Source organism: Lupinus angustifolius, chromosome LG06, assembly GCF_001865875.1.
Source record: "Lupinus angustifolius cultivar Tanjil chromosome LG06, LupAngTanjil_v1.0, whole genome shotgun sequence".
In the NCBI taxonomy this organism is placed as follows: Eukaryota; Viridiplantae; Streptophyta; class Magnoliopsida; order Fabales; family Fabaceae; genus Lupinus; species Lupinus angustifolius.
Window position 1 is genome coordinate 8,451,631 of NC_032014.1, and position 72,089 is coordinate 8,523,719.

General features: G+C 31.4%; 8 protein-coding genes across 16 annotated transcripts in view; 5 read left to right on the forward strand and 3 right to left on the reverse strand.

Annotated features, from left to right (window-relative positions):
- LOC109349559 lies at positions 3,976 to 8,161 on the reverse strand. The gene is made up of 10 exons (XM_019590400.1): positions 7,841 to 8,161; positions 7,263 to 7,354; positions 6,994 to 7,101; positions 6,811 to 6,893; positions 6,353 to 6,486; positions 5,766 to 5,815; positions 5,500 to 5,592; positions 4,655 to 4,746; positions 4,381 to 4,487; positions 3,976 to 4,239 (listed from the first exon to the last, which is right to left on the reverse strand). The coding sequence occupies exons 1-10, from the start codon at positions 8,078 to 8,080 to the stop codon at positions 4,198 to 4,200; spliced, it is 1,041 nt and encodes a 346-aa protein (XP_019445945.1). The 5' UTR covers positions 8,081 to 8,161; the 3' UTR covers positions 3,976 to 4,197.
- Positions 12,218 to 17,135, forward strand: LOC109349560 (probable methyltransferase PMT2). 2 transcript variants are annotated; one of them, XM_019590402.1, is made up of 7 exons: positions 12,218 to 12,405; positions 13,089 to 13,740; positions 13,873 to 14,083; positions 14,256 to 14,550; positions 15,228 to 15,599; positions 15,875 to 15,952; positions 16,646 to 17,135. In XM_019590402.1, exons 2-7 carry the CDS (start codon positions 13,096 to 13,098, stop codon positions 16,875 to 16,877), a joined length of 1,833 nt encoding a protein of 610 aa, XP_019445947.1. In that variant the 5' UTR covers positions 12,218 to 12,405; positions 13,089 to 13,095; the 3' UTR covers positions 16,878 to 17,135. The 2 variants fall into 2 exon arrangements, with proteins under 2 accessions (XP_019445947.1, XP_019445948.1); XM_019590403.1 differs by lacking the exon at positions 12,218 to 12,405 and adding an exon at positions 12,432 to 12,531.
- LOC109350888 (protein PHYTOCHROME KINASE SUBSTRATE 1-like) lies at positions 21,580 to 22,869 on the reverse strand. The gene has a single exon (XM_019592199.1). It carries the CDS (start codon positions 22,865 to 22,867, stop codon positions 21,599 to 21,601), a length of 1,269 nt encoding a protein of 422 aa, XP_019447744.1. The 5' UTR covers positions 22,868 to 22,869; the 3' UTR covers positions 21,580 to 21,598.
- On the forward strand, positions 27,996 to 38,856 carry LOC109349562. 3 transcript variants are annotated; one of them, XR_002107992.1, is made up of 9 exons: positions 27,996 to 28,312; positions 29,235 to 29,497; positions 29,632 to 29,748; positions 30,368 to 30,723; positions 31,375 to 31,586; positions 31,669 to 31,925; positions 32,017 to 32,195; positions 38,083 to 38,204; positions 38,370 to 38,856. XR_002107992.1 is itself a non-coding variant. In XM_019590405.1 (8 exons), exons 2-8 carry the CDS (start codon positions 29,275 to 29,277, stop codon positions 38,152 to 38,154), a joined length of 1,416 nt encoding a protein of 471 aa, XP_019445950.1. In that variant the 5' UTR covers positions 27,996 to 28,312; positions 29,235 to 29,274; the 3' UTR covers positions 38,155 to 38,856. The 3 variants fall into 3 exon arrangements, 1 of the variants encoding a protein (XP_019445950.1); XR_002107993.1 differs by having other exon boundaries at positions 38,416 to 38,856; XM_019590405.1 differs by having other exon boundaries at positions 38,083 to 38,856.
- LOC109349561 (cullin-3A-like) lies at positions 39,959 to 46,003 on the forward strand. The gene is made up of 2 exons (XM_019590404.1): positions 39,959 to 40,483; positions 43,790 to 46,003. Exons 1-2 carry the CDS (start codon positions 40,323 to 40,325, stop codon positions 45,825 to 45,827), a joined length of 2,199 nt encoding a protein of 732 aa, XP_019445949.1. The 5' UTR covers positions 39,959 to 40,322; the 3' UTR covers positions 45,828 to 46,003.
- LOC109349563 (delta(8)-fatty-acid desaturase 2-like) lies at positions 47,438 to 49,534 on the reverse strand. Its single transcript, XM_019590406.1, has one exon. The coding sequence runs from the start codon at positions 49,148 to 49,150 to the stop codon at positions 47,801 to 47,803; it is 1,350 nt and encodes a 449-aa protein (XP_019445951.1). The 5' UTR covers positions 49,151 to 49,534; the 3' UTR covers positions 47,438 to 47,800.
- LOC109349564 (homeobox-leucine zipper protein HAT22-like) lies at positions 63,725 to 65,690 on the forward strand. Its single transcript, XM_019590407.1, has 3 exons — positions 63,725 to 64,376; positions 64,528 to 64,607; positions 65,234 to 65,690. Exons 1-3 carry the CDS (start codon positions 63,915 to 63,917, stop codon positions 65,511 to 65,513), a joined length of 822 nt encoding a protein of 273 aa, XP_019445952.1. The 5' UTR covers positions 63,725 to 63,914; the 3' UTR covers positions 65,514 to 65,690.
- The window catches only part of LOC109349565 (uncharacterized protein DDB_G0290685-like), a 3,602-nt gene continuing 2,570 nt past the window's right edge, over positions 71,058 to 72,089 (forward strand). For 3 of the 6 annotated variants that reach the window (XM_019590408.1, XM_019590413.1, XM_019590414.1), the window contains exons 1-2: positions 71,058 to 71,323; positions 71,989 to 72,089. The exon at positions 71,989 to 72,089 is cut by the window's right edge. In XM_019590408.1, coding sequence (XP_019445953.1) covers positions 72,035 to 72,089 — 55 coding nt within the window. In that variant the 5' untranslated portion in view covers positions 71,058 to 71,323; positions 71,989 to 72,034. Of the gene's footprint in view, positions 71,324 to 71,751; positions 71,758 to 71,988 lie in introns of all 6 variants that reach the window. The other 3 variants (XM_019590411.1, XM_019590410.1, XM_019590412.1) reach the window with 3 other exon arrangements.

Below are 72,089 nucleotides of genomic sequence, written 5' to 3' on the forward strand. Positions count from 1 at the left end.
ATTGTTTGTAATTTGTATAATATTGTTTCTTTGTAATTTGTGTAATTTTTTTATTTGTAATTATGTATTCTGTCAAAACATAATTGACATGATATTCATTGTTTGTATTTTGTATTGTATTGATGTTTAATAAAACAAATTTATTGTCTGTATTAATGTGTCTATATTGTTCAGAATGTATAAATGTTTGTGCTGTTGAGAATGTATATTCTGCTAATAAATGTATATGCAAGTATTAATTTATACAAATCAACATCGAATTCTAGGGAAGCCCTGACATGCGTTGTTGTAAAGGATAACTACAACAACGTTTTTTATAGAAAGCATCGTGGTACATTACCAATACAACAACGCTATGCATGTGATGCCAGTTGTATTAAGCTGATGTTTGAGAAAATTTAGGAATAATACAACAACGCTTTTCTGTTATTGCGTTGTTAAATATATGAACTTCAACAGTGCAACAACAAGCGTTGTTAATAAGACCTATAAAATGCGTTGTTTATTTAAGACTATATGACAGCGCTTTGTGGACGATGCGTTGTTGTATTAATCCACTATATGACAGCGCTTTGTGGACGATGCGTTATTGTTGATGCACTATATGACAGCGCTTTTTATGTGTTACGCTGTGGTATATAATCAATACAACAACATTTGTAAAACGTTGTTAATGATAACCATATACTACTGCGGTCAAACAGAAAGCATTGTTACACATCTAAAATAAGCTATATAGAATGACAACTCTAACGTAGTGTATCTCATCGTGAAATGTCATCTCATTCATCAATTCATAATGGACTAATATATTTTCATCTTCACTTCCAAAATTGCACATTGAAATTGAACTGAAACCATAATTTTCATCACCACTCACATCACAAACTGACTCACTATGCTATTACATAACTGAAAATTTGAAGTTGAGTGATCTTGATTGGGTCTTCTCAAATAAAGAGAGCCAAGTGAAAAATAAATTTTATTTTTGCTAGCTACCAAAATAAATCCATTCTCTTGGTAAATATATGATGTGAAAGGAAAAATCCTACCTAATGATGATAGAAGATTTGTTGACAACATATACTTCATCTATTTGTAAGTTTTGCCTATACTAACCTAGAAAGTATTTTTTTTCTTTTGTTTTGTTTTAAAGAAAACTATTAATCATTTTATATTTTAAACAAGTATAGTAAGAGCATTTGTTAAGGAAAATAACGAGCAAAAAATTGTATCTAAAACTAAGTTTACTAGTTCTCAAAGTATTAAATAATTTATTTTCAAGATGAAATGCCTCTTTTATTATGAGTGATTGACCTAAGGATACATGTTAACATTCTCCATATATACATTTGTCATTTCATCTCCTCATTTTACAATACCAATGCCTTTCTCTATCTTCATAGTAAATAAATATTAAATGAGTGTAAATGTAAATTTGATAATAAAAAAACAATAGATAAATAATACCAAAACTTTTGTGAAAAACTTACACTTAAAAAGAAGAAGGAACGGGAGTAATTAAAAATTCTTGATTTTTTTGGTAATAGAAGTGTTAAAGGCAATGTCTTATACTAATATTTTTGTAGGCTTTGGAAATATTGTACAACTTAAGTATAGGATTTCAAAATTCCTTGTTTTTAGTGAAGTCAAATAGGTTTCAACAATAGAACTAAAAAAAACATTGTAAATTTCATTCAAGGTCCCCCATTACTCTAATACTACATAGATTTTCTCACATTTTGACACTTCTTTGTCAATTATGTCTACTTGTTGGATGGCAAATGTCGTACTACTAATTAATTGCAAGTTCACTGAGTCAAATGGAAAAATTTTGGGACCCCAAATTCAGCTTAACTTCAAAAAATCTAGCCCTCGGTTGTAGCCACCTTTGTCTGTTCCTTGACCTAGGGCTTGCTACCCAAACGTGTAACCAAAGTTTAAAAACTGAGTCAAACACTCCAAACTCAAGCATCTATGCCTCTTTCTACGCGAACCACACCAACCCTGTCAATAACGTTCCTAAGTCAAGTGGTAAAATTTTATGAATAAAATAGCAAATTAATGCCAACAAGGGACTTGCGCCATGGTCGTGACTTGTGTGGCTTTACGTAAGAAGTTGCAAATGTGAAGAAGTCTTTAATTAATTAGACCAATAAATTAATTGGTTTGCTTTGTGTTTTACTCTATTGGTACTTTTTTAAATGGGATTTCAACTATTTTCGGAATATTGTTTTGTTGTTGATAAAATCGATGACATCCTCATCCTATCCTATTGGTAAAGAACTAATCATTTTGGAATATATGATTGTCTACTGTGAACTCACCCCACTAGATCAAAGTAACGTTAGTTTTTCAGATTACTATTTGAAAAAAGTATAAAAATAAAATTAGTGTTGGAAAACTAATGATGTGTTTAATAAAATTAGCTAATAGTTGTGAATTGTTTATAAATGTGTAGCTAACTATTGAATTAGAGGTATTTAGTAAAATTAGGTATGCAATTGGCTGAAAATAATTACATGACTTACAATGAGACAATATGATATTGGGTGATCCTTCTCGTACATTGAAAATATTTTGGATCAGTGACTCCAAATCATTATGGCTTTTTGAATCAATGTTAATTAGAGCAATAAATTAATTGGTTTGCATTGTGTTTTACTCTATTGACACTTTTTTAATGAGATTTCAAGTATTTTCAGAATATTGTTTAAAAAATAATATAAAATAAAATTAGTGTTGGAATACTAATTATGATAAAAGAAATTAGCTTATAACTGTGTAAGTTTAAAAAAGTGCAGCTGGCCTGTTGTATTATAAATATTTAGTAAAACTAGTTGTGCAATTATATGAAATTCATTAAATGACTTAAAAACACAATATCATTGGATGATCTTTGTCATACATTAAAAAAAATTAAATCAATGGCTCCAAATCATTATTGCCTAAATACACCTTTTCATTTTCACCCACCTTTAAATTATGGCTTTTTAAACAAACAAATTGGTAAAAATAGTATTGCAACTAGCTGAAATTCACTAAATGACTATATGATCCTGTTATACATTTAAAACATGATTCCAAATAATTTTTGTCTAAACACACATTTTAATTATTATCCACCTTAAAATTAGGGCTTTTTAGACAAACAAATAGGGAACTACAATACCTTCTACTAATATCACCATTGAATTTTTTCTCTAAAAAATAAATTATAGTTTTAAGCTAATATTAGGATATTGACAAAATGACCGAAATACTTAATTTCAGTATAGTTTCATTTTATAATTTGGTAGTAGATTAAATAGAATCTAATCATATACACATATATAATTCACATGCATTACATGGTGATAATTATTCGAACTTATACTACTTTTATAATCTGTTGTAAACAATAAGACTTTTTCCTTACTTTAAAATTTCGGGATAACAAAATTTCGGTTGTACAAATATTATTTGTTTTAAAATATACATTACAAAATGTATCTTAAAATAGTCTTATGTTATACTTTTTAAAAAGATAGTAATATAAAACAGGTATATAATTTTATGCATTACCTTAACAATTAAGTTGACCCAGTTACTACTCAATCATTATGAACTCATGACCAAATTCACTTTTCAACTTTAGAAAAGATAATCCGATGAAGACGTCCAACCATGTTTAGGCTTAACCAAACTCATCTCAACATTTCGTATGATCACTCCCATTTTAGAGCTTTATGGCTTGACTCTAGTGATAAAATAGTCAAGAATTCATCATGCACAATGAAAATCAATAAGTTCCCAACTTTATTTGTTGAATGATACTAACAAGTAACAACCATTATATTTCTATGACATATTCTGGAATCTCACCTCTTATCTCTCAGTCAAGAATACAAGTGTAATACGACATTTTGACTACAGTGAGGTGATTTATGCAAACATATTACCAAAATGGAATGGTCTTTGCAACATGGAAAGTGGAAACCACCCCAACTTGTACAAGATTAAGGCCTGCTTAAAACACCAAAATTATTATATATCTTAAAAGCCATGACCAAATAATCATTTTCTAGTTCACTGCTTTAAACAACAATCTGAGTTGTATTCTACAACAGAAAAGGGAGCATAGTTATTCCAAGAAATGGGTCTGTATTCTGTACTGTACATGCTCCACATCTATGCAGAGGAGAGAAAATGTTCCCATCAAACAGTCTGCAATAATTCTTTGATATCGTATCCTTGAAGCTATATTTACAGACATGAGAATTGAGAAGAAGTGTTGTTAGCACTTAATAAAAAGTCAATTTTTAAGACTGAAATGGTTTGCATTAAGGGTACCAGTAAATCACACTAAGCAAGCATATTCATAGAGTAATATAAATATACCTGAAGAAAAGTAAGAAACAATATAATTCCTGAGTTCCAGAAAGCATGGATGGTGATGGGAGTGAGTAGGTTGTGAGTTTGAGCATAAGAAATCCCCAAAGCAGCCCCTAGAGATGTCATAAATTTCTATTATCTTCTTCACAATAGATTGAGGAACAATCACAGCTTCCAAGATAAAATATTTGTATGTTCAACATCTACACAAATATTATACATAAAAACTTCTTTATTGCCATTTCTGAATATTATCTTATATCTTGTAATTATTCAATACCTAGAACGAACAGCTGCGGAAATTCTCCAGGAGTGAGATGGGCAAGGGCAAACACAGCAGCACTAATGATGACAGCAACTGGTGTAGGAACCCTGCAGTGAGATTAAGCATGTATGAGAAAACTTGTACCAGTAACATTCAATAGTGTTATCAGCTTATCGCAACATATTTAAACAACCAAACTAAGGCAATCATCTCAGACTAGTTAAACCTACAAACTTTTTACATAAATTTTACCAATTGACCAATGCAGATTAATTTTCATAAAAGAAGAATAAGTAAAGTTCAAGTCTTGGTCTAGCCTAACATTGTTACTGCAAATAACTCTGACCAGAGTACTACTAGTTTGCACAAAATATGAGCTTACATGATATTGTTGTTAGAACTGTTCAAAAATTAAGAGTAATCAGTTTCCCTTTAAATCACTAACATCCACAGGCAATTAATTTGCCACAATTGAAGATCCACAAGCAATAAAATCACTAACACCCACACTCAATGAATTTGTTTGAGTTGCTTCCCCAATCAGCGTCATGGTGAAAGCAAAAAAAACCCCTGCAAGAAGCAATGGTGAAAGCAACTTCACTATGCAACCGATGTCAACTTTTCCTTCACTATGCAACCCAAAGCTGACTACATCACAGCAGAAGCTGTATTTGTTTAAACTTTTTATACACAATAAATATCTAGAGAAAAAATGATCACTTATAAGGCAGGCTGATGTTTCTTTCACCAATATCTTTCATTATGATATATGAAATTGAACAAATGGAAACAGAGAAAAGCTTGACTAAGAAATCACAGGAAACTAAATTAAAAGGTAAAGACATGAAGGCAACCAATACCACTTAGTCAGGGAAGTCATGAAAAAGCCTCGAAAAACGGTTTCCTCAAGAAGTGGAGCAAGAACGCCTGTGATGCCTACCAAGCAAGCAGTGCTATAATGAAAATAAACATAATTAACCCATTGCTTGAGAATCTGGGATCTAGGGCCTATGTGGAAACTTTTGAAAATTTTCCTTCCTTTTGTTAATAGGACACTTCTTAATTCTGATAATGTTTCAGCCCAGACATATATAAATGGGGGTGAAGGTCGATATCTTAAAAGTACCTGACACTTGAAGACCCAATTAATGGAAGCAAGCGAACAAGAGCATCAGTCTGAAAAGCAGTTTATAGAAGTAATAAGAGATGACTACAAAGTTAAAAACCATAAAAACAAAACTGTATCATACAAGGCAATCCCAAACAAAATAGAAGTAATTTACCCTCTAAAGTGAGCAAGTAAGAGTGTGTCCACTATTGAGTTAATAGAGTGCATCATTGTTATCACACAATAAATAATCTAAATTCCAAAGAATGAACACACCCCATTTGCGCACTTTATAGACAAAATCACTTTAGAGGAACTTTTCCCTAGTCTTACTAAAGTACATTAGGATAATTGATTTTACACTCATCAATTGATGGAATTAATCTAATCGACCTCTAGTAATTAGGGAAGATCCATACAACACAATGGCAATGGGCTACTAAAGTTTGTGAGTAAATCTAAGATCAGTGGATTCAATACTTATGCTATTTAAGTGACCGAACCTTAATTGCCTCCTCTGAACCCATGATGTAAATAGTTTAACAAATAGAAATTAAGAATTGAATCTGCATCTGCCTGTGAATTTTATAAAATAAATTATCGACCTCTCTTTGTGGGGCTTCTCCATTGAAGAAGGACAAAGCAACTCCTGTCAATCCAATGGCAACTAGGGCACCAGCAAGTCCAATTCCTGCCCACAAAAGCCACCCTTTTTGAAGATTGAAAGGTTCCCGCAAATCTGAAACAATATTTTTAGAATGGAGATAAGCACAACTGCATAAAATATTCTGATTCTTCTATGTCAGTCATTTGCAAACTAAACATCTAATGAAATGGGCTTACCAACGAGCTGTTACAAAAGCAAAACAGACACGATATAACATGTTCATCAAGGTACGGATTGGTTGATTCTAGTGGCTATGAGCCAATGACCTTATTTAAGATGACTAGCATTTTAACAACAGTTTTAAGGCCAAATGACAATCATTACTATAATCATTAGAAGCCTTCTGCATGTATCCTAAATATACTTTAAAGGTTCTCAAATGATCGTAGTAAATACCATATTTGAAGACGTCTTCAGGGAGTGGCTGGAAAGCGTTAGCAGTAGCAAATATAATTCCAAGTACAACAGCAGTTGTGATGCTACAGGAAACACCAGAACCAAAATGTGGAAGTTTTTTGCAGTTTTCTGACAAACTTCAAGATTACCAATGGTAAAAAAAAGTCCAAAAGAATTGCATACCCCTGATTTACAAAGAGTAATTCAGCCTTCTCATCTAAACTTAGCTGATCAGGTTGAATCCCTAGATATGGTATGGCTGTTGCCGCAACCAAACCTGTCAACACAAAACTGCCTGGGAATAAGTTATTTGCTCAACGTACAACATAACCAGGGCACTTAAAAAGTTATAACTATAGCGTGCAAAACCCTGTAAAAGACCTAAACATATTGGTGGCATAGGTAATATACTAATATGAAACCATAGTAGCTATTCAAAAATCAAAACACACCCCAATCCACATGCGAGGGAGGTTAATGAAACTGTTTGCCATGGCCAAGGGACCTCCCATCGCCTAAGAATAGGCCACTCCGGTCCAGATTCCTGAAACAAATAGAATAATACAAGTAAATTATATAATCAAAATTCATATATTCTTTGAAACAAAAATAAAGAATGGAAAGACCTCCACCTCATAGGTGTCACTGAAGTAGATTCAAACTTACTCATGCAAAAGGAATGTTGTTATTATATTAAATCAGGTTATTAGATTAATTACAAACACAACCAGATATCCACATTAAAAATTGTTTCTTTAAGCCTGTCACAAGTTGCATAGAAAGATAGATACACTGTTCAACACAGATGCAAATTCAAGACCAAGAAACAATGCCGTGATAATCATATGTTGAAATTGAAGAAGTTACACTGAATTCCCCTGAAATTTGACCTTAATTATACTAATCACTCGCTTGTTTGCAAAATCACACTATATTTTCTTGAATATTTTCATTAAACTCACTTCTCCTGAAGGGTTATATTGAAATTACACTAAAAGGAAAGAATAACAAATAAAGAAGAAGAAATTACCTTGTCCTGAAACTTGGTGTCAGGTTTGTCTCCAGCGTTGAAGAAGCAAAGTGAAGAAAGACCCCTTTTGGAAATGGAAGTGAAATGGTACGGCAAAGACAAATTTCTATGAGTAGTGAGAAGAAATGCACGACTTTGTTTTGAGAAGGATTTGGGTGAAGAAGAAAGGTTGTGGGAACGGAAGAGGGTGCAAAGTGATGATGATGAATAGAGAGAAGAAGGAACTATAATTGAAACCATTATGTATGGTAGAGTTGGAATTCAAAGTTGATTACCAAACAAGAACTTTGAAGGCCAACCTTTTGGTGGGATAAGACTAGGTAGATAAAAAACAAGTTTAGGTAAACAATTGTTCTCTTCTTATTTTTTATAACAATTATAAGAATGATGTTCGTTAACTATTTATCCGGTTGTAAAAAAATTATATGCAAATACTTTATCATTCATTTTTTCATTTAAAATTTGAGAGTAAATAATATTAAAAATGAATAATACATAATGTATCAATTGTATTAAAATTCTTATATAATCGTGTATACACTTTTTAATGATATTTTATTTAAATAATAAAATCTATACATTGATAATGTAAAGATTTATACAAATGTGCTTCTTCATTCATTTCATTTTTCTGTTTGAAAAGTCAACAATAATTAAAGATCAATAGTAAATAATGCAATGACAATGTATAAAACTCATACATTTTCGGTACATATATATTTTCTCTATTATTTAAGTGTAATATTTATGCATTGTCAATGTAAAGATTTATATATAATTATTATATCATTTACTATTCATTGTATTATTTTTTCGAAGAGTCAATAATTATTAAAAATTAATAAAATAATGAACTGAATATATTTTTTGCTATTTTATTTTAGTTATAATCATAAGATTGTATGTATGTATGGCCATCATGTAAAGTTGATTTACTGTGGAACAAAACTATCGAATGTTGTATGAGGCTAGAGACTGAAATTCAATTACAGGGGATAACTAAATCTTTTACAAACTGATTAGTCTATTGTTGAGAAAGAAGTTTATACATGATACATTATAGCACTACAAAAAAAATGGTTCTTAACCAAATAAACACATTATTTGTTCAAGTTCATCATTGAAAAGGAGTCGTTCCTGTTCTTATTTCACAATGGTAAATTAAATAAGTATCGTTCTTAAAGTTGTGAGTCAACATTAAAAAATGGAAAAAATTATTCTAAGAGAGAAATATAAATTTTGAGTAAGTTTGAGGGTCATTTAAGAACGGAAATAAAGGTGCACCACTAAAAGTGATTTTGACTTAGGTTATTAGAAAGTATAAACAAATTTAAAATAATCAGTATAATCTGTTTAAGAACAAAAAAGATGTTACACCATTGTAGATACTCTTACGTAAAAGAAATGTTGGTTTCTATTTTTTGAAAACGATGGTTTTATTTTATGTATATCAAGATTCTACTTATTATTGAGTATGAGTTGGTTTAACTGTCAAATAAAAATAGATTCTTACATACTATGGAAGGCTTAAATTTAATATTTGTGTATTATTAGTGTAAATATTTATATATACTTAATATATTATTTATCATTCATTTTTTGTTTCTTACAATTTAAAGAGTCAATAATAATTTTAAATAAATGATGTATATAATTTTTTTGATGTAGTCCAAAAGCGAGAATTAATACAGTGTAAGGTAAAATAACGGTAGATGTTATTATCTTTGTTAAAAGAAATAGATACGTACAAAATTGTGGGATTCTCCTTTTCAATCGTATAGTTTTGGTGCACAATATATGTTCAGAAAACAAGCCAACATTACCTGTGATGGATGAGATGCAATAGATTGAAAAGATAATGTAGGGAGATTTTTTTATCTATGGGTCTACCTCATCTCATATAGAAGTTTTGGATTGGTCCCATTCAATTCCATTAAATCTGTATATTAGAAACTGACAAGTAATTAATAAAGCTTAACACAGTCCACGGATAACTCAATTTTTAAGCCTAATTTCAAAGGTTTAATCTTTTTCATACATATAAAAATACTTGGTAAAAGTAAAATACATTTTGAGGATCTCCACACATATAAAAAATTAATATTTAAATATGATGGGATGTCTTAATCTCAGTACTATTCAAACCCCTATTTTTATACTAATACTCTTTCCTTTATGCTAACCTACATTAATGGCCAATATCTTATGTAATCTTTAGGGAACAAGAAAATATGGAATCAAGTGAGACGTGTACTACCGGTGAATTTTTTAGTCATTTAAATATGCGATACTTAAATTTGACTTCTAAATTTATTATTTGTAAAAACTATCGTGGAATTGGTTCCCATAATCACAAAAATAAACCAATACTCTAAAAAATGACTATTCTTATGTAGAGGAGTGCTATTGTTAGGGATGATATCTCCTGTTCCAAAAAAATGTCTCACTCATGTATTATTATTTATGACTAATTATGAAAATATTTAATTATCAAAATCTAATTTAAATATATTTTTAAATCATTCACAAATAGATAATATTTAAAGTGATACACTTTTTCAAATAAAAGATGTGGTTAATTTTAAGTCATTGCACAGCGATCTATGTTCTTACCTTCGTGTGGACGTTATGATTTGATCTATCCAACTATGAATCCCTTTTTGAGTTTTTTCGTCCAATTTTATCACAAATCTTCCTACATTGTTTGCTCTTGCAGTCTTGTACTCCTGTGGGTGCTTAAAGGCTAACACTTTATTTATCTTATCTAATTCTCTTACAAAATTTTATACTTATAAAAAAATGATATATATAATTTATATACGAGTATGAGAATTTTGTACTAAAATATAACATTAATATATGATATTAAAAGAAATATGTAAGAATGTTGTTTAGGGTGAGATGACAACAATTAATATATTGTTGTATTTTATTTAAATAGTTAATATTAAATAAATATATATATGACATTTTATAAAAAATATGATCTAACTTTAAATATTAATCATCACTAATTCTATATTAGCTAAGGATATACTATATATAACACAAAGTGCAAGTATTGTTAAAGTGGAAAGTAGAAGTTATTTTATGTGAAACATAAAAATATGTTTATGTCACTCCCAAATATGAAGTTAAATAGGTAGAGTAGTAGAAGAAGTTGCATGATTTTTAAAGAATAGTTTTTTTCTTGTAATCATGGTATTGAAGACCGACATATATAGTTGTGCATGTATGTATGTCTATGATCACCGATGCAAAAACTAGTCCCATAATAATGGATAGATTCCTAGGAAAAACTTGTATAATAATAGGATAAAAGTAAGATAAGATATTGACAAGATAAGCTCATATCTTAGTCAGTGTTTGGAAACTATCAGATATACATCGATATGGTAGTGACAATAATGCTAGTGTGAAAGTGGTTGTTGGAAATAATGTTACGAGAGTTCGAGGAGAAATATTATATTATCTTCTCATGTCTTGTTCATCTCGAACACATCCCCTAAGCTAAGAAATATAAAACCAATTTAGTATGTATTTAATTATTTAAATTAATCAACACCGAAATATAAAAACCACACCCTTTGACAAATTGACCGACTTATTAATTTGAGTGGTTACTTCAATTTTAATTTGATCTTGATTTACCATCGAAAAAAAATTGATCTTGATTAAATTGATTGATATCCAATTCTCATATTGTTTGCCAAAATCCCAGACTAGAATTCGCAATCGAGAGAAGAGACGTGGGTACATGATCAACTATTTTCTTTGTCCACTCCAAATTAAATTCATCATATCCTATCCTAATACTAATATACTAGTAATAATATTAATAGTAATAAATCAAGAAAGTTTAGCGGTGTAAAGTCACACTAAATTTATAAGAAGATTAAAAGATTAAGAACTTGATTTCTATAAGTAACATTTATTAAAAGAATCAACTGTATATCCCAAAAATAATTAGTTCTTTATTCGGTCTCACAAGGGTAAGAGAACATAGTAGTATTAAATAATAATAATAATAAAGATATATTAATTTATATATTATAATCTCAATAATATATTAAATAATATATTATGTTGTTTAACTTAAATTGTATAAATATATAAAAGTGAAGAATGATTTATATAGATATATAAAAATGAGAAATAGATTATATATTTTTGCTAAAATTGAGAAGATGTAAATATAATTACTCTAATAATAGTATACTAATAGCAAGTTGGTGACTGAGTCACTGCAATTGTAAAACTGGAAAAAGGAAGAGTGTTACCAGTCTCAGATTTATTAGCAGAACACAGATATTGATCCATTTTTTCTTTTCTTTATTTCCCATTTTTCTTTTCCTCACTATATATATTGTGATTGGCGTAAAGCTGGTACATTTCAAAGAGAGATTTTTATTAACACTCTCACTCATATCATTAGATTTAGATCTATGCAACACATTTTACGACCGATCACAAAAATCTCTGGTTGGTTGTTTAGGAAATAATTAAAGCTGTCAAATTTTCTGTCTTCTTTTCAGCCATTGCTCAACCCCAATTTCATATGATCTGTAAGAATTCTTCGCTTTCCACCCATTCTTGAAATTTTCTCCGTTCCTTCTTCTTGGGATTTAAAGTTCAATTTTTTATGGTTCATCTATGTTGTTGAAATTGCTTTTGTGTAGTTAGTTTCCTAGGTAAATAATTTATAACTCTGAACTAGATCTTTTGAATCTTACATGATTGATTCACAAATGGGTAGTTAAAGTTTGTTCCAGTCACTTACTGTTTGTTCCTTTTTTTATATTTAGTTTATGATGTATATAGTATATAAATAAATGCTTCAACTTTCTTTATTGATCAGATCTGAAGCTGGTTTTACATTATCTATCTTTTTAATCAAATGTTTAAGGACTAGTAATTGCTTCATGGCGGTGACTGAAAGTTGATTGAGATTATTACATTCAGTGTTCACTAAATGATTTTCGATGATCAGAAATAGCATACTTTTGTTTGTATATACATAATTGGAAACTTGCAGGGTGTTAATTTTATTCATTTATAGAAAGCCGAACCCAACTAGTGAGACTAAGACTTGGTTCTTGTCATAAAGTAAGAATCTTGCTCTGATTTAATTATTTAAATGATTATTGTGTTAGATCTTGAGTGGATCTTGTGTTTTCATATTATTGGAAAGTTGTTGGTTTTCTCTTTTAGGCAGTTCTGGTTATTGATAAGAACTGATCTATTTCAGGTTCGACATGGCAAAGATTAGTTCAGCTGATAGTAGGACTAGAAGCTCTCTGCAGATCTTTATAGTCGTTGGTTTGTGCTGTTTCTTTTATATTTTGGGAGCATGGCAGAGAAGTGGTTTTGGAAAGGGAGATAGCATAGCGTTGCAGATTACCAAGAGTAGTGAAGAATGTAACATAGTTCCAAATTTAAGTTTTGACACCCACCATGGTGGAGAAATTAGCAAAATTGATGAAGGTGATTCAAAACCAAAGGTATTTAAACCATGCCATGCTCGTTACACGGATTACACTCCCTGCCAGGACCAACAGCGCGCCATGACCTTTCCAAGAGAAAACATGAACTATCGAGAGAGACACTGCCCCCGGGAGGAAGAGAAGTTACACTGTTTGATCCCAGCACCCAAGGGATATGTAACTCCGTTTCCGTGGCCGAAGAGCCGTGATTATGTTCCATATGCTAATGCACCCTACAAGAGCCTTACAGTTGAGAAGGCTATTCAGAATTGGGTCCAATATGAGGGAAATGTGTTCAGGTTCCCTGGTGGTGGAACCCAATTTCCTCAAGGTGCAGAGAAATATATTGATCAACTTGCATCTGTTATACCTATTGCTAACGGGACAGTGAGGACGCTACTGGACACTGGTTGTGGGGTATGTTTCTCATCTCAATTTCCCGACTACTTTTGTCAAACCTTTCTTTTACAATTTTATTGATTACTTGTATCAATGTATGATTAGATTTTGTATTAGCTTTGTATTCTCATATCAGGTTGTTTTTCTCAGGTTGCCAGCTTGGGTGCATATCTTTGGAGCAGAAATGTTATTGCCATGTCATTTGCACCGAGGGACTCTCATGAAGCACAAGTGCAATTTGCTCTTGAAAGAGGTGTACCTGCTGTTATTGGTGTTCTGGGAACCATAAAGGTTCCTTATCCGTCTAGTGCCTTTGACATGGCTCATTGTTCTCGCTGCTTGATTCCTTGGGGAGCAAATGGTAAAATCTCCACAGTAAAACACCATCTTCTTTCCTCTGATTTGCTAGCTGTAAATAAGAAAATATTATTTCCCCAATCCTGTTTTTCTTGCTTCTGTTTGATTTGGCACATTATATAGTCTTACTTGTGTGTAGCAGTTTGAGATTGTAATTTTCGGTTTTTTCATTGCAGATGGAATGTATATGATGGAAGTTGATCGAGTTCTAAGGCCTGGTGGTTATTGGGTGCTTTCGGGTCCTCCAATCAATTGGGAGGTTAACTACAAAGCCTGGCAGAGACCTAAGGAGGAACTTGAGGAAGAACAAAGAAAGATTGAGGAGACTGCTAAGCAACTTTGCTGGGAGAAGAGGTCTCAGAAGGCTGAAATTGCCATATGGCAAAAGACTGTAGACACTGAATCATGTCGTAGCAGACAAGATGATTCTAGTGTAAAATTTTGTGAAACCTCAGATGCTGATGATGTCTGGTATGAATGGCTATAACTCTTTTTACTATATAACTTCACATTTTAACATTTCCTTTTATTTCTTGCTACTAGCCATTGAAAATATTATACATGTGTACATAAAACTAAGGCTTAAATATGTTTTGTCATCGAAAACATATACTTGCACACAAAACTTAAGGACAAAATCTGAAAGATGGAAATTTCCTCATTGAACTCTTGATTGTTATTATGAAAAGGCTGGAAATAATATTCAAACACCTACAATACTTATTTAATATTTGCACAGACACAAACACTCATATATATATATATGTATATAATTTACCATTGCAATCTATATCATATAGAGGGTGAGCTTCACGCGACAGTAAGTTTGTTGCTTAGTGAACATGAGCTCACGATTCCAAATTCTGGAAACAACCTCTCCAATTGCCAGGGTAAGGCTGTATACATTAACCCACCACAGACTCTACTAGCTGGGAACCTCGTTCACTTGACCGCCCTTTTTTAATCTATATCATATGATGTATTTCAAGAGTAGGTCCAAAATAATTAACAAACACAATTATCATGTAGTTTTTGTAGTGTCTCTTATATTTTATAAATTCTGAAAATCTGAGCAATCTGCGATGCCTAAACTTTGTTCTGAAATGAGTGGTGTGCTGAATTGGACTGGCTTTGTTTTGTGGCTACAGGTATAAGAAAATGGAGGACTGCATTACTCCCAGTCCTAAAGCTTCTGCCAGGGGCCTTAAACCATTTCCAAGTAGACTGTATGCAATCCCTCCTAGAATTGCTAGTGGTTCTGTTCCCGGTGTTTCTTCTGATACATATCAGGATGATAACAAAAAGTGGAAAAAGCATGTAGCTGCTTACAAGAAAATTAATAGACTGTTGGATACAGGAAGGTATCGTAACATTATGGATATGAATGCTGGATTGGGTAGTTTTGCTGCAGCTATTCAATCTCCTAAGTTATGGGTCATGAATGTCATGCCTACTATAGCTGAGAAAAATACACTGGGTGTCATATATGAGCGAGGGCTTATTGGCATCTATCATGATTGGTATGCTTTTCTAACTTCTTGTTCCTATTTTACTAATGGCAGTTCTTTATCTTAATTCTGAAGTATTTAAATACATGTTTGCAACTATACAAATCTTATACCACTATTTAATAAATTTTCAATTTTCAGAAGGTATGGTAGTGAAATAGACGCCAATGCTATAATTCACTTTCCTTGTTTGAATTGTGGCTAGCCATTAGCATGTAAAATTTTAGTAGTCAGGTTCCTCGCAAAACTTTCATTTGTTATTTATACTTTTTTCCTTCCAAATTCAGGTGTGAAGGCTTTTCCACTTATCCAAGGACATACGACCTCATTCATGCCAACGGCCTCTTCAGTCTGTACAATGATAAGTAAGTGCTCCTTTGGTTAAGAGATTATTCAAATATTCATTTTTTTAAATTTTAAACCAAATTGAATTGAATACTTAATCCTTAGTTTGCTCCTGCTTATATAGAAGTTATAGTTCAACTTATGTGACCTCAAAAATAACTTGCTATAGGTTTAAGCATCTACACCTGCAGTTGCAAGGAATCTGCAGTAACATTGTTCATTGATTCTAACTGTTATATGGTTAAAAACACATCGACCTGTCTTTGATTGTGTCTATTTGAGGCTCTACTAAATCTGCTTACTATAAAAATTTTGATGCTTGCAAGTAACTAGTACTGTATAGAAGTAGTAGATTATATGCTGTCATGCCTGGTTTCTTTCATATGTATGAATTTTTGGACATCCTATGATGCACTTTGAGAAGTCGTTGATAACATGTAAAGTGGGGAGTGTCATGTAACTGCTTTTACGTCTGTTTTTGTTCAATGGAACTAGTTCAGTGTCAATTTAAGTTCCTGTTTGGTGGGCATTTCGCCATCTAAGCAGACCGCATGATGAGCTTAGATTGAGTGCTCCTAAGAATATAGAGCTTGTAACATGTTATGTGAATTTAGCTTACCATTAGCAGAAACACTTTTAGTCCTGTCCATTTCCTTTTTCAGAAGTTGTGTTTATTCGTGTGACTGAAGCATGTGTATGATCATTAAATGCAGATGTAATACAGAAGATATTCTTCTCGAGATGGACCGGATTTTGCGACCAGAAGGTGCTGTCATAATCCGTGATGAAGTCGATGTCTTGATTAAGGTGAAGAAATTAGTAGGAGGAATGAGATGGGATACAAAAATGGTTGATCACGAGGATGGTCCTCTTGTTCCGGAGAAGATACTAATTGCTGTCAAACAGTACTGGGTTGTTGGAGAAAATACCACATCAACACAATAAGCACTGGAAAACAAGTTAGATACAAGCTTGGCCTTAGGCTGCCACTACTTTTCTGTATCAGATAGAGTTTCATATGGTTTTGTTTTGTCATGAGCATTTTGGCCTAACAAGTTATTACAAGTGTGACAAAGATAGGGGTTGGTTAAAAGAGCTATGCACAATTGCCACTTAAGTTAAAAGCGAACACTCCATTTTGTTTCAATGGATTTTGTCATATAAATGTTTTGGTTTATACCGAAAGAACTTATTTTTAAGCTATAAGTTGTAGCCTCTTAAATTGGTAATAACTTAATCAACAGTTTGATTTGTTGTTCCTTTGGTAAAATTGTTTCATAAGTTGTAGCCTCTTAAATTGGTAATAACTTAAATTTTAAAATGTCTATTTACACTCCATACTAAATTACTAATAGTTATCATTGTACATTAAAGGCAAAGAGAGTTTATATTTGACCCCCGAAATATTAACTTTATGAAATCACAAATCTATTCATAATCTTGCCCAACATATGATATATATTGTTATTAGAAATCAAGGAGTAAGAAAAAGTGGTGTATTTCATTCATTGAATGAATAGACTTTGAGTGAATGATAGTTTACAAAGTAAACTATATATACATGAAAACAAATACTAACTCTAACTATAATAAAATATTTTTAACAAATGTCACATGTGCATGAGGCTTAAAACAAATATTGTAGGATATAAAATCTAAATTCCAAAAAATAATATGAATAGACATTTGACTGTAAATACATAATCTAAGTTATGGTAGCGGATGGTTCAATTCAGTTTGAGAAAAACTATTGCCGCAGTTCTAACTCTACCAAAATAATTATAATAAAATCAAGTGGAAAAAGGATGAATCACAAACTAGTTATGGTGTACAAAATATAAAATAACAAATATACTTAGGCCACTTGTATGTCTATATTATTAAAGCCAAACTAACAGGGTCGGGGAAGCCTCCTTTGTTATGTATCCTTGGTTGATTTTTGCTTCAAAGTATGTGGCAAAAATCAGCATTGTGAAGTCTTGTCCATAAAATAAATAATTAATAATGAAAGTATTATTAATTTTGAAACATATAATAAATAATTTCTAGTCATGATGAATTGAAAGTCCAATTTATGCTACTACCATTAGAGATTCCTGCTTTGATATAATAATTTGTAGTAATAATTTTTTTTTATTACTTGGTATGATTAAGTTGTATTCAATTCGAATGTCATATTATACAACTAGAAAGCGTGTGTTTGGCAATCTGCTGAGAGGCTTCTTTAATCTTTGATTGAGTTTTAGTTTCATAAAAAATTATGGTATTATAGTATTGGGAGGACATCTTCTGTCCTAAAAGAGTGTATTATTATATGTGTTGTTGTTCATAATTAGTTAGAAAAATATTTAAATATTAAAATTTTAATTTAAATAAAAAATTTCAACCAATCATAATCAATGATATACAAAATAACATACAATATGGGATAACATATATACTTCTAGTATTTTCAAAGTCCTATGTACAAATAAGAATAAGAGTTAAAGAGTCATTTATAATAATTTAGACAATATTATATCTTATAAGTTAACTTCTTGAGTGGAATTAAACTAAATTCTACTAATATGATAGGTTTTCAATATTCATAACTTTGATCATAATATACTCCAATTTAGGTGCAATTCATCAAGCTTACTTTTATCTAATTCAATTTATTAAAACTACACTTTGTAAAGGTTCATAAACACATCATGGTTGAAGTACAACATTTTTAACTACATATAAATACTCAAAATACATTTATTTAAAATTTTCTTTTCTCATCAAGTCACAAGTAAAAAAAAATACTATAAGGACAATAAAATGATTTTCTTTCCTTTTGTCTTCTTTGTTGGTGGAATGCGATACTTAAAGTAGCCGACAACAGTTACAATAATTTTAGAAAAGGAACACTCTTTTTTCTTCCAATATTTATCTGGGTGGGGGTCCTCTTAGAAGAATATATCATCAAAAGTGAAAAAGAAAAACTTGAATTTTTGTGCTAAAATGTTTGTATATGATTGAGGATCAGATCCTAAAAACACATAAAAACAAACCCATAGAACAAGCAGTCAATTATGGAAAGATATATCATCAGAAATATAATTTCTCCAAGATATATTATTATATGGTCCAGATTCAATGACTCATGATTAGTCATTAATTTGAAATAAATTTATTTAATTATTAATACTAGTTTGATGACATGTACTGTGGTACTTGTCAATCCACTTTCATATCGTTTATAACATAGTTCTATTATTTGTTTAATAATTTAAAGTAATTTAGTATACTATTTGTTATGTTCCACATTCTATCTAAAAAAATAGGATCAAAATGTATTAAATTAATTATTTGTTGAAAACAATTGATAATTATATGTAGGAAAAAAGAAATAATTAACCAAATAACTCTCGTGTCTATCAATCAGCTTTCACCAAATGAATAATTTTTAATATAATAAACATCTAATATAATAATTTATTTGATATAATTATATTGATCTATATTCTTTAAGTTTCAAAGCTATTATTAAACTATTATAAAAGTTAATGAAGATAATCACCTTGATCCTAGTTTTTTAAATGAATAGAAACATTTTCATGTATAGATGGATGTGATTGAACAAAAGTTAGCAAGATAAAGCTATTAGAAAATCATGTTATATACAAAAAAAAAAAGTTAGAAAAATATCTAAACAAAACTTTACTATTTGTGTTTGAGTAAAATAATGTTAGAATAAGTTGATGAAAATGAGTTTAAAATATTATTGATGATTTGCGTAATATTATACAATACCAAATGGTTTAAACAGAAACTTAAACTAAAAATCATAATCAATGCATCACTGGTGTTTGTATCAGACTTTTGCCCATAAATATAGTGACTCAACAAAACAAATATAGAATTATTATCAAGTAAAATAAGAAATTATAACCATGAAAAGATCACTTCTTACCATGAATTATACAATTAGAAGTGAGTGGAAAAAAAAGACTCGATTAACCCAAAAAGTTCCTTTTATTTAATCAATAAAATTACAACTCCTTTTATTTGATAAAAGTAGGTAATTTTTTAATTCACTAAACTCTCAATCTCATTCATGATTTTTGTTATAAAATAGTATTTATTATTTCAAATTTGTACATAATTTTAACAAAAAATAACAACAGTTTCAACCCAAAAAAAAGATATTTTACCAAAAATATCAAAGTTTTATATACTTTTATTTAAAATCACAACTTTGATTAGCAATCAAACTTTGTACTTTACCCAAAATGATACATTTATACAGCCTTACTCAAATGAAAATAATAGCAGCCCTAGAAAAAATAACAGCACACCCGAAAAATGAAAAAAATACCAAAAACTAAAAGCTGTGTACATGTAACATGAAAAAATAAAACTTAGGAGGGAAAAAGGACAATGGTACTTTCTTATAAAACACATAAAATAAAAATTCTTAAAGAAACAATCTCTAACGTGAAACATAAAAAAAAATGAATGTATTGGTCATAGAATAGAGGCATCATTACATTATTACATCTCATATTAATGAATGTGATATTAGGTTGAGTTGATAATCATATGAACGACCTAAATGATGATAAAGAATCTCATGTAAAATTGATTTGTTGAAAATTTATATTATCATTGTAGAAATCGAAATTGAATTACTTAATAAAAATTATATTGAAATTTAGAATGACTTATGTTTGTTTGATTGTCATGTGTTATTTCTAGATGTACTGACTGAAGAAATAGTAATGTGCAGAAAGTGTCACAGAACACTAGAACAAAAAATCAAAGACATTATCAAATATGTTGTTGGGTAGATGAAGAATTCTTATTTTTGAATGATAATGTACAATTTTCTTATGAGGAGAAACTGCTATTTATTTTTTCATGTTTTGGGTAGTTAACATGTCCAATTAAACATGTGTTTTGTTAATAAGTTGAAAAAAAAGTATAATATTAACTTTAATTAAGGCCTTAAGGGTAGATTTGGAAAATCAAAATTACACCATGAGTAGTTACTAAGTGTTTTGGCTAAGTTAGTATAGATTAATGATTTGGTTATGATTATTGATCATAAATCATATAATAATTTTCTAACTAAAGAATTAGAGGCTACCTTTTACCTTAAACATAAAACCAAATGCATGACTATAAAACCATCAATTTTCATCAACTTTTTACCAAAAATTGCAAACACCGATGAATACTACAGGACTAATACACAATAGACACCTTCCTTTTTAGCTAATGATATGATAACCATAAGATGCTATCTTCTACTTTAAGATAAGTATAATGAAAATAAATGTATCTCGTTTTGTGCCAGAAATAGAAAGACTGTTTCAGAATTGATGACCTACTAGAATTAATTTTTTTATATAATCAACAACGTCCATTCAATCTATAAATAAGAAATTAATCTCTTTCGGAATGTATGATTGTCCCTTTCAATAAATATTTCTCATAGGAATCAGACCTTTGATATTTGGCTTAATAAATGCCTGACATTCTAAAGAGATCTTACAGTATTAGACTAATGCATAGTTGTTGACCTACTACACTTTACGTTTGTGCCATGATCACCCTTTTCCACCAGCATGATACATAATTATATTGAACAAATTCAGAAGAGAGAAAATGACACCCATAAAAATCAAACTACTGCTCTAAATGTGTAGTACTTTTGAAGCATTTGGTGAGTGGACTATAGAGGCATGAGGATGTTTTTGTCCATGTCTTGCACCAAAGTTTCCCAATTTTCTTTCAGCAGGAAACCTTGGCAGCTGAGAGATATTGGTCCTATGATGTTCAACTTTTGAGGTAGAACTTGGTTTCTCATATGTTATGAAGGAAGCATCACCAGCAACACTCACAGCTAAGTGGCTCTTGCAACCTCCTAATAGAATGTTAGAAAATTGTTGTCTCTGTTGCATATCTCTTTTTCCCTTTGTACCTTTTCCATTTGAGGAAGAAAATGATATCCTTATTGGACTCCTTATTGTTTCCTCAATAATTTGATCTTCTTCACAATCTGACATAACTGCAGCACTAGCAGTTCCTACACTCCATTCAATGCTTGCCTCACTTGATGTATAACAACTTTTTGGACTTGAAGCAATATCTGAAGCTTGTCTATCAAGGAAGAAAGAGTTTGGCTTTTCTCTGAAGCTCTCAATCTCAAATAAGTCTGAACTTGAATCACTTCCAGCATAATTAAAATCAATTTCTTCAAATCTAGAAGGGAATATTGGAGAGCCAAACACCTCAAGTGATTTCTTTGGCATTAAGATATCTGCATGAGGCTTATTCATTTTAACAGAATGATTAGCATCTAGACCAACATTGGAGATTTTTTTTGGTGTTGTTTTTCCATGAGCTACACCATAAGTATCAGTTTGGTTAAAACTGATTTCACTTGAACTATTGCTATTAATATCAACAGAATCCTTATCAGAATATGAACATTTCAAACAAAGACCAGCAAGAAAACTCTTTGCTGGTACCTTGTTTTTCATGTTCCTTTGAGACTTCCTTTGTAATAATGCACTTTGGCGGTTACAAGTTGTTGATTCAGATCGAATACTTGGAGTTTCATACTGAACTTTGTAGTTCATAGTTTCTAGAGGTATTTGTTGGTCTCTTTGGTGCCTGTACTTTTTAGCACCTTTGTTGGAACCTCTTGGGATGTAATTCACTTCTCTTTCATTGAAGTATTTCTTAGCTCCAAATATTCCAATTTCTCCATAATGAAGGGGACTCTTTTTATTTATCTCATGGTGACTAAGTTTTGTGTTTGGTTTACCAAGCTTCTCTATGAATGTATCTTCATTGTTGCTATTCAAGTATGGGGAGAAAATGGATTCATGGAGATGGTGTTTTTTCTCAGAATTAAGATTTTGCAACTTATGGAGGCTGCTCTTGGCAGTGGAAAACATAGTTACAGAGACAGAAAGAGAATACCCTTTTTGGTGGCTGATTAAGAGGAGAAGAGGCAACCAAATAAGAGAAAGAAAATGATGAAGACAAAGCACTAAAGGGCATGAAGAAAATGATACATTTTCCAAAGTGTTGGAGGAGTTATTTTATGTGAGAGGGAGAGAAAATGGATGCAGAGAGAATTTAAAATGAAGTGATGAATATATAGCTGCCTCGTGGAGCATTTAGGGGTAGCTCTTAAGTAGGGCCATGTGATTGTAGATTTCTAGCTTAATTGACCCTTAGGATGCTAGATGCAAATTAAATTGCAGCTTAACTATTACCTCTTTATGTAAGTAAAAATCAGCTATGCTAACTTTATAAAGATTTGGCTCTAAGTTAAGTTTTAACATAAATCCAAAACCATTTCACAACTATATTAAAATATATATATATATATATATATATATATATATATATATTTTGCATCTTAATTGCTTGGAAACAATTTAATAGGAAAGAGAGTTTACTACATATTCCATAAAGAAAAATATGTTCTCCTAAATTATATATCTCGTTTGATGAAAACATATATATCTATTAAAAACTGTAAATATTTATTATTTTTATTTTTCCTTTATCAGTATTAGTGCAAAATCATGGAAAACAGAATTTTGTTCCATATTCTATAGGAAATTAAAAGTGTACAAACTTAATAAGGATAGTTTTAATACTACTAATTAAGAATAAGTGAATGTAGTTTTGTTTTTTTTTAATTATTATTCGGGATTAGGTGGATTATAATTATCTTGCCTATGTAAGTTAGGGGGTATAAGAGATTTGTAAAAGGAGAAAAAGAGAAGGGGGTGAGAAAGAACAGAAACGCATGAGGTTATGAATTCAAACACATACTTCATATCTCATAATGTTATAAATTGAATTGGTTCAGAGGATATATTATAGCGGTCTCACTTTTTACTGCTACATAAGTTGAACTTATAATTTAAGATAGTAATAAATAAATAAAACTGGACCAAAAACATTTTAAAACGAAAATACTTCATTTTCTTTTTGGTGTATGAATGAAAATATTGCCACATAAGCAAATTGATACACTTTACCCACGATAGGGCACATTTGAATACAAAAAATGGTGACAGAATAAAACTATGTCATTCGATCGTGATTTGTTGTGGGGTCCATGAAATGGATGATTAATAAAATATCAGTGAACATGAGTCAATCGTAACCATTGTTTGGACCTGGTTCAAATTTTCTAAAATATAAAATATAATTTGGACAATAACGTGACTAATCAAGTAGAAGTGTAGAAGTAGGCAAGGGACCATGAAGCGCGTAAGCTAAGTCGGCAATGTGAGGGGTGAAACCGTGAAAGTTAGCCTTTTCATAACAACCACAAAGTTAGACATTATCGATCTTAGATCATCAACAATAATAAAAGTATAACATTTATGTTAGGGTTGTTTAATTGCGAGTATATGATAAGGGAATTAGTATCCTCTCCATTAATAAAGAGATAAATGATCACTTTTATACTTACATATAGGTGTAAAAATATTATTTTATTATATCTTAAGGATAAAAATGTAAGTCATATTTATCTTTTACTCTTGTTTTAGGTGTACTTGTCTCTCCTTTAATGAAGAGGATCGTAACCATGATAAAGACTTAATAAGAACATGATACAAGATTTGAGCAAAAGGACGTGGATCACCTATCTCCAATGATATCTCGTTTTCTGTCCAAACCAATTATATAGTAACACATGGATAAAGTAAAAAATTTAAAAACAAAAGGTAATAAAATAAAACATTTTGATTGATGTAAGATATGAAGTGAGACAATGTTTATGACATGTGATCTCCATCCTAATACCAAGACTCTTCCACTTTCCACTAATAAACTAGTTAGCATATTGAGATCTTTAGAGCTAATTATATATATAATACATCAAAAAATATTTTTACAAGTAAAGTGATTTATTTAAATATACCTTGTATCCAGCTTTGTTATGTGTTAATAAATATAAATGTTGATCTGACAGGATTAAGAATTAGTCAATCAATCTCTAGCAACCTTTTATATACAAATGAGAGCACAAATGCTCGTAATAAATCTTGCCAATTATATTTAACCACATATATGATCCAACATATTTGTCTAAAATAAAAGAACTTCACACTTAAAATATAATCTCTTATGATTTTAACATCTATGTACTACTATCACTGTAAAATTGTATATATAAATAATCAATATATTACCACAATTAATGTATATTAATATCTGAATGAAATTGAATATAAATGATGAATAATATAATGAGAGTATAAAAAAATTATATTTATATTATATACGTTTTTTTCTAATCTCCAACTACCATCGCGTGCTGGATGGCAGATGCACAATTGTTTCAAGCGGGATTATGATGGGTTTAACAATAGCGCAATTCAATTGTGATAGGTGATGACTAATGTAATATTGAGCTTATTACTAGAAAAATATATATTGATGCTACCCCAATTTCTGGTGACATTATGGAAATTGATGAGGTTAAACATCATCAATTTAGATATGTATCTTGAGTTCCTCCACCTCATGGTTTCATAAGATTAAGGTTGCAATCAACACATTGGGTTTGATGGAGAACTACTAAGAATGAAGCATATGAGTTCAACTTCTCTCTAGGAAAGATTAGTACTGGAATATGATGATGAATTTTTTTAAAGATTTTTTATTTACTTTTAATTAAAAAATAACATGTAATCATAACCATTGAAATAACCTTTTTACTGTATGTTCTTAATCTCATCGAGTACTGGACTTTCCTGTACTGAAAATGATCCTTGAGCTCCTTCCTATTAAGTTGGGTTGCTTCTTATGTAACATCCCAAAAAATATTATATTTTTGGAATAAATTTTTTGAACTTCATATTATAGTTTTATTCTATGATAAAATATGTATAATGATATAATCAATTTACTTTAAAAAGATATCTCAACATTAATATAGTAGAATTGTATTTTATTATATTCTAAATGTTATAGTTATCGACTTATCGTTATTGTTATTATTATCATACAATTACGTTTGATAAAGTATTGTTTGATATTACACAATACTATTTATGTATATGCTATTTTATTTTATTATTATAATTATATGTTTTCTTTATATAATTTGTATTATTCACCTAAGCCTACAAAATAGTAAGAATTGATAATTATCATTAAATGATTGATTAACTATTTAATTTGTGATAATGTTTAAAATTTTACAATTTGATATCAGTACGACTTCTGTTCAGAAGTCGTGTTAACCAAAAACGACTTCTATTCAGAAGCCGTGTTAGCCGAAACCAACTTTTGTTTAGAAGTCGTGTTAGCCGAAACTGACTTCCTAACATACAGAAGTCGTACTGAAGTATCACGACTTCTAAACACAAAAAGTAACTGGTCATAAATTCAACGAATGAAATTAAGGTCATTTGATCTAACGACTATAAAAATAATTCGCTTGGAAGTAAACTAACTTGTAGTTCGCAAGTTAGTCGCCACCATCTCACACTGTGTGTGGCTCAGACTTTTTGGTACTGTCAATCTAGTAAATCTATCTTACATTGTTTGGTTTCACAAATATGCTTATGTTCTCTTTGATATTAAAGAATTTCTCAATAGGAACATGTCTAATTGAGGGGACATCTTCTATCCCAAAAAGGTGTATCACTATATGTACCGTTGTTTATAATTGGCTAAAAAAATATTTAATCATTAAATTTTTCAACTAATCACAATCAGTGGTATATGACACACAAAATGGGACAATTGAGTCATACTCCCAAGGAAGGAAATGGAAAGTTCTCTAATTTATGGAACATACCCATTGCGTGATGTATACCTATTCATAAACACACTTAGCCTGTTCTAGTCGTTATCTTTTTGTTCTCTTGTTACTTGTAGGTTCTTATGTAAGAAAACAGACAAATAATGCAAACCATGAGTACTCATTAGTTCAACCAGTATAAGCCATTAAGGCAGTGAATTTGAGAGGTGAAATATGAAGAGGAATTCAAAATAACTGTGTATTTTATTATTTGAGAAAAAAAAAATGTACACACAGATGAAAGTATAGTTAGTGTATTATCACCATTCATTTTTAATCATTATTGACTCTTAAATAAAAATAATATAAAGAGTAAATTACACTGACACCCCCTAAGTTTTAGTGAAATTACACAAACTACCCCTCACTTTTTTACACATACACAAATCTCCCCTAATTTTTTATACTTTCATTACACTGACCACCCATTCGTAAGAAATAAGTGTAATATTTTAAACAAAAAATGTGATAAATGCAATTAAGTTAAAAAAACATGATATATTATGGAGACAAATCCAAATAATATATGAGTCAATATTTTTTTATTATTTTTGGTTCGTTACACTATATTATAAGAGCGATTTAAATAATATTTCTTTAGAATTGTTGATGCATTTTGTAACAAAAAATAATAAAGATACATTGATTTGTATATTATTTAGACTTGTCTACACAATATATCATATTTTGTTTAACTTAATTGCATTTATCACATTTTTTGTTTAAAAGATTACACTTATTTTTTATGCATGAGTGGTCAATGTAATGAAAGTATAAAAACTAGGGGAGGTTTGTGTAGACGTAGAAAAGTGAGGGGTAGTTTGTGTAATTTCACTAAAACTCAGGGGTGTCAGTGTAATTTACTATAATATAAATTATGGTGAATGATGCATTAACTTTGTATAAATTTTTAAGCAGTATACTCTTATTATTTTGAATTAAATTCAGAAAAATGAAAGTTCAATTGCCATTTAATATGTAAATTGTAAAATGGAATACTATTTATAATCAATATGTAAATTATATTTCTTTAAAATTAACTAATTAATAAATAGAATAAAATTTAACACAACAACCATATAATAATTACAATACTTTTCATTTCTCATATTTTACATCTTATCTCACTTACTATCTATCTCATATATAGTTTATTAACACCTTACACACCAAAGTCCAAATTCGGATCATGGAATGTAATAAAATCATATATATATATATATATGTGTGTGTGTGTGTTAATACAAGGTGGACAGTGTCATCCTGAATGAAAAGTGAAAGCTTAGAATTGGAAAAGGCAAATCATATATATAAAGGAATTGAAGAATCACCGACAAGACTCATCTATAAAAAAAATCGTTGCTTTACACTGCGTTTATTTGTCGGTCGGTGTCAGAAAACAAAAGCTCACAAATAAAGAACATCATAAAACGAAACAGAATAAAAAACAAGAAAAAAGAAACTTTGCCATCATCAAAGTACGGATCTTGATATTCCACTTCACCACCTTTATGCTCCGGCGATGCATCAATGGTAGAACCATTTCTTCTCCTCCTGCGAGGTAACCCACAACAGAACCGTGTTGGTTGATTCTGTTACCCAATTGCTCACAGGACCCATTTTTCATTGATCATGTCAGTGTTTTCTTTTGTTCTTTGCAAAAAGATCTCATTTTTTGAATGTTCTGAGTGTCTTGCATTCTTGTTTTGATTAATCCCTGTAAATTGTAGCATACCCATATTCTCATTTCTCATTTAGAGCTTGAAATTTCTTTTTTTTTTTCCTCTTTTGGCGAGGGAGTGAATGTAGTTTGATAATTTTCTTGGGTATGGTTCTTCTGTTTGTTTCTAATAATGATGTCTCACCTTCGACTTGTAGTATTCATTATTCAATGGACAATCTACTCCTAATTACTATTGCAGGGTAAATGAGAATTTACTATGCATTAAAATAAATGGCATTTACGGGATTTTGTTTGCATCGCTTTCCTGTTAGGTAGTGACATTTTCCATTGAGTGTTTTGCCTTTTATTCCAGTAGATTAGAGGGGCTAGAAGAATAGATGGCCGAGTTTCAACACTATATTTGCAAGTATTGATTAGAAAAATGTTGCTATAAATCTTCAAGAAACACAGAGTTTCGCACAAGGGGTATGTGGTAGAATGAGTGTAGATGTGCAGACATAAAATTGGTGCAGATTTGAGGTTATGGTACAAAGACAAAGGGGAGGGAGAGTGGTGTCTGCTATGGTCCCTTGAACATGTCATTGTCTGTAACTCTGTATGAATTCCTTTATGTTTTCCTTTGGCGTGGCCTCTATGAAATTAAATTTTCTTCATGTTTTATATGTTTGATTTGGTCCTACTCCTCTCATACTAAATTTCTGGACCCGCCCCTGGATGAGTATGTAAGTAGTTGTATTCTATTGATTATTGATTACATGGCCTCTCATTCCAATAGTGATTTTCTTTTTCTTTTTTGAAGATGAGCTGGTCTATGTCTGAGTCTTGGCACGTGCTTTGGAATGGCTCATTATCGAAACAATAGTGAATTGTTCACTGAGAGAAGAGGCATTATTTATACAATTTTCAACTCTCTTGGTAAAACTTTTCATGGCTCTCGAGTTTTACGTCGTAGTAGAAGGTTTGGTCGGATTGCCAAAAACAGACTTTCGCGCTGGGTTTTCTTTCTTGCTGCACTCTTTTCGATTTCTTTGACAGTTTATGGCCTGAAAATGTTTTTCCAAGGTGAGGCCAGAGACATCGGCATTTTTTTCCTGATATTTTTTAAAGGTTTTATGCAAATAATTTCCAATGTCAATGAAAATTCCATCTTGCTGAATTTTGACTGCTTGTATTTCTCCGCATTGGTTTTATTGCAGCCAAAATTGAATCTACACTCTCAATGCCACACAATCTACAACAAGAACAAAACATGGCAGAAACTATTTTGGTATCTGATGCTGGAAGGCCACCTAAAAGCAAGCATCGGAAGCAACGTAAGAATCATTTATTTGGTCCCTATGTATCATTTTCTAACATTATTTTTTACGATTTACCAAACATCACCTCTAGCTCTGTGCTTCTCATGGGTTTTCCATTATGCCCCCTCCCTTCTCTCTTTCTGAATTGAAAATTAAACCCCAGTCATCTTTGGCTGATGGGGTGGTAGACAATGCAGTAATGATGGTGTAGGCTGTAGCAATTCTAGGACCATGGCAGATATGGTTCTGTTAGACTGAAAACATCACAGTGTTTGTTTTCATATGAAGCATATATGTTTTGCTGGCAAAACTTGATTATAGTGAATCTGATCTTTTATTATTGCTTTGACACTGTAATGATAAGAATCACACATGACGTGTGTTTTTGCATATATTGATTACTTTAAAAATTCAAAGGCAACTGGTGGCTCCAAATAAATGAAAGAGACAAATGAACTTTTGGGAATTTTAACTATGATAGTACATTACTTGCTAATGCTTCATTTTATTGACTAAATCAACTTAGTTTATAATGTACAAGTGTTATTTGGATCTGGATGTTCCTCACTGAGCTGGCTCTAGTACTGACTTGATTAATTGCCTCCAATAATTTCATTGGGTATCAATCTTTCAGATTTTCCTTGTGAAGTTCAATTTATGAAATCAGTAGATGGCCTCGTTGAACCCAAGAGTTACATGAACTTCTCACAGTTTTCTCTAGAATATGTTGATGAAGAAGAAAAGCTATCCGAAAATGATTTATTTGAACCTCAATTTGGAGGACACCAGACTCTCAAGGAAAGAGAGAAATCATTTTATGCGAATAACCAGACACTTCATTGTGGTTTTGTCAAGGGGCCACTTGGATATTCAAGCACTGGATTTGATTTAAATGAAAAAGATAAGGCGTACATGTTCAGCTGTAAGGTTGTGGTTTCTTCCTGCATTTTCGGTAGCTCTGATTTTCTACGAAGGCCTACAAGCAGACTGGTAATGAAGTGGTTTTTTTGCAAATATTTTTTTCCTGTTTTTTACATAAGTCAATACTAAAAGCAAGCCATTATCATTCATTGCTTTGTTTGATGTCTGTATGCTGAAATTAAACCAGGAAATGACACTCTCTGTTCAATCACATGACAAAAAATCAATGATCGGTGTAGAAGATATTGAGTCAGATAATCTATTACACATATTTTCTGTTCTCCCTCGCCCCATGTATAAACTATGAAAAATGGTTGCACACAGGGTTTTGAGGTGTAATAAGCGGACTTGGATCTCTCTTAAAAGAATTTCATTCTTCAAATTTTTTATTTGCTATATGGGATCTTTTGTGATTTGGCAGATATCATTTTCATATGTAATATGTCAATTTCTGTTTTGTTTTTGAAATATTGCTAATTTTGTTCATTGCATATTAATTTGTAAGTATGTTTAGTTGGTTTTGGCAGTTTGGCCTTTTCCTTGAAATTCATATTGGTCAATATTTGTTTATATTGCTATGTATATGTTGTGTAATGTAAGTTAATTTTCAACCTTGGTCATGTGATTATGATAAGTTGATAGATTAATTTATTTTGTTTTATCTTCATAAAGGATATGTGGAATTATGCGAGAAATATTATATATGTCTCTTTGCTGCAGATCAGCCAATATTCAAAAGACAATGTTTGTTTTGTTATGTTCTTGGATGATCAAACACTGTCAAAACTTTCATCAGAAGGAAACTATCCTGACGATAGAGGGTACATTGGCCTATGGAAAGTAGTTATTGTAAAAAATTTGCCATATGATGACATGCGGAGAACTGGCAAGGTGCCAAAATTTTTATCACATCGCCTCTTTCCAAATGCTAGGTATTTGTTCAATTTGTTCTTGCATTATATTTTTTCCACTTTCTATTCCTCATTCTAATGTTCGGAAACCCTTGCTTGTTAGGTATTCGATTTGGCTTGACAGCAAGATGCGACTCAATTCTGATCCAATGCTGATGATTGAATATTTTTTGTGGCGGAGGAACACAGAATATGCCATTTCGAATCATTATGATCGCCACTGTGTCTGGGAGGAGGTACTCCAAAATAAACGCTTAAATAAGTATAACCATACAGCAATTGATGAGCAGTTTAACTTTTACCAGTCTGATGGCCTTACCAAGTTTGACCCTTCAGACCCAAATAATCTTCTTCCGAGTTGTGCGTCTCCTTGTATCTTTGTTCTTTGTCGAACTTTTATTTTGTGATTGTCCATACTATAATTCCAACTATTGAGTTTTTCAACTTGCAGATGTCCCCGAGGGTTCCTTAATAGTCAGGGCACATACACCAATGTCAAACTTATTTTCATGTCTTTGGTTCAATGAAGTTGATCGATTTACATCTCGTGATCAACTAAGCTTTGCTTATACTTATTTGAAATTCAGGAGAATGAACCCAGAGAGGCCATTTCGGCTATATATGTTCAAGGTGAATCTTTACTTGAGAATAATACTTACATTTTGCATGCATTCTGTGATCTCCATATGGTGACTTATTATCTGATTAGACAGGGATATAGGCCCTACATGACTGCTGCTTTATGACATCCATTGGTTCTAAATAAATATAAACATGATTAAATATGATGTGTCCCTGTAATAATGTAATTTCAAAAGTGAGTGGTATTGGTTGTCCTCTTTTCAAAAGCGAGTGAGTATATTTGAAACCAGTTCTTATAGTGTTGGAACTTTGAAATTAGGAATTTCGTATATTGGCACTGGTAGCTATACAATGGGTATTTCGAGAATTGGCATTGATAGCCAAATTATGGATATATTTGACCAGTTCTTATAGTGCAGTAAAAACTCTAAATAAAAATTGTGGGAATTTTGAGAACGGATAGTTAGATTATGGGAAATTCGTGAATTGACACTGATAGCTATATAGTAGGTATTTTGAGAATAGACACTGGTAGCCAATTGTAGGAATTTCGAGAATTGACACTGACAGTAAAATTGTGGGAAATTCAGAAATTCGTGAACTGACATTGGTAGCCATACATAGAGTATTTCGGAAATGACACTAGTAGCCAAATTGTGGGTATATTTGAGACTCATTCTTACAGTGTAGTAAGAATTTTAAACATAAACTATGTGAGTTTTAAGAATTGACACTACCCAGATTGTGGGAATTCGTGAATTGGCATTGATAGCCATAGTAGATATTTCGAGAATTGACACTGGTATCCAAATTGTGAGTATATTTATGGCCAATGAGTGTAGTAAGAATTCTAAACAGAAACTATGAGAATTTTGAGAACTGACACTGGTAGTCAGATTGTGAGAAATTCGTCAATTGACACTGGTAGCTATATAGTTGGTATTTCGAGAATTAACATTGTTAGTTATATACTGGGTATTTCAAGAATTGGCACTAGTAGTCAAATTATAGATATATTCGAGACTGATTCTTACAGTGTAGTAAGAATTCTAAACAGAATTTCTGGGAATTTCGAAAACTGACACTGGTGGTCAGATTACGTGAAATTTGGAAATTCTTGAACTAGCATTGGTTGCTATACTTTGGGTATTTTAAAATTTACACTGGTAACCAAATTGTGGGTATATTCGAGACCAATTATTACAGTGCATTAAAAATTCTAAACCAAAACTATGGGAATTTCGAGAACTGACACTGGTAGTCAGATTGCGGGAACTTCCAAAATTAGGAAATTCATATATTGGCACGGGTAGCTATACAATGGGTATTATACAATGGGTATTTCGAGAATTGTCACTAGTAGTCAAATTGTGAGTATATTTGAGACCAACTCTTATAATGCAGTAAGAACTCTAAATAGAAATTGTGGGAATTTCGAGAACAGAAAATTGTAGTTTGATTGCGGGAAATTCGTGAATTGACACTTATAGCTATAAAGTAGGTATTTTGATAATAGCCACTAGTAGCCAAATTGTGTGTATATTAGATACCAGTTCTTATAGTAAAGTAAGAATTCTAAAAAGAAATTGTCGAAATTTCGAGAACTGACAGTGATAGTCCGATTGTGGGAAATTTGTGAATTGACACTATTAGCCATAGTGTGAATTTTGAGAATTGACACTAGTAGCCAAATTATCAGTTATATTCGAGACTAGTTCTTATAGTGCACTAAGAATTCTGAACAAAAATTTTGGGAATTTCGAGAACTGATATTAATGGTCAGATTGCAGGAAGTTCAGAAATTTGTGAACTTACGGTTGCTATACATTGGGTATTCCGAGAATTGATACTCGTTACTAAATTGTGAGTATATTCGAGACCAATTTTTACAATGCAGTAAGAATTTTAAACAAAAATTGTTGGAATTTCGAGAACTGACACTTATAGTCAGATTGTAGGAACTTCGGAAATTAGAAAATTTGTATATTGCCACTGGTAATTATATAATGGGTATTTCGAGAATTGAGACTAATAGCCAAATTTTCGGTTATTCGAGACTAGATCTTATAGGGCAATAAGAACTCTAAATAGAAATCGTGGGAATTTCGAGATCTGACATTAGTAGTTAGATTGCGAAAAATTTAGAAATTCGTGAATTGGCACTGGTAGCCAAATTGTAGGTATATTCGAGACTAGTTCTTAAAGTGAAGTAAGAATTCTAAAAAGAAATTGTGGGAATTTTGAGAACTGACACTAGTAGTTAGATTGCGAGAAATTCGAAAATTCGTGAATTGACATTGGTAGCCATAAATTGTGTATTTTGATAATGACATTGATAGCCAAATTGTGTGTATATTTGAGGCCAATTCTTAGTGTGTAGTAAGAATTCTAAACAGAAACTATAAGAATTTTGAGAACCGACACTAGTTGTTAGATTGTGGAAAATTCGTCAATTGATATTGGTAGTCATAGAGTGGGTATTTTGAGAGTTGACACTCGTAGTCAAATTGTGGGTATATTCAAGACTAGTTCTTATAATGTAGTAACAATTCTAAAAAGAAATTGTGAGAATTTCAAGAACTGACACTAGTGGTCAGATTGTGGGAAATTCGGAAATTCGTGAATTGGCATTGGTTGCTATACGTTGGATATTTTGAGAATTAACACTGGTTATCAAATTGTGGGTATATTTGAGACTATTTCTAACAGTGCAATAAGAATTCTAAACAAAAATTGTGGGAATTTCGAGAATTGACACATGTTGTCAAATTGCGGGAACTTCGGACATTAGGAAATTCGTATATTGGCACTAGTAACTATAAATGAGTATTTCGAGAATTGACACTAGTAATTAAATTGTGGATATATTCGAGATCAGCTCTTACAGTGTAGTAAGAACTCTAAATAGAAATCGTGAATCTCAAGAACTGACACTAGTAGTTAGCTTGCGAGAAATTCGAAAATTCGTGAATTGGCACTAGTAGCTATATAGTAGGTATTTCGAGAATAGACATTGGTAGTCAAATTGTCGGTATATTCGAGACTAGTTCTTACATTTAAGTAAGAATTCTAAAAGGAAATTGTGGGAATTTTGAGAACTCACACGGGTAGTCATATTGTGGGAAATTCAGAAATTCGTGAATTGCCATTGGTAGCCATACATTGAGTATTTCGATAATGACACCGATAGCCAAATTATGGTATATTTGAGACCAATTCTTACGGCATAGTAAGAATTCTAACCAGAAACAATGGGAATTTTGAGATCTGAAACTAATAGTCAGATGGTGGGAAATTCGTGAATTGACACTGGTAGCTGTATAATGGGTATTTTGAGAATTGATACTATTAGTCAAATTGGAAGTATATTCGAGACCAATTCTTACAGTGCAGTAAGAATTCTAAACAAAAATTGTGGGAATTTTGAGAACTGATACTAGTAGTCAGATTGCAGATCTTCGGAAATTAGGAAATTCGTATATTGGCATTGATAGGTATACTATGGATATTTCGAGAATTGGCACTAGTAGCCAAATTATGGGTATATTTGAGACCAACTCTTATAGTGTACTGAGAACTCTAAATAAAAATTGTGGGAATTTTGAGAACTGACACTAGTAGTTAGATTGCGGAAAATCAGGAATTTTGTGAATTGAGACTGGTAGCTATATAGTAGCTATTTCGAGAATAGACACTGGTAGCCAATTGTGATTATATTCAAGACCGGTTCTAACAGTATTGTAAGAATTCTAAAAAGAAATTTTTGGAATTTCGAGAACTGACACTAATACTCAGATTGTAGAAAATTTGAAAATTTGTGAATTGACATTGGTAGTCATATATTGAGTATTTCGGGAATGACACTAGTAGCCAAATTGTGGTTATATTTGAGACTCATTCTTATAGTGTAGTAAGAACTCTAAACAGAAAGTATGGGAGTTTTGAGAACTGCACTACCCAGATTATGGGAAATTCATGAATTGACACTTGTAGTCATATAGTGAGTATTTCGAGAATTGACACTAGTAGCCAAATTGTGGGTATATTTGAGACTAATTCTTACAGTGCAGTAAGAATTCTAAACAGAAATTGTGAGAATTATGAGAACTGACACTTGTGGTCAGATTACGGGAGACTCGGAAATTTGTGAACTGGCATTGGTTGTTATATGTTGTGTATTTCGAGAATTAATACCAGTAACCAAATTGTGGGTATATTCGGGACCCATTTTTACAGTGCAGTAAGAATTCTTAAAACAATTGTGGGAATTTTGAGAACTGACATTGGTAGTTAGATTACAGGAACTTCAAAAATTAGGACATTCGTGAATTGGTACGAGTAGCCAAATTGTGAGTATATTTAAGACTAGCTCTTATAGTGCAGTAAGAACTCTAAATAGAAATTGTGGGAATTTCGAGAACTGATACTGGTAGTTAGATTGTGGCAAATTTGGAAATTCATGAATTGCAATGGTAGCTATATAATAGGTATTTCGAGAATACGCACTAGCAGTCAAATTGTGGGTATATTCGAGACCATTTCTTACAATATAGTAAGAATTCTAAAACGAAATTGTGGGAATTTCGAGAACTGATATTGGTAGTCAGATTTCGGGAAATTCGAAAATCGTGACTTGGCACTAGTGGTTGTCTGGTACTTCGAAAATTGATATTGGTAACAAAAGTGTGGGTACATTTGAGACTAGTTCTTATAGTGCAGTAAAAATTCTAAACAGAAATTGTGGGAATTTCGAGAACTAATACTAGTTATCTGATTGCGGGAAATTCGTGAATTGTCATTTGTAGTTATACTGTGGGTATTTTGAGAATTTACATCGATAGTCAAATTATGGGTATATTTGAGACCAGTTCTTACCATGCAGTAAGAATTCTAAACAGAAATTTTGTAAATTTCATTAACTGATAATGGTAGTCAGATTACGGGAAATTTGTGAATTTGTACTAGTAACCATACAATGGTTATTTCAAAAATTGGTACTAATAGCCAAATTATGAGTATATTTGAAACTAGTTGTTATAATGCAGTAAGAATTCTAAACAAAGAATTGAGCTGTTTTACATTGTGGATGATATGTTTGATAATTTGTTTGTACACTTTTGGATCGTGTCACGAAACGTCTTAGAGAAAGTGATCTGGTTGTGGCTCAACCACAATATATTTGCGGTTGCCATATTTAATTGTTGTAAGCCTTATTAACAACACCTCCAAGTCAGAAAGCCAACAAATTTACCATTATACTGTGGCTCACTCTCATCCTCTCATTTCAGGCTAAGAAAAATTTAATATGGAGAGTTAAGCTTAGCCAATTTTACTCACTTGAAATGAGGGCAGTGACTAATTTTAATAACGTTTGAAATTACAGTGACACAAACTGAACAAGATATGAGGGACTAAAACCAAAAAGTACTATATTCATGTGGACCAGAAACATTGGATGTGAACACCCGAGCCATATAAATCAATAATTCCAGAAAATGTTTACTTTGGATGACCTCCTGATTCACTTAATCTTGAGCCTCTTCAAGTCACCTAGGTTTTTGGGGTGTGGCTTATATCAAGCTTTAGTATTATGTTAGTCATATTCATTAAGTGGTTCACTGGCTTCTCCTCCCTTTTTCTCATAGTAATTAAAACAGAGTGAAATTTCTTTATCTAGCAGAATTGTTTTGCACCATTGTTGGTTTTTCACCTTTGTGCTTATGTTGTGCTTTGTGCTATATACATAATCGGGTCCTAAGGTTAAATGATTAAATCAAATGTGAATGTGGTGTTAGACAATCGCATGCCAACAAAAGTTTTTGTTGAATTTCAATGATATAGATTTTGTTTTCCACTTTTATAATAGTTTGTTGCGTCAAAGTCGTTCACATGGTCGGAGAAACTGAAAAAACATGTCTATCATCAATCTATGCAGGATTGTGAACGCAGAGCATTAGTGAAGCTGTTCCGACACAGGACACTTCCTTCTCCACCAGACACTGCTTGATCATCTGACACTCACTTGGTACAAGTCGACTACAATAACATTGACATATGGTAAAGAAAACAGGATGTACCTTGTATTCACTTTCCACCTTCTATCATGTACCATGGAGTGAAACTAAAAACCTTTCAATTTGTTAGCTACTCACTATCCTACCTACCACAATCTAATCTACATTCTTATCCAAACTCCTGATTAGACATGTGTGATATGTGAAGGGATGAACACTGAAGGCACAAGTAATAATATTGACATCCCTTCTAGCTTGACTAGTCTCAATGTTTGAAGTTGGACCAAAGAGAGGCAAATTCAATTGCATCCAGCACAGTGGATTCTTATGCTTCTGGTGGGCAAGTTTTGCACCTTTTTATGGGGTTCATTGGATATTCTTGGTGAGGGAAGGGCTAGTTGATCAAGGTCTTAGTTTTGTTCAACTTATTTGCATTTCAATTTAAGTATGAGGGTATAAGGTCTTAGTGATTATGCTAACATGCAGGATCAGTTTACCTTTTTCCATTTTGCATAACTTGTAGCAAGGAACATGTTCTCCATCCTCTGAAGTAGAAAAGGTTATGGTTAAGGACAAAAACTGTAAATTGCCTTCTAAGTTTTTTTTTGTAACTTGTTGTCACCATAGGAAAGAAATTAACTGATTTTATGCATACCCTGATACCCATTATATGAAATGCATATTTTTATTGATTTGTACCTTTTTGATGAGAAATCATTAAATTGTCATAACCATGTGTTCATGAAGTTGTTGAATCTCTAACTGATATGCATGCTTCTGGACCAAAGCATATCCCTAAATGAAAATCTTGCCCATACCTGAAGCTGGTACGTTTATGATAAGTCTGCTATTGAGACAACACTTTTAATTCCCTTTAAGCTTAGTTAGTGCATTAAACATCCATTAGATATTTATATATGGAATTCAAAATGCTAGTTCCTCATGGGTTATTAATGCTATGTCTCCCATAACCAGTGTTTATGCCCATGTTAAGTTGGAGGAAACCAAACTGCCATTTCATTCCAGCAAATATCTTCTGTTTCATTTTAGACAAACGCTTCAATGGTTCTTAATGTCTCTCTTCCTTTGTTTTTCAAGGGGGAAAAAATAAGATTGGTACTTTAATGGAAAAAAAAAACATATCTTTTGTCCTATAAATTGTGTCACTTCATATATTACACTTGAAGTGATTAATTAGAAAAACACTTAATTATTAAATTTTTAAGTTAAATATATTTTTTCAATCATTTACATCAAATGTTCTTATGAAAAAAGAGAGGTTGCCTCATTCTAAGGGCAACTACCCGAATTTAAATTATGAAGAGTAGTATATAAGAACAACCACAATTGTGTTTTTAAAAGAATTCTTATCATGTTCTCCACCGTTACATCTTTATTTTGTGAATTTTGTTCTTAGATAAGAATAATTCTTGACAAATGGAAAGTTAAGAGATAACGAAAATGGGCATGATACAAAAATGTAGACTAAATTGTGAGACCAAATAAAAATAAGAATGATATTTATTATTGTGAGAAAAATATAGATGTTATTGTTATTGGAGTTACATAAATTATAAAATAACATTTGAAAAACAAATAATAATGAATAGGTTGCTTTAAGTGCCATATTGAGACTCTGAAAGGTAAGTAAATAAATATGGATAAGGTACTCATAGTATAGAGTTTCATAGGTTGTAAAATAAAACTTATAAGTTATGGTCGTTGGTCGACAACATCACACAGTAATCAAAGAAGTAATAAATTGTACACCTAGCAAGTAACAAATTTGCTGAAAATAATCAACTGCGAAATGCCTTAAAAAACGTTTATTTTCTTCTTCTTTGCCTTTGGCTTTGAAACCAAAACTTGAAGAAATAAACAGAGACTCGCCATTCCTCATCGACATTATTTTCTTCTGCTCCAACAAAAAAATATCACCATATTATTCAAAACTCATTTATTGCCTCGTAATATTCCAAAATCATTTTTCATTCTTAACCCAATCACTTCAATTCCGTCCAATAAATAATAATAATAATAATAATCGATTTTCAAGTCGTTATATCTTGCAACGTATTCGATCTTCTTGTTTTCGTTAATCTGAGGGGGGTTTAGAATCTTTTTGGTGAGTGATTGGTATTTGAATTGAAAGGTGAAGAAGATGAGTAACCAGAAGAAGAGGAATTTTCAGATTGAGGCGTTTAAGCACCGTGTGGTGATGGATCCGAAATATGCAGACAAGACATGGAAGATTCTAGAACATGCTATTCATGAGATTTACAACCATAACGCTAGTGGTCTCAGCTTTGAAGAGCTTTACAGGTTTCCCCAATCTTTCTTTTTCTTATGATTATTACCATTTTGATTTGGCTTTTCTTCATTTAATTGAATCTTTTTTATTTATATGATATCCATAAGATTTTGGGTTTCTTGATTGTTTAAAACATGTAGTAACCATGTGTTTCTTGATTGCCTATGATGGTGGAGTTGTTTAATTTCATGTTTATTTGTGTGGAAGTTGCTATGATACCCTATGAATAGTACCTATTTGAAACATATTGGAGTTATGGGACCAGATACTAATATTATATATTAATGCCATTATTTGGTGCAGTAGTTAATTGAAAAATATGATACAAACAAATTTATCCAGCCAAAACCCATATTGCTTTTTTAGCTTCCTCTGTTTGCATTTCGCAAGAAATTTGTTTTCCCTTTCCATCTTCCTGAGTTGTAGATCACACCATCCTACAGAGAACATGGTTTAGGTATTTTGGGTCTATTGTATGCAATGATGGAGATATGGAGGGAGAAGTAAACCATAAGATCTGAGTGGGACGGATAAAATGAAGAAAGATTTTGGGGATTATTTGTGATCGAAAGTGTAGCCAACCCCACCTGATGGGATAAAGGCTTGATTGTTGCTGTTGTGATTTGTGATTAAAAGTGCCTCTCAAGCTAAAATAATTTGTAAACTAATCGGATAAAGGGCTTGATTTTTGTGATTTGTGATTGAAATTTAATGATTAAGAGCAAACACGAGTGTGAGCTCAGTGTTGCACAAATTTGGCAGTCAAAATAACCTTGAAAGTGGCCCTATTATGCTGTTGTGGTGCGGAGTGGAGGGTGGGCTGAACATGAACATGTGTCACGGTTCAGTTTCTTGACATAGCAAATCACAGCAGTCATGAACTAACAGGTGCAATTGTGGCCATAGTGGACACTTTCTTCAGGCAGCTGCTGTTTTTGGTTATTGATTATTGTTTGTCCATATATCTACTTGTGTTCATTGCTGTTTTTGGTTATGTTCTTTGTTTGTCTTCTGTCTTCTGCATCCCACATCCTCTGTCTGATCTTCTGCAATCCAGCTCACTCAACCCTGTTCAATGTTGAGGAATAAAAACAAAAAAGACATTATTGTCACATATTTACATTTTACATATAATCTTTTTTTTATGAAGTGGCTACTTTTTTCTTTTTCTTTTTTGTAGTTTACGTCATTATCTTTCTATTTTTTGATAAATAACATCACTGCCTTAATTTTTAACCAATAATTGTATTTTTGTATAACTATGCCTGTTAGATTTTTTAATTTAGTAAATTATCACTTTTGTCGCTCACTTTGTAGGTGCTCGTCACTTTAGTAGTCCCCAAGATTATGAACATTTCACTTTGGTCCCTAACTTTGACAAATATTTGCCATGTTCATCCCTAGCACTAACGGGCATTATAACGCTTTAACATCAGTTATACATGAACCGTAATGACATCGTTTTGGAAAACCGAGAATTAAAAATGATGTTGTTCATCCCTTTCTCTTTCTCCTTTCACTTCTTCGCTCCTATTGCCTCAATGCAAGCTATAGGGACAGTGGTGATGTGGTGGTGCTAACCAGGTTTGATTTTGCATGGTGGCACTATCTCTTCTCTATTCTTGCAAAATTAAGTTTAGTTGATATGACAAGGCTAAAGTGGATGAGTGCAACAAAACATATAAGGTATGATTAGAAATGAATGTAATTGAGGGAAAGTTTGAATATCAGTGATCAAGGAAAAGACAAATGACAACCAAAACTTGCTTGGGGTAGTTTGATCATGTGAGATCAATACTAATGCTGGTTTGAACATTGACTGAAATAGAAGATAATCTTATAAAAAATAGACAGGATGAAAGTAAAGTGTATTACTGTAAGAGAAAGGGAGAGACCATTAAAAAAAATTGCTCTAAATATCTTTGCTGGAAATCTGGTTGTTGATAGATTCTGATGGTTTCAACTGGCCAATTCCCCCATACATGACAAGTACAAAACGACAACAAAGCCTTAATCCCACTAGTTGGGTCAGTTGCATGGATCAAATAACACCATAATGTTCTATGATAAATCCTGTCCATTTAAAAAATATTGACCTCTAAGTTTTTCTTAATGGTCTCGTCTATGGCTCTATTGGAATGGAACAGTTGGATCAATATAATTTATGGATGGTTAATGGATTGTGTTGGATGTCCAATGGATCAATAGATTTTCAAATGATCGCTCTATGGCAATGCGCTCTTAGCCTCCTTTTGGTTGGAGAGAAGAAAGTAAGAAGAGAGAAATATGTGAAAAAGAGAGTGAAAAGAAAGAAAGAGATGAGAAATAGAGTGTTAGAGCACTATTGTCCCCTGATATTGATATCATTTGCGATGCAGCTTTGCTGCATTAAATTATTTGAATCTGTCTGACATATATATCTTCAAGGCTTCAACAATCTAGAAAATTTCATTTTAATACTCTAGCTATTATATGCTAACCGAGGGTAGAGCTAGGAAAGAAGATGGACGAGGAAGCTAGAGAATGTTGGAGATGTGGGAGAGTGTGAGGAAGAAGTGATTGGTACGAGAGAATGAGAAAATGAGCTTTTTTTATAACTAAAGTAGATATTTTTTACTGACAAAATTTATTTTGGAGACAAAATTTTCCCAAAAAAATATTTTGAAGATAAAATAATTGTTTTTCTCTACTTGCGGAGATAAGTCTGCATATATGTACTCTCTAAAAAACTCATTAAGTGAGAGTCTTGTGCATTGGGTTATCCCTTTTTATAAAGATAATAGTTTTCTGGGAAGGATATCATTTTAAATAAATGAGTTGGATATTCCCATTCAATCCAACTAAAATGGATTAATAGATGTATTGAAAATTCATCCATTAAATTGAGTCATGGGTGGAATGGATGATATTGAAATTTTACAATGGATCCAAACAGACTAATGGCTTAATTTATATCCATCATTATGATTCAATCCATAATCAAATCAATCCATCCATTTGCTACCCCTTGGAAAAGGCTTGGTTATTGTTGTATTATTATTTTGAGAGGATTTCCAAATAATAGGTACACAAACTTGTAAGATATTGGTTGGGTTTTGTAACCATGTTCCTTTAGTATGTCTCCTTGGTTGACTAGCATATACAGTAGCGAGCTAATGAATTATTTTTGGCATGAGAGGAAATTTGTATATGAATTTTGTTGTAGGACATGTACACTTGTAATGGACGTTGTACCTTTTTCTATTTATTCTATTCCTTCCACAAAGGAAAAGGAACCTTTGTTTCTAATTCTCCTTTCTATTTCTGTTTGGATTTAGAAATGCATACAATATGGTGCTTCACAAATTTGGCGAGAAGCTGTACTCTGGATTGGTTGCAACGATGACTGGACATCTCAAAGATATAGCTAACTCTGTTGAAGCCATTCATGGAGGTTCCTTTCTGGAAGAGCTGAACAGGAAATGGAATGACCATAATAAGGCATTACAAATGATTCGAGACATACTGATGTACATGGACAGGACTTACATTCCAAGCACCCAGAAGACCCCTGTACACGAACTTGGGCTGAATCTGTGGAGAGAGAATGTGATTTATTCCAGCCAGATCAGGACCCGGCTATTGAATACTCTTCTGGAATTGGTACAAAGTGAACGCAGTGGTGAAGTTGTTGATAGAGGGATAATGAGAAATATAACAAAGATGCTAATGGATTTAGGTCCTTCTGTTTATGGGCAAGAATTTGAGAATCATTTTCTTCAAGTTTCAGCTGAGTTCTACCGGGTAGAATCCCAAAAATTCATTGAGTGTAGTGATTGTGGTGATTACCTGAAAAAAGCTGAGAGGCGTCTGAATGAGGAAATGGATAGAGTGAGCCATTACTTGGATCCCAGGACTGAAACGAAGATTACTAATGTGGTGGAGAAGGAGATGATTGAAAATCACATGCTTAGATTAATCCATATGGAGAACTCTGGGTTAGTACACATGCTCTGTGATGATAAATATGAAGATTTGGGTAGAATATATAATTTGTTCCGTCGTGTTTCTGATGGTCTTTTAAAAATACGAGAAGTGATGACTTCACACATCAGAGAGTCTGGTAAGCAGCTTGTTACTGATCCTGAAAGGTTGAAAGATCCTGTCGAATATGTGCAGAGGCTCTTAGATAAGAAAGATAAATATGACAAGATTATAAACATGCCATTTAACAATGACAAGTCTTTCCAGAATGCGTTGAATTCCTCATTTGAATATTTCATTAACTTGAATCCTCGGTCTCCAGAGTTCATTTCACTGTTTGTTGACGATAAACTTCGGAAAGGTCTGAAAGGGGTTAGTGAGGATGATGTAGAACTTACACTTGACAAGGTGATGATGCTATTTCGATACCTGCAAGAAAAAGATGTTTTTGAGAAGTATTACAAACAGCATCTGGCGAAGAGGCTTTTGTCTGGTAAAACTGTTTCTGATGACGCAGAGAGAAGTCTCATAGTCAAGCTGAAGACAGAATGTGGTTACCAATTTACATCAAAAATGGAGGGAATGTTTACTGACATGAAAACCTCTCAGGATACTGTGCAAGGATTTTATGCTAGCCACCCTGAACTAGGTGATGGTCCTACACTTACTGTCCAAGTTCTGACAACAGGGTCTTGGCCAACTCAGTCTAGTGCTACATGCAATCTACCAGCTGAAATGTCTGCACTTTGTGAGAAGTTCCGGTCGTATTATCTCGGCACCCATACTGGCAGGAGATTGTCCTGGCAAACTAATATGGGCACGGCTGACTTAAAAGCAACCTTTGGGAAGGGTCAGAAGCATGAGTTAAATGTTTCCACTTACCAAATGTGTGTTCTCATGCTGTTTAATAATGCTGATAGACTTAGCTACAAGGAGATTGAGCAAGCAACTGAGATTCCAGCCCCAGATCTTAAGAGATGCCTGCAATCATTGGCTTTAGTTAAGGGAAGAAATGTCCTAAGAAAGGAGCCTATGAGCAAAGATGTTGGTGAAGATGATGCATTCTTTGTTAATGACAAGTTCAGCAGTAAACTGTACAAGGTAAAAATTGGTACTGTAGTTGCACAAAAGGAATCCGAACCGGAGAAACAAGAAACTCGACAGAGAGTAGAGGAGGACAGGAAGCCCCAAATTGAAGCAGCAATAGTGAGGATTATGAAATCCAGGAAGCAACTCGATCATAACAATCTTATAGCCGAGGTCACGAAGCAGTTGCAATCACGTTTCTTGGCAAATCCAATTGAGGTAAAGAAACGGATAGAATCTCTAATTGAACGTGACTTTTTGGAGAGAGATGATAGTGACAGAAAACTGTATCGTTATCTTGCCTAGAATTTGGTGTTTTTGTTTGTTTCAGCGATTCAATGATACAAATGTTGTATTTTATGAACGAGGTGAAAATTTACCAGTAGATGTAGCTCATTGTTTTCAATGTACATTGATTTATTTTCCCAAGTTTCACTTGAATATAAGCATTGAGGTGATGTTTTCCTTTAAGCCTTCAGTTAGATGAATCTCTTTACCTTGCAACAGCATTACACAACCGGTAGAGAATATATAGGTCAAATTGTCAAGGGAGCTTCCTTGTTTTATTATGATTCCTAAAGTGTGAAACAGCAGTGAAGAGGATACAGTACCTCTAGGTTTCATGTTTACGGGTAGAAATTCCATCACGGAGTGCAACTACCTTGGAGGAAAGCGCATGAAACTGATGAATCTATGCAAAGTATCTAATATGTAAATATGTTCACCTCCTTACTCTATTCACCTCATAATCATCCGTAGTCCAAAATGATATATGGATTGTGTCCCAAAACCATTTATATAAGAGTCTCATAAATGACTAGGAACACAGTTGAAGAAAAATATGTTTAAAATATGAAACTACATAAGTAGATCGATTTATGCAACCATATACATTATTTATTTTGAACCAAAAAATGTTATTACTAATGTATAAAAAGAATGTCGTCGAAAAGTTATTCTCTACTTTGCCTTAAAAATTAATCTGATCTGATTTTTAAACATGCATGCAAACCTAATAAATTAAAACCTAGTCATATGCCTGTCAAAATGGGTGAGACTAGAATCACTCGTGTGTAGCTTTTTTTGGGGTTTTTGGTTGTTGATAAAAAATACTAATATAATCAGACAGGATATTCAATGAGAAAGGGAAGGAATATTCATATGCTTCAGAAAATGTACAAGACTAAGTTGTTTCTTAAACAGACAGGTATGCTTTATTGGCTAACATGGGCAATAAATAAATAGGTTCCAAAAGTAACTAACTGCTTGATGGTTTTTACCCTTTAACAAAGCTAAAAATACCTGTCTACAAAAAGAGAAAGAGCATGTATCAACACATCTAGAGCAATATAAATACAAATTTTCTGTACTAATATATTCCCACAGAACAATAGTGACTCCACTTTTTTAAAAGGCTTTTGTTAGTGGCATGTACTCAGATAACACACTTTAAATAGCATCAGCGGATCAACATGGAGCAATGTTTTTTTGTATGAGAAAAAGATGAATAATGTGGGACATGCACTCTAAAACTGCTTGGGTGTAATCAAAATAAACAATGGACTCAAAAGATAAGTAGTATAGCTAATCAAGAGTTTATCTGGTAAATTTTGTATAACAAACAATAAAAATATAAAGTACCATCTAAATCAACACTTACCAGGTTCAAGGACGTGAGAAAAACAACACAATCTAGCTTGTTGATAAAAAACAAAATAAAATTCCTTCCCTGACATTGTAACTTGTTTGATCAGTTCACAACAGATATAATAATGTAACTGAATCTTGCTTATACCACCATATCAGTTTCTTTCTTTGAGGAATCATTCTATGATAACAATAAGCCAAATTAAATAAAAGAGCTATTTTAATTTTGATCAATCCTCTTTCTCCAACGCATTATGCTAAATTACAGATCAATAGAAAAAAGGAAATACATAGAACAATGTTACTGATGAGTATGAAAATTACAGATAACACATACATAACAATCCTGATGGAATTCTTCTGTCTTTATTTAGATAAAACATAGTATAAGTAACATTAGTTAGTAGCCCTATGCCATTAAGTTTGACCAAAAACATAAAAAGGTGGAAAATCAAATATGATCTGAATTTTGCAAAGATGCAAAGCACATGTTCTGCAATATCAGGATCAATATTTTCATATACACCTCAACTAGAAAGGAAAAATGCCCTATTATGAAATGCTAGGGCCACAAATGAAAACCTGTTGACAAAGAAAGAAGGGAAAATTCAACTTGACGATGATGACGATGCTCAGCCATGTGTGTTAAAAGCTTCCCATAACAAATTCTGGGCAGGGTTAGTGAGGTCCCTAGCTTGTAGGGCAGCAGTTCTGAGGGTCCTAAGAGTCCATTTATTGGCCTCAAGGAATGACAAACTCCTATAAGGCAAATTATGCTTCTTGCATAGATCTATCACCAAAGGTGAAATCTTTCTCAATTGTGCTCTTGGCAGCCTTGGAAATAAGTGGTGCTCAAGTTGAAATTGCAAACCACCAAAGAACCAATCCATCCATGCTGAGCAAGAGATATCTAATGTCCCAGCTGTCTGTTTCTCAAACCAGTCATTTCCATTTGGTGGCCCTGTATACACATTTGCAGCAAAATGGTTCAAACAGAATTGAAGATGCTGAATGGAACAAACACAGAAGCTAGCAAGCACAAACATAACCCTTTCTGGCCAATTTGGTAGGCATGAAATCAGAAGAGGGAACCAAGTCCAAAACACAAGGATTCCCATTATGTTGAAAGCTCTATCCGGGACTTTACGCCGCGAAAACAGAAGCAGAAGAGTCTGCAGGTATAGGTTCACCCTTGCAACACACAGGACTGGATAAAATGTCCAGTGCTGGTAACTAACCAGAAGCCTTGACAAAGTATCAAACTTTAACTGCCTGCCATAGAAGCAAGATTGCATTGAGGTGAAGAACCGTGAGGATACTGCGAAAACCGGGATATGTTGTAGATCAGGATCATAGTCAAGACTATTGCAGGCAATGTGGTGAGCATTGTGAGTCCACTTCCACCAAGCAATGCTAATCCCAGTCATGCAATTCCCACAAATGATCTGAGCAAGTTTGTTATAACCACGGCTCTGCATAACCTCATAGTGACCAGAATCATGACCAACATAAGTGCTTTGCATCCAAAGCAAACCCAACAACATAGCAGAACCCAAATGAGCCCAAACACTAGTGCATCTCAGAACACCATAAAGAACAATACCAAACATAACAGCAACAGAAGTCAATGTAAATAAAGTAACATGCTCTTTCTTTTCAAAAAGACCCAATTTTGAAAACTCAGACACAAGCTTCCTATAATCCCTGGACACCTCAGATACCTTAAAATCCTTGAGATAATATCCAGTGAAAAACTTGTCAAGATATTTCCATGCTGTGCCAGGATGGTAAGCAATGAATGCATCAGTAACATCCTGGCCTGCAAGGTTCAAGATTGGAATATCTCCACCAGGGTGTACCTTAGCCCAATCTGTCACATTATAAACCTTACCCTGAATAGAGATCCACAAATCTCCTTGCTTGTTATGCTTTTCCAACTCCTCAGGAGTGATGTATTTTTTCTTGTTCTCAACCTCCTCCATGACGCTAATGAAACAAAATATTAATGAACAAAACACAAATGAGAATAACAACACAAAATAATAATAATAATATGGATCTCACAGGAACAGATATATATAACCAAAGATACCCCTTTTATCTAATGATGGGGTTGTTTAGATACACAACCCTTGGTTCCTTTGGCAAAAGGGGGTGTTATTCTGAACCCAGATTTCTCATGTGCCTTATTGTTATTCTAACTTTTTTGTAATGTCCTAAAGAGACTACTTATATCTATAACAGAATACCACAGAAACAAAAACAAAAGGGTTTAGTTTAGGAGTTGTGAAACGTGGAAGGTAGGTTGTGTTAAGTAAGAACAACAAATGGTGTGGCTGTAACAAACTTGGAAGACCACCAAATATAGGTTATATACACTTATGTATATATATACATATATATATATATATAGAGAGAGAGATCAATGGTTATGGTGCATTATGGCACATGGTAACAACTATAGATTAAAATGCAGGGGACCTAAGATATTTTTGGGAACAAGTACGGTCCTGCCTCGCATGGTTTAGGACTTTTGGTTGTTATAGAGGGACAAAATACTATAAAAATATAATATTAATAATAATACCAAGTAGTAGTAGTAATAGTATTTGTTATTTCTGGTCTTTTTTATGAGCTGTCCAAATATTTAGTTGCTGATATATCATTATAAATTTGTCAAGTAACGAGAATATTTGATAATTGATTAGAATATTATCATTATAATATTCATTAAATGTTAATAAGAATGGGCCATAGATAATGACGCAGTAAATTCTTTATATTTCCTGCTATGACTTCGCAATCAGATAGATATTTAGCAGTTACTATCTTGTATTAAATACACATATTTATTATATCCTACCTATTTTATTTATTAATTGTGAGAAGGATTAATAGAATCCTGTATCTTTCAAAAATAACGTATAAGAAGTTTTATGAACAAAATATGCTAAAGTAAAAAGTGCAAATACCAACTAAAAAGGGTGTAAATACAGTATTACAATCTATAGGAAGGACTATACATTATATTAGGATTTTTAGGTGAGGGGACCTGTTATTGTATCGTGATGAATATGGTAAAATGAGTTGTAACTAGTAATATAAGATTAATAAATTTAGTCAATGATAAGTTTAGTCAATGAGTTGTAACTATACATTGGAATAAGTTTTTTCCTTTTTAAGAGATTTTTCCATACACACAATATGAATCAAATCTTTAATATTATGTTTAATAAATTTAGTCATTTAGTAAATATATTATATCCTCACAATGAAAGAACAAGCATGTGGATATCGTTAAAAATAATGAAAAATAATTTGAATAGTGATCTATATCTATACTAAGGTTTGGAGTCAAAGTTTTTTATTTTTAAGTTGCTACAAACCATAGAGTTTCCCTTACCGTTTAAATAGTAACTTAAAAATAAATTAAGGACTAGATGATAGATTTTGCCTCAAGGATAATAAAAACCAAACAATTAAGTACTCAATTCATCTTATATTAGTATATTATCAAGTCTCCGTCAAAACAATAATTAAAATAGTGGAGATTATTGTTTTTATCTTTCTTTTCCAAATCTGGGATATAGATATTTGTACACATAAATCCACGTAGCTGTTAAATAGAATCATCCGAACGACTTGGACTTGGTGCAAATATTTTATTTACTTTTTTTGTCACATTAGTCTTGCCTTAATAATAGACATTATTGGTTTCCTCTTTCTTTCCCAATTCTGGTAAATATCAATAAGACGCGTATGTATACATAACTGTCAAATAGAATCATCCAAATAACTTGGACTGCTGCTTACAAATTAAAATATTAATTCTCTGTATTTTTGTGACATTAGTCTTGCGTTAATTAAGAAATTAATTTTTCTTCCTTCTTTCCTAATTCTAGTAAAAATATTTATAAGTGACTATTAGAAATCAAATATTTGACTTTTTAATCTACATGCAGATCCAATGAAGCTGGATATTTATAGTTTACATAAAAATAATTGTCATTAAATAGAATCATCAAATAAATTGGACTTTTGCTTGTAAATTAAAATATTAAATTTTGTATTTATTTGAGGGCAATTACTTTTCCGTTATGAATTGAAAGCAACTTGATTGATTTGTTGAGAATTGGTATTCCACTTATTTTGTTTAAAGAAAAAGCAACGTTGAAAGGATGCATAAAGTTTTATTTTTTTGTTGATGAAATGCACAAACTTTGATTTGATCAAAGGTTATTCAAGTGAAAGTTTTAACGTTATAGTAATTGCCTTCGCAAACAGTCAACAATAGAAGCATTTCTTTTACGATGACGTAAAATCCACGGGAAGAAGGAAAAGCATTGATCTAAGCACCAAGATAATTGCAATAGAATTCAGAAACACAATTATGAAGACACCGTGAGAATACTCTATGGTTCTTTGTAATTGGAGTACAAATAAGTGGGCACTAAGTCCAAGACTTAGATAGTCGGTATAAGAAAAATAGAATTTATACTTCGGTTCGGTGGTTCATAAAAAGTAGCAAAAACTTATGTGATAAGCTTATTCTATCTTATCATTCAAATGATGTCATTTTACATTTGTGATGGGAGAAGTTAGGCACAACCGCAAAGCTAACTAAGTAACGTTGGCCCATCCAAATATCACATACCACATTTATATTCTTCAATTTAACATGACTTACACAGTAGGTAGTCCATTCCCTTCTTATGACAACTTAATCACCCCCGTGCTTTCAATTAAAATATGAGGGGGAAATGTATGTATCCAGTGTGTAAAAGTTTTATACACCGTCAATACATCAATCTATTATTCGTTTTTAATAATCATTAATTCTTCAAAAAAATAATATAAATGAATGGTGAATAATACAATAACTGTATGTAAATTTTTATACTGACCCTACATAGATATTACTTTGAAACATTCCTTAAAAATTGTCAACATGAAATGTTTAAGAATATTCTATGTTTTTATTGAAAGTTTTGTAACACATTTTTTGCTACTGTTTTTTCAATGCAATAATTGTTGGAACAAAGAATAGTGAATGGAATGAATAAGAATGAAAACAGATGAATGGAATGAAGAGAATTCGTGCAGCTTGGAAACAGAACTGTGAGTTCAGTGAGAATTATGCAGAGAAAGATTTTTATCTCTTAAGAGGAGTGAAGAATCAATGAGTTCAGTGAAAACCATTAACTAACTTTTGAATTACACTTTCAACCATAATAAGAATATTCCATATTCTATATTTTCTGTGATAATAAAAACTCAGCAGTTACATAGTTAAAGTCTTACAGATGTATAAAGTAGTCAGTTAGTTACCAATTTTGGTAATTAAACTAGGGAAGCTAAATGTACTACTCTCCTTTGTTTTGATATAGAAAGTAAAAGAGAATTTAATTTAACATTTTACAATTTCTCTGAAACTCATACAATTCCTCTCTTCTTTTTACAATTCTATAAACGTTCTAACAATTTTCTTTTTTCAGTTAAGTAGAACATAACCTACCTCGTATTCTGCTCTATTGATCAATCCAGTGATCAATATTGACTTGCAATTAACCAGTTTGTAGATAAGATTCCAATTGAATGGAAAGTTCATTAAGAGATATATATACATTAGTTTTTAGACTGCATATTTTGGTAGTTTAAGTCTTGTGAACACGTATTTTTGTCCGGCCCATAAAAAGCCTAAATAACACTTTTCTATTATCAAAATATATTTTTTAAATGAATATATAATTATTTCAAAAATCACAAAAATATAAATATAATAATTTAGTTTTAGAACAAATAAATAATAAAAATGACAAATAAATTGGTTTTAATAATGATAGGTAGTTTCTGATTATGGGGAGTTACCTGGGCTACAGGGAAGTGGGTAGTGAGTTTATCCCTAACATTATAACAATCCATTTTATAAAAGGAGAATGGAAACAACAACAAAATGGAGGGGGAGAAAATTGAACTTCTAGGATTTGTATATGCTCTGCTCATACACATTAGTTCACTAGGATTATTGAAATGCATTATTCATATCCACATTCTGCATAGTCATCTTCTTTTGTTTGTGCCTACTTTTTGTTCAATTCCATTCTTTTTTATTTTATTTCTACACTGTGTTAGCAAAACTAAATCCTATATAATGGTATCCTCAATAACTAAATAAATGATAATGTAATATTTTCCAAAAACGTGTAGCCATACTCACCATAAAATCCTATAAATGTAATCCATTTCTTTGTGATAACTATATGTTCTTTTTCTGTTTTGCAATAGTTAATAAATACAAAAAACGTAAATAATCTCACTCCATGTTTTATCACAGTTTCACTTGTCTCACTTTCATTGAAAATAAAAATAAAAATAACTTTTAATAAAAACTATTTGATTCAAAAAAATATTTTCATAATATTATTAGTGTTATATAAATTTTATAACTCTTTGGGATTAATCAAAGTATATAGGCAAGTCGTGACAACACCTCTTCTCCTTATATCGTCCTTGAACGGTCGCGTTACGTTACGACGCTTCTTTTCATTCGATTAATTCTTAAATTAGTAATAAAAAGACAAAAAATATATTACAATTATTTCAAACCTCCTTAAAAAGAATGCGTTGCGCACATTATTTTCGGTTGTTTTATCCTTTCTAAAGAGTTAATTATTTTATCAAAATTTAGAACCATGTAATTCTTGATTTCCCTAGAGCATTTAAGGTACGTAGGAGACATCAAAATAAAAAATAAATATTTTGTTTTAGACAAATAAATTTTAAGAATATTTAAATCATGCAATTAGCAAAGGTACCATTTAATTACGGGATTATGAGCGGACGAGGTGCTAATATCTTTCTCGATCCGTAATCGACTCCCAAACCTAGGTATAACAATCCAAAAGCCTAATGCGATTGGACTTAAAATATTTTTTTACATTTTTAACCATGAAATATTGTGGCGACTCTAAGAGGCTGCGTAACCAAAAATCGGGTATGACATTTTTGATTCAATAGATTTATCACCTTAGTAGTTCAGATTGGTATTGCTCAGATTGTAGCCAAAATTCTTGGTAAGATAGTTGAACACCGGAACTCTTGTTTGCATCACAAGCTAGGAGCAGGTGTAGCAGCACGCAATATTCACAATACAAGTAGGAGAATTGTATGTATTAAGATATAGTGATGTGCATAGAAAGTATCATGCATATACTATAGTAGGCTGTGGTGTCAATGTGTCATTGACATTCATAATCACACATGAATTGGGTTTTAATTCCCTCAGCAGTACAATGACCCGTACAGTGCACAGGGCTACCATGAGGTATGTAGGACTAGACGGGAGCCTCCAACCACTATGAAGTTCCATTGTTACTGGGGTATGAGAAGAGTGGAGTCTCACAAGTGAGACATCACGTCTTAAACAAACAACCTTAAGTTGCATGGAGACTCACACTCTATTGTAGAACTTTACCAAACATAATCAAATAGACCTGTTGTGAGAGCCTTTCCTATCCAAGCATCAGGAAATGGACAACTGAAGAGATGCACTTATGTATACTGTCAAATACCAGCTACATTTATCATTGGAATTTGGCCATTGTCAAATGTTGGTAGGAATGCTAATACCACATAACCATAATTTCCTGTGGCACATACCTCTGCCAGAGTCCCCTCTGGCCAATTCTGGCCCCAACATATTGCAAATTTTCTAGCATTAGAACCATTTGCAAGTCCTAACAAGATAAAAAACAAGATTAAGATTGAGGTGGCTGACTTAATGCCTAGGGAGCAATTTGTGATGTACTTTGAATGCTTAGGAAGCAATGGTGTTTCACAAAATGATATTTTCTCTGGTATGCTTTCAACCCATTAAAAGTACATCACAAATTGTTTCAGAAAAATCTATCTCAAACTGTAGCAAAGTCCACTTATTTATGATTGTTGAGAGACATCTTTAGAAGAGGTACAACTCTTCATGAATTACAGACTCTCATTACCAGTCAGGCAACCGTTAAGAATATATGTGTTGGTTAAAATTTAAAAAAAAATTGGACTAAGCGGAATTCATTGACTAAGTTCTTTTGAATGTTAGATACAACTTAGTAAGCAGGTTGTGCAGCAATCAACAAAACTGGGTAACTAAGCAACTAGCTATTATCTGAAAATTGAAGTTGATAACTAACTTAACATAAAGCTATAGCTAATTAAAATACATGCATCATAAAAATATTTACCATACTATATCACCACTTATTTGGCGCCTGTACAGAAATTGGGCACTAGATTGGAGAAAATTTCATAGAAAAATTTCAAAAAGATGACTTTAATATGAAAAAACACATTTAAGTAATTTTTAATATGGTGGCACACAACAAAGATTTAATATTAAATTTGTGTTTTGCTTTTTAATTATCATTTCTTATTTTTAGTTAAGAAATAACAAATTTTCACTATGTATATGAATTAATGTTGTGAGAACTATATTGGGCTGTGGGAATGATCCAAGTTGACTAGATTTTAAAACAATTCTCAATTACGACTTGCTACTCCATCATTGTATTGAGGAGTGCAACTTGCTACTCCATATATATCAAAATGATGATATAAAACGTAAAATCGTAAAAATTCAAAAGAAAGAAGGTAACATAATTTTAATGTTTTATATAATAAATCAATGAATCATTAACCAAATAATTTATTGCATTATTATATGATTATCCAATTACAAATCACAATATAAATTTTCAAATCATTTTTATATTTCGATTTTTATTTATGAGAACTTTGTTTATAAATTTTACCATCTTTTCTTCATAGGGGATATATTCTAAAATCTTATATGTTCGACCTTTTAAACTGAACAAAGATCATATGTCTAAAAATTATATTTTTATATATCTAATGAATTAAATTATATTTAATAATATAAAAATATTTTATTTTTATAAATTTTGTTTTTAATTAAATATCACTTTTTAATTAAAATGAATGGAAGTGGGACATATGATGTACATTTCTGTAGTATAGTGCTATATACTTCTTCCTTAACTCTAAGTTCTGATACGTGGGAACAAGTCATCATATAAGATATAGTGGGAGGTGACATGGACCTCGTGTTCTTTCACTACTTTTAAACGCAAGCATGACGGTTATGTGTGAAAACTGAAATCTCTCTCCACCATCATGCATGTCTTAGAAAAGAGAGTTCATGTGGGTCAAGCCAAAGCCTTTAACTTGCTTTATACATAGTCGGTGTGTGTTAATTAGATGCTCCCTCCCATGCTCAGGATCTAATTCAAAATTGAAATATGAAGCAAACAAAATAAATTTGTGATTCTGACTAGGCTTTTCTTGTCCTTTAACACCCAATTTAATTATTCTCTCATTTTCTAGTTTCTACCTAAGCCACTACTCTCTCTTATGACTAGACAAACTTTTCATCACTCAGGTTAATTTGCTGATAAGGGCAACTTTTCTGTGCACTTTTTAACCTGAGGTAATATTCCACATCCACTTTTTAAGGCATCTAAGTCACGAACTAAGAAAGAAAGCGAAGCCCCACTTCACACTGCCCATGGTGATTTATTAATGACATTATATTTGCCGGTTGAATTGATTGGACTATAAATCAGTGATCTCTACGATTTGAATAATCTCTGGTTTAACTGTAGTTCAACTTGAATCAATCAAAGTCGGACCCCAATTTTTTGTTGGTTCAATCTATAGTTTGATTTTCAAAACACTGCTTCGTACACCAACTATACCCTTGCTTATTGATGTTTGTTGCACACACACTTATTTATATATTTGTAATCATGTAAATGTGATTGTATATATGTATGTGTATGAACAATAAATGAAGCTGAGCAAATCATCCCGTGCACGTGTTAAATTGCAGCCAAGTTAGTGCTTTAAAGTGATGCTGACTATGTTATATTGGATTTTTGTGTCTGTTCTTAGTCTTAAAGGTTGTCTTAACACTGGTTGATAATAAGAAATTAAAGAAGTAAGTGTTTTTTGAAAGCTCAGTTTATCTCACCACTTTTAGATATATTTATATTAGATATGTCATTACCGATACAAAACTCTCTTCTTCCTTTTCCTTTTAATAGTGTGACCTCATAAATTTGTTTATATTTCGGTTGAAATAAGGAGAATATGAATAAAGGAAGAGATTAATCTAACCTCTTCGACAAATGATTATTTATTTTCTCTAAGACCGTAACAAATAATTGATTAAGAGTGATATATTGGTGTTGGATAACATTATTGTGGGAGGTGAGCATTTGGAGTTACGTGTCACGGGTGAGTTGGAGTGGACCCTGAAATACAGAGTAGATGCTGAGTAAGCCATTGTTTCCTTGAATAGGACATTTGGTATGCACATAGAGGCAAAATATTTACCAAAAAAAAAGGAGAAGAAATCATACTACAAATATAAATAATGAGGGGTGAAATAAAGAGAAGGAAAAAAGAGTCCAACACGAAGAAAGAAGCATGGTCGGGTGGTTTCAGATGTCCTTATTTCGGTCTCACTCGATATCTTCATTCAATTAAAAAAATTAACTTAAATAAAAATATATATTATAATAACATAAATTAATATTCTCATATTATTTTGTATAGTTTTATTGGCTAGGTATATAGAGATAGAATTATCTTTGAGACATATAATCATTGTCCGATGTCCTTAAAAGAAAGGCAGGAAAAGACAAAAATAAAAAAACCTTATCTAAAATTATTAGTATCCCACTCTCTATCACTACTAACTTGTACGCTCCATATAGGAAGGGATTTTTTAGATTAGAGATTTTCAGTGCTAGATAAGATTATGATATGTGATAAAAAAAAGTTAATGATAATCATGATTTCATACTACTTTTGAATAATAAATAAATAAATAAAATTTTAGAAAACTTCAGCCACATATTCTAGTAATGGTCTCTCCATCACCTAATTGAACTCATAATCATCTACCACCCCCACGGAATCAAATGCCCATCAAACTAAATCATTGGTGGGGTCTACATTCTTATCTATTTCATCATCATTTTTTTAATTTAAATTAGTTTCGTTAACTATCCTAAGAGGCTAAGAGCAATCATTAAAAAATGATCAGTTTGTTTAAAAAATCCATGTAAAATGTATATTTTATATTCCTATATATTATATATATATCAATAAACTATTTATATATATAAATAAATTTGTTTAGAGAAGATAACATGATAACTTATTAGAAACTAGTAGAACTAAGACAAACTAGAACTCAACTTGATAAGGATTTTATCGAATGGATTGAATTCAACTTGATTAAAATTTATAAATTGTTCGATTTGACTCGTTAACTTGAATTGACTTGGTTCGATAAGAATTTGTGAACTATTTAGTTCAACACATTAACTCGATTAATTTAGTTCGTGAGGTAGAATAATAATAATTTATTATATATATATATAACTAAATATGTTTTTCATCTATATATACATATATCTACATAAGCATATATATATATATATAATATATACATATTTATATGCATATATAAGGGAGGCAGCTCATGAATCTAATGAGTCAAATTGTGACTCAAGTTCGACTCGTTTTTTTAACAAATTTAACTTTTAGCTGAAGTTCTACTCATTTGTTAATAAACTAAATTTATCGAGCTAAATAACAAGTCAAGTTTTAAATTAATATCAAATTAATTTGGTCCATTAACAATCCTAATTAACCACCATAATTCATTTGTTCAGTTTTATGTTTATGTGAGATTGGTTATATTTGTGATTTGGTGATCATTGCCAACACATTAATGGTTAATTAGTATTTTTTAATGTGTGATCAAGATTGAAAGTATATTTTAACTTAAAGTGTTTTTTATTTGCACAAACTGCTCAAATGTTATAAGTTTATAGTAGAGATTATTAAATATAAACTTGTTGATCCACTTAATTAAATTTTAAAAATATATCAATTTTTAATATAAACTTGTTGATCCACTTAATTAAATTTTAAAAATATATCAATTTTTAATATAAACTTGTTGATCCACTTAATTAAATTTTAAAAATATATCAATTTTTAATATAAACTTGTTGATCCACTTAATTAAATTTTAAAAATATATCAATTGTTAATATAAACTTATTCTTTTTCAGTAAAGGGAGTAAGGACACACAACATAAAAACATCAAATATTGTGATTAAAATGTATATAACGCGTGTCACATGAATATTGTGATTATAGTCAATATAAGCGGAAATTTGGAGAATAATACCTCATATAATATACAATAATATCTCATCTTCATCAATTAGCACCTTTTTTTTTGCTTTGTAATTTTAATTTTGCACCGGTGCCAAAGTCAAATTTCATCTACCTTGAGTGTGTTGGAATCTCAAAACAAAACAAAACAACGGTTGTCCATCTTCTTTTCTTGATGGTCTTCAGCACTCGCTGACAAAAACTTAAGATAATACTACTTTTCTAAAGAAATACGACATTTCATTTTCTTACTTGCCAATCATTAACACGTTATAATTCATGACGTTAGTCGTAAAATGATATTTTATTACGTTAGTAGCAACAAAAAAACTTGTAAAGACTTGCATAATTTTCAACCATATTCAATAAACTGTTTTATTTCCAGAATAAAAGTCCTAAAAGTAAAAAAGGGTTATCTTATGTCACAATTAAATACCCACCCATGTTGCGATAAATCATTTCACTTTCAATTATCATATAACACGCTTAGGACACAATTTTCTTTACCGGCACCAAAAAACGGGATAGAACACGAAATGATTGTAATTTGGTAATATAAAGGTCATGTTTCTATCATCTTTTTGACTTGTGATCGAAGAGATTCAGATTAATTATGAGTGTCCTCGTGTTCATAGTCCACATGCTCTTAATTAATAGATTTTTTACCATCTCAACTCTCTCTTTATAATTATGATATGGTTGTAACTTCATAATAGGGTAATATATCAGGTGCAAAGAAGTTTGCTACACCATTCTGGCACATATATATACAGACAAAATTAATTTCATCGTATTTATTGCATCTAGTGTCCTTAGAAGACTCTTTAAGGAATACACAAAGAATAACTCAGCGTTGGAAAATTAACTTCAATAATTCTTAATATATTAAAAACTTTTTAATTACAAAATTATTTTGCCTGCCATTGAGGAAATGATGGTGCTAGTGTTAGGCTTTTAAAAAATTTATGAGTCTTTAATGTTTTATAAGAACTCCTTAATTTAGAACATTAACATTATGACATTCACATATAATAAAATAATAGAGTTAGGAATATCTGATTTCATTTGTGTTTCCTTTATGCACTTTCTGGTTGTCTTTGTTCTCACCTCTATGCCTTCCTTTTTTGTGTTACTTGATGATTAGGAACTCAGTTTTCTTCTTTCTCTATATGGCACTACACTTTCTTTTCTCAACCACTAGTACTTCTATAATTCTCACTTTGTATTCTTATTCATGAGATAACAAAGAATGGATGGAATAAGATGTTTTTCCAATGTATGAGTGTCTCTATTTATATAAGGGTTTAGGATGAGTCATTGGTTAAAGTAACTCCTCCACTGTCACAGAAACTACCCATGAAATGAGAGGGGAAGGAGTTAACAACACCCACACTAGTTTAATCATCAATTATCAATTATCATCACATTAAGCACTTTTATTCAAACTAATAACTTTCAAGAACATGAACCATTGATTATAATTAATCTAACAGATAGATCATATTTAACCATTTCCAGAAGATGGGGAGATTTTATATACTTTGATGGTTAGCTAGTCTTTTGCTAATGAAATCCTTTTCTTTCAAAAAGGTAAAATAGCAAAATGTCCTATTTTAATTCTTTAAACAATATTATAATGAAAGCAATTGTTTTTTTTTATTTCTCAGCAAAGCAATTTTATTAAATGAGCACAATGAATACTCATCCAAATTACAATGTTGCACAATATTCATGTTGCATCCAACCCTCACAATAAAACAAAGCTAAAACATTCGTTTATAAAATGAAATTTTAGATGAGTAAATCTCATGAACTTAATTATCAAAATCAAGGTTGGATTCCTAGTTTTTAAAAACCTACATCGTTAAATTACACCAAGGATGTTTTCATGTATCTAAGTATAAAGTCAAAAATTTGATTTTTATGAGTGATAGTTGTTGAGAGGGAAAATTAAACTACATATCTTGAAATAGATTAGTTCATTACTCATAGGATGAGACAATAAAACTATCAAGAATATGATTAGTACGAGAGATAAAGCTATCAAGAATATGATTAGTATGAAAGATAAAGCTATCAAGAATATGATGCAATTGTATTCAAAGAGACTCAAACTCCATATTAGTGTTGCAATAAACTACTCTCTTCATATCACTTTGATTGTTGTTTAAGGTAATGACTACATATTAATGCAATAACTAAAGGTCTTAACTAAAAATGTAAATTTCATCCAGAAAAAAAAACTAATAATGTATTTTGACTAAAATAACCTAGATTGAGTAATTAATGTATCCAAATATAAGACAATAAACAAACAATAAAAAAATAGTTAGTACATCTTGATTTCCTAAAATGACAAATAATAGGAAAAAAGTGAAACTAAAGCGATTGTTAGAGTTACTATTAATTGTTTAGTGTCAAATAATAAAACAATTTATTCATTAATTATATTAATAGATGGACTTGTTTCTCCTCAATTCCTTTTTCGGACCTTTTTGAATATTTTCATATGAATTATGGACTTACTTTTCTCTTTATACTCAATTGAATGAAAGTATTTTTTATATAAAAATAAGTAATGTACTCAAATTTTCTAAAAGATCCTAAAAAAATCAAAATCAAATTATGAAGGGTACGGAAGGAATATATTAACGTTATTTTCTAGCTGATTATTTTAGGTTCATCATCATTTATGAGAAACCTAACTTCTACTCGATATCGCCGACAACGCATTATTGGAATTGCTCTATAGTAGTACTATTTCAGAGAAGTAGGTCCTCAACACTCCATATCAACTTTCTAGTTAAGCAAAGATCTGAATTCTTGTTCATGAATCATATTCTGGTGCCATTATCACTCTTTGAAACTCCAATTGTGTGTGTCTTCTACCTACTTTTTCTTTTATTTTCCTCTTCTTTTATTTCCATGGGAAACAAACAAATAGTACACATCCCTTTCAAATCTCCACATTGATAATAACAAAGAGAGAATACACCGTCCAACCATCCCTCACATTATTACTCGTTCATTATAAAGTATGCAAATGCAAGATTGGTAATAAGCAAGTTGACATGGTACCCATCATTATTCACTAACTAGTTCAACCAAGCATGGAGTGGGAGACAGTTCAAGTTGTTCTGTTTTAATTATAGAAAGCGTACTAATACGCATATATACCTACTCCAATCATGCTTTTCTTCTTTTCTCTTTGGCTATATATTTTCGGAAATAACTTAGAGTAATCTTTGGATGAGTGCCAAATCATATGAATAGTCTTTCACCAATAATTATATAAATATATGTGTTTTATGTTTATTTAATGAATAATTTTAATAAATGAGGTAGGGTATTATCAATTAAGGGGAATTCAATATGCAGTCTTGCAATATGTTGTCTTAAATAAGTAAATTTAAAATTGTGATTTTAAGAACTAACTTTCTATCTTTTAATTCTTTAATGAGTAATGACACACTATTACCCTTATTTATTTATCATTTTTATAAGGGGGTGAAAGGAATTAAATAGGGGTAAAGTTAGAGAAAATGAATAAACATAAGGGCATGCAAGATAGAAAAAATCTTAAACAAGGTCTTCTGATTGAGTTTTATGAATAGAAGTAATCTCATTAGAAGAGTGAGTCATCTCATACCGTAGATATTCCAGACTCGTTAAAGATTATCTCTCCTAGAAAATGTGTTCTACAACCGGAAAAACAGCTACAAAGACATAAGTAAAGCAGGACTAAAAGGGGCCAATTATTGGGACAATGTAAAGAGGAAGCATATACGAGACAAGAAAGTGTGGTAACAATAATAATGTATAATTATAGTTGCTACGCCTATGTGGGTGGCCAAGGCAAGCGAGTCACACCCACCCCCCTTGATGTGTTTTTGCACTGCCATCCATGTGATATGTTAGGATTCTATTGTGCATCTTAGAGAGAAAGATTGTCCATGTGATATGTTAGGATTCTATTGTGATATCCAATAGACAAAGTTTCTTTTTGTGGGGCACAAAATGGTCAACCTATGCAAGAGAAGAGATATAGAGGGGATTTTTTATAAGAGTTGTTAATGTAAAGATTTATACACAGTTAAAATATCATTTATCATTAATTTGTATTATTTTTTGTAGAGTCGATAATATAATAGATAATAAACTGACAATACATAAATCACATAATATTAGTGCATGCATTTTCTTTTCTCTTTATATAATTTCCAATTTATAGGACCCAAATTCGTTCCTCTAATCATTCCACCCTTTGATTAATCATTAACCATAATCACCCACCCAATGTCCCCACAAAATGTCTCATTCATCCTCTTAATTTCTTTTCCCCTCTCTTCTTCTTAAGACACCTTCTCCCCCTTTCACTTTATAAACCATACCATCTTCTAAAATCTAAATCTTCTTCCCTCACCTAGCTTCTCTATACAAGTCCTTCTCCTCATCCATCACCTTAACTATTCTCTTAAATGGGTCTGGATCATGATGCTAGTATCTCAGGTCTCCACCTTGTTCTAGGGTTAGCTTTGACTAGTAAGACACAAAAAGAAACTTTAACTCCATCACCACAATCCAACAAGGTTGTTGATGATCATCATTTTGCTGTTATTAGGGCAACATCAAAGAAACCCTACTCAGAGGATGGGCCATCTTTAACGTTGGCCCTATCTGGTGAGAATTACAATCTCATCAATCAAGTGCCTCTTGACTTGTCCACACAAACTTCACTTCTCAGCACGGTTTCATCATTCTCAAGTGGAGGGGTGAAGAGGGAGAGGGAGCTTAGTAGTGAAGAGATAGAGAGGGTTTCTTCAAGAGTTAGTGGTGATGAAGATGAAGATGCTACCAATACCAGAAAGAAACTTAGGCTTAACAAAGAACAATCTAATATGCTGGAGGAGAGCTTCAAGCAACATAGCACTCTCAACCCAGTAATCATAATCATTCTCTATTTTCTTCTTTATATTAGCTTTTTTTATATATCTAAGATGATTCAGAATAGAATATATTAACATACTTTTATTCGTTTTACTTTTAATAGCACTAATTAATTGTTTGTTGCCTTGGATTGTATTTTTACAGAAACAAAAGCAAGGTTTAGCTAAGCAGTTAAATCTACGGCCTCGACAAGTTGAGGTTTGGTTCCAGAATCGGAGAGCCAGGTACATACATATTTGATTGATTTTATAGTACGTACAAAACATGATTGGTTGATTAAAACTCAGTACACGTAGCTTTAATAACGAAAATTTCTAATATATCTAATTACCCTAAGAAGTTCCAAAAGCATATTCATCTTTGGACATATCATATACGTATAAGGGGTGGAGATCCTCTAATAAAAATCACGGGAATTCAATGAGTGAATTATGAATATGGTAGTGGAGAAAGTCCTCGAGGAGAATACAATAATTTCTCTAAATAACAAACACGTGAGGTAATTTAATATTTTCTAAAGGAGAATAAATTCACTAAAGATAGCAAAGTAGTAATATCAATTCTTCGGTTTAATTGAGGGGACCATTGTCCTATCATTAAAAGTTATATTAGTGCGTACATGTAACTATCTATACTCGTATAGTATTGGCTTAGTATATTTTGAATATGTGAATCATAAAATAGTGGAAAACGTCCATTATTTCATAATAATGTGTCACTTATATTTTCATACCAAAAAAACAAAATATAATCTGTTCTTAATTTAGACATTCAATAATTTATAGTTGTGAGATACATGGTGGAATAGTAGATATTATATTTATTAAGATATTTGTTATGTGTGTTGCAGAACAAAGCTGAAACAGACAGAAATGGATTGCGAGTTCCTAAAGAAATGTTGTGAAACATTGACAGAAGAGAACATGAGGCTACAGAAGGAGCTGCAAGAGCTGAAGGCACTGAAATTAGCACAACCCTTATACATGCCTATGTCTGCAACCACCATGTGCCCTTCTTGTGAGAGGCTCAGTGGTGGTGGCGCTTCCAATAAGAGGACCCCATTCTCCATGTCCATGGCTCCCAAACCTCACTTCTACAATCCATTCACCAATCCTTCAGCAGCATGTTGATTACTATTAGATTCTGCTTTTTTTTTTCTTCTAAGAAAGAAAAAAGAGTATTCCCTCGCAACCATTGTATTTTTTGTGGTTATGGGGTATATGCTATGGAATATAGAAATGGATAATGGTGTAATTAACTAATACGGTAGAAAATAGCGACTTCTCAGCAAAACCACTTTTTCATTTTTCTTTTCCTTTGCTATTATCAACCATTATAAAATCGGTTGATTGGATCACAATATCTATCATAACTACAAGCTAAAACAATAATGTCATCTTATTTGTGATTGTGAAAAGACATATGTACCCATCTATGAATGAATTACTATTATTTTATTGTTCATTTTTTAACTCCCATGGTACGTGTGGCTTATATTTATATATAGAGACCCTATATATGTGTGTGTGTTGTGTTGGGTATATCATTATTTAAGTCTCCATGTCAATAAATATATGGAACTGGATATTATTTAAGAATGAGATAGAATTAAATAATGACTTTTATGTATGATACATTAGTATTAAATAAAGAAGACTTAGTTATATGTATGTTTCTTGCAAAGATAATGGATGATTGACTATGAAAATTGAAAAGGATGGGAGGGTTAAGAAAGATTGTTGAGGAGGACAAAGATCTAATCCATTATGTATGTAAATGTATTAATGTCTGGTGAGATGTTTTGCCTTTAAAGGGACAGGTTGGTCACACCACCACGTGATGACCCAATGGGCCAGTCTCTCTCAAAATCTGAACTTTAGATTTCCCTTCAACCTCAACCCCTCCTACTTTCTTTCCTTTAATCATAATGTTTATCTATTTATTATTTACATTTCAAATATGGACAATTTTAATGACTGTCCTATTGATAAACTAATACATTAATTCACTCTTATCACTTAAAGATTTTGAATACTCAAATGAGAATAGGAAAGAACTCTTGCATCTGTTGCTAATTAATTAATCCTTAATCAAATTAGATAGTCTTCAATTTATTTAATTTAAAATTAATAACAAATTTAAACTATTAGATTTTTTTTGATGTCATGTTTATGATCTAGGCTTAGTACTGGCGTGTCCAGTACCGGAGAGAATCTCAATCCTCATCCTACAGTCCTCCCAATGTTCTTATTTATAAAGGGTTAAGGAAGAAAAAATTGTGTCTGAACGTAAGTCATCTATAATATATAGATAATATTAAATAATATATATCAAATATATTCCTATATAATTATATTCTGTATTTATTATTCATCATATTTCAATAACATTTTTTCTCCCATATGGAATAATTTTAAAATATTAATATAATTTCAAAACGTAATATGTACGAATTAGTTAAATAATATGTAGCCATGTAAATCATGATTGAATTGGACGCTAGAAGAAGATGAAACCACCCAAACATCTGAACTATAATATAATGATTACTATAGTAAAAGAAATTACGTGTTATATATAGATAACATTGATTTAAAATGTTACTGATATGGGGTGGGCCAATAATAAAGATGGGAAGAGATTTCACTTAAAAGAGGACAACCGTTCCTGGAAGCTCATTCTCACCGCTTCACTTGTTGACAATGGAAAATAATATATTCTCATATTAAATCATTCTATAAGTCAAATTTTATTATTCACAACAAAAAAACTGACATATATCCCTAAGATACTATCGATAAGATGATTTATTGTTTTTAGCTATGAAGCACGGATACTGATACGTGTGTCGGGTACGATACATATCCGATACGTCGACACGTATTTTTTCCAAAATACAGGATACGATACGTTCAGGGATACGCGTATAAAATAATAAAAACACATAAAATATGATAAAAATTATAAGTGTAAATCAAAATATTCAACGTAAAAAATATGAAAATTTAAAATCACTGTCCTCCATAACAAATCTATCTTATTTAATTTTAATAAAAACGAATCTATCCTAAAATCATTGTTTTCCATAACAAATATATTTTATCTTATTTTAATGAAAACGAATCTATGTTATCATGTTTTATTGGAAACGAATATATCTTATCATGTTTTATTGAAAACGAATCTATATTATCATGTTTTATTAGAAACGAATCTATATATCCTATATTTTATTGAAAACGAATTCATATATCATATATTTTACTGAAAACGAATCGAATACGTGTCTTAATATTTATTTATTTTATTTTATTTTTTTAATTTTTGGATACTCTATGGATACATATCTTTCACAAATCTGAATGTATCCGTGTCGGATACGTGTCGAACACCGACACGTAAGGGTGTTTGACGAATCCATGCTTCATAGATTTTTAGGCTTTAGCTCATGCGACTTTGTTTACTCTGGAGCACAGATTTTTGTGTGCTAACTTTATAGCTTTCAACTAACTTTTCAGTTAATTTTAAGGAATAGAGCCAAAACCACATGGAGATGTGTAATGTTTGCCTCATCTCTTTACAGTTTCGTTCCTTAGCCCCTTGTTTTTTATGAACAACCCTTATATACTAAGGGATTCAGGATTCAGATTCTATCCTGAAATTTCTTTTTTTTTTTGTCGTAAAAATGGAGGGTTTCTTCATTCTCGGACAAAGATTTTATGTCCCAAGATAACCATGTCTCCATGTATCTAGCCAATCAAACTTTATAGAAAAATGTGAAAATATTAATTTGTATTATTATAAGATTTATTTTTAATTAAATTAATTTTTTTAATTGAATAGGGATAAATGATCTCCCTTCTTAATTCTAAGGCTTCTATAATCTGATTGGACCACACACTTAGGTGAGAATCATGCATAGTATGTATTGGGCCATTTGTGCCTTGTCTTAAAACAGCTCTTGAGGATAGCAGAGCATCTTACAACCCTAACGTAACAGACATCAGCCATGGGCTTGAACCCAAAGAGAAGAGTGTGAAGTTGAAGTACCTTCCTCTTTAGTCTCGGATTGTGAATCCATTTTGAGTAAATTAGATGAATCTTCCGTGAGGTTTAATGAAACTACACACACTACTTCTTTTCTTTTTTCTTCTAGGCGTATCTCCCTTTGATGTAACACTGATAACTAAAAGTTAAAATAAGTGAGTAAAATACTAAATTACCCCTACTTAAAAACATAACTCTTATTTTCTTTTTATTTTTTGTCTGCATTCATTCAATGCCTTGGTACACATTTCACCAAAAATGGTGGGTGATTTGATGCAATGTTAAAATGTTGTATTGATTCAATAAGTATATATTCCAACAAAAATGTTATGATATCTCATGTAAATAGACTGGGTGGGTTAGTAAGATGAAGGTTATACATCTTCGTGCAAGAGATGCGTTATAGATATAAGTTGTGTATCACATTTATGAAAATTTTCAGCCATTTTTTTAGAAAGAAAATCTATATTGAACACAAATGATATAATTTATTTACGGAGCATATGTCCTCTACAAGCCAACAAGACCCAATATAGTTCCATCCGTGAATTCTCTCTGCATGGAAGTTTAGATAAATCAGAAGAATTGCAGTAACTTCCTTGCTTAAGAACTTCGTGTTTAGCATTTAGAAGAATTAATATCTTTGATCTTTCTTTCAAAATATCACAAAATAAACAATTTGAAGAATTGTAGTAGATTTTGGTTGCAACAATGAAGTTAAATAAATACTTAAGAATTGCTTATTCATACATGAAGTTCAAATCATTTGAATTATTCAATGATTTTCATCGTTCATATATGAAATTCTATGTTGGGTAAAGGTCCGAGAGATTTTTTAAAGAATTTGTGAGAATATATTGAGTGTAATTCATTCAAGCATTTTATCAAACAAGTTGTGAGCAGTACAGTGAAACATGTTTTATATAAAATTATAAAAATATATTTTTGTCATAATATTTTATTGAATGACATGTGACATGCACATGACATTATCATTTAGTGGTCAACTAATGGTAGAGTTAGTTAGTGTAACATACCGGGATAATTAGTGTACGTGCAAAAAATGAATGAATGATTCATGTAATTTTATTAAAACTCATAGTAAATTTGTGTAATTTACTCATCCATTTTTTATCATCTCAATTTAAGATTTATGAAATTTATTTTTATATTTTGTTTTGCATAAATAATTGAGAGATCCAAATCCCAATGAATTGGGGGGAAGAATTCTAACTAATGTAAATAATAAGTTTATTCGGTCAAATAATATATGCATAATAAATCACGTTTGTTAAATGTGAATGGAAATGATATCTCTCTCAGATTCAAATATTTTTCTTTTACACAAGTATTAAAATATGAGAAAAGATGTATACACTAATAATGTAAGAGTTTTTTACACTATCATTGCATCATTTATCATTTATTCTCCATCTTCATTGACCCTTCATAAAAAAGTAATCAAAATGAAGGGGGCGATGTACTGACTGTGTATACATCTTTACACTGTCAGTGCATAAATATTACATAAAATATTGGTTGTCTCATTGAATTTTCTTCATTTCATCTAAAATCATTTTCATTACTTAAATTCTCCCTCATTATATCATATGAGAAATATATGAATATCATATTTTCATTTAAAAGTCACGAAAATTATATATAGAATATCTTAAGGATGACAATATTTAATAGGGTAAAATTAGTTCAAATTTCCTTATTTTCTACTATACTATATAAGTTGAAAATTGTCTATATTTGAATAGGGAGGAAACACTCTTTTATAATATAAATTTTCCTTATATATTATTTGTAAATTAGTTATGTCAAATGACATATAATTTTCCTATGTATAATTTTGTTAGATGATATCATATTTACCCAGAGCTTGAGTTGACTAATTTCATTTGAACTCAACTTTAAATCCTGCCTTAGCGGTTGAGTAAAGAGAGAGAAGAATTACCAAGATTTAATTATATTTTATTTTAAACATTATATTTTGCTTAAAGTGAAATAAAGGGTTGAATTGGAGGGGTGATTAATCCAAGGGTGGTAGATCATAACCGGCATAATGAAGGGTCAGGATTTGTAATGTTGCCACCACATGACAGGTTTTTGATCCACACTCATGATATCAACGGATGGGGATCTGCTGTCCCTAACCATGTCCCTCACCAATCATAATGAAACAAAACTGATAAAGTTATGAATATTTAATTTTTTTTAACTGATGTGGTGTAATATGATTGATCTAGGATAGGGTTTGGGACAACATATCCTTATCCGATATCAACTGTCTCCAATAGTGTGTCATTCATGATAAATTTAGTAAATTGACTTAGAATAGAGAATAAATGATCTGTCCCATTGATGATATTGATACTCATGATGGTGCTCTTTATTTTTCAGATCTGCCAACTTACCATAAATAACATAGATATGTCACATGCCAGACATTAATATATCAGAAAAAATATCGACAGTTACTCTATATAAATCTTCATGCAGACATATGATCTGACTCTTTCAAAAAAATATAATTATTTTTAACTCTTTAAAAATAATAATGAAAGATATATGATTAATGATGCAATCACTATCAATAAATTTTTATATGGACATATATTAATGTTAACTAGTTTCCTTTCCAATTTTTTTGTAGGGAAGTGAGCAGATCCAGAAGCATTTTCCCACTGACACAAACTCAAAAAAAAAAAACACTTTTTCATCTTCAACTTATTCTCACTGCATACATGTTTTGTATCCTGTGACTGAAATTGCCTCTTATAAGCATTGCCTAAAACAGTTGTTCTCTCTGTCCTCACCCCACTCAAAGGTCACATCTTTTTTGTATTCTGAGTGTTTTAGAATCTACAGCCTCAGTTTCTTACAAGTATGTATATGTTTTTTTGGTTTTATGAAATCATGTCTGATGTTTATGGGAAGCTTCAATTTTTGTCTACTAGAAATTGCTAATTGGGTTTCAATGTAAAGTAAACAAGTCTAGATCTGTGTAAATGTGTGATTTTTTTAGCATTTCCTGGTTCAGTATTTGTTTTTTGTATTATCTGTCCCATTTTATTGATCTTGGGTATGGTTTCATAACATGAGAAGTTTATGCTGCTTGTTCTACTCTTTCAGGCTATTGATTTAGAATTAGAATATGAATATGAAAGCATAATCCTCTTGCTTTTTAAAATGATGTGCAAGGTGTTTTATTGTTTATGAGTAAGTTGTAGATGTTTGTTATACTGTGTCATGCTGTTGATTTGAAATTAGAATATGAATGCATAATGTTCTTACAATTGAGAATGATACAAGCCATGTGTAGTAGTTGTAGATCTGATCTTGATTTTTATAAACTTTGATAGTATCATTCACTGATTCAATTGGTAAAATTATTTATCTTATCCCACAAACCATGTGCAGTAGATCAGAATGAGTATTATATATGGATCTTGCAGTCTGCTACTATTTCTGCTGAGTTAAATAGCTATTTGTAATATTGATATTGTGAGTTCTCGATAGAAGTTAATGTTCAATCTTCATATGGTGCAGGTATCTGGGAAACAAGTAAAATTTGAAGGGTGAAGAATATTTAAGAATGTTCAAATTATCACCCCGGAGGAATCAGAGATCCAAAGGCTTCAAAGTGAAGC

Excerpts from the sequence above, each read along its gene's own strand:
- LOC109349559 (XM_019590400.1), bottom strand. The coding sequence starts at position 8,080 with ATGGTTTCAATTATAGTTCCTTCTTCTCTCTATTCATCATCATCACTT. Across the intron at positions 7,102-7,262 it reads TCCCTCGCATGTGGATTGGG|TTTTGTGTTGACAGGTTTGG; the intron begins GTGTGTTTTGAT and ends ATTCCCAGGCAG. Across the intron at positions 4,747-5,499 it reads ATGACTTCCCTGACTAAGTG|GGTTCCTACACCAGTTGCTG; the intron begins GTATTGGTTGCC and ends ATCTCACTGCAG.
- LOC109349560 (XM_019590402.1), top strand. The coding sequence starts at position 13,096 with ATGGCAAAGATTAGTTCAGCTGATAGTAGGACTAGAAGCTCTCTGCAG. Across the intron at positions 13,741-13,872 it reads TACTGGACACTGGTTGTGGG|GTTGCCAGCTTGGGTGCATA; the intron begins GTATGTTTCTCA and ends TGTTTTTCTCAG. Across the intron at positions 15,953-16,645 it reads TTCAGTCTGTACAATGATAA|ATGTAATACAGAAGATATTC; the intron begins GTAAGTGCTCCT and ends CATTAAATGCAG.
- LOC109350888 (XM_019592199.1), bottom strand. The coding sequence starts at position 22,867 with ATGTTTTCCACTGCCAAGAGCAGCCTCCATAAGTTGCAAAATCTTAAT.
- LOC109349562 (XM_019590405.1), top strand. The coding sequence starts at position 29,275 with ATGGCTCATTATCGAAACAATAGTGAATTGTTCACTGAGAGAAGAGGC. Across the intron at positions 30,724-31,374 it reads GAAGGCCTACAAGCAGACTG|ATCAGCCAATATTCAAAAGA; the intron begins GTAATGAAGTGG and ends TCTTTGCTGCAG. Across the intron at positions 31,926-32,016 it reads AAATAATCTTCTTCCGAGTT|ATGTCCCCGAGGGTTCCTTA; the intron begins GTGCGTCTCCTT and ends TTCAACTTGCAG.
- LOC109349561 (XM_019590404.1), top strand. The coding sequence starts at position 40,323 with ATGAGTAACCAGAAGAAGAGGAATTTTCAGATTGAGGCGTTTAAGCAC. Across the intron at positions 40,484-43,789 it reads AGCTTTGAAGAGCTTTACAG|AAATGCATACAATATGGTGC; the intron begins GTTTCCCCAATC and ends GTTTGGATTTAG.
- LOC109349563 (XM_019590406.1), bottom strand. The coding sequence starts at position 49,150 with ATGGAGGAGGTTGAGAACAAGAAAAAATACATCACTCCTGAGGAGTTG.
- LOC109349564 (XM_019590407.1), top strand. The coding sequence starts at position 63,915 with ATGGGTCTGGATCATGATGCTAGTATCTCAGGTCTCCACCTTGTTCTA. Across the intron at positions 64,377-64,527 it reads AACATAGCACTCTCAACCCA|AAACAAAAGCAAGGTTTAGC; the intron begins GTAATCATAATC and ends GTATTTTTACAG. Across the intron at positions 64,608-65,233 it reads TTCCAGAATCGGAGAGCCAG|AACAAAGCTGAAACAGACAG; the intron begins GTACATACATAT and ends TGTGTGTTGCAG.